Source organism: Panicum hallii, chromosome 4, assembly GCF_002211085.1.
Source record: "Panicum hallii strain FIL2 chromosome 4, PHallii_v3.1, whole genome shotgun sequence".
Classification (NCBI taxonomy): domain Eukaryota; kingdom Viridiplantae; phylum Streptophyta; class Magnoliopsida; order Poales; family Poaceae; genus Panicum; species Panicum hallii.
Window position 1 is genome coordinate 7980638 of NC_038045.1, and position 70117 is coordinate 8050754.

Below are 70117 nucleotides of genomic sequence, written 5' to 3' on the forward strand. Positions count from 1 at the left end.
TAGCAACACAGGTATCCGGATACTCCGGATATATGTCCGGATACTGTATCCGGAGTATCCGGATATAATGTCCGGACTATCCGGGTATGAAAAACGTGCTACTGATCACTGTTGTAGATGCTGTAAATTGAATCAGGTAAATTTAGACAGACTAGGGGTACCTCTGGAGTGTTTCTCACCAGTTTTCTTTCTCGTGAGACTTGTACAAAAGTAGATCGGCCTCAAACCCTAAAAGGTTAGTCTCACAAGCAAATAATCACAAGTATAAGGAAGAAATATGAGATTGACACAGAATTTGTTTCCCGAAGTTCACTCCCAAAAGAGCTACGTCTCCGTTGAGGAAGAATTCAAGAGACGGTGCTCAAGAACTCCTATGCTCCTCTCCCAAGGGTGAGACCAAAGCTCAAACCCTAGTGTCACTTACTATGAATTCCTCGGAGAGGAAAGAAGATTACAAACCAGCTGTGATGCTCACAAAACAATCACGCAATCACAAGCGACGCCTAGCCGTCTAGGAGCATGAAGCTCCAAGAGTAATAAACTAGAATCCACGGGCTAGACTTGGTTTGATGTGCTCAAGAGATGAAATCAAGGCTTACTTGCACAATCTTAGCTCTTGCAACAATCTCACTTCAAACCCCAACGAAAATCACTCAAGAATGAAGCAAATGGGGAGTGAGAGGGCTCTCTTTAGGCTTTCTGCAGGTCTGGTCGAAAATGAGCAAGAGAGAGAGAGTGAGAGGGGGTATGGAGGTATTTATACCCCCTCTCCCAGAAACTAGCCGTTGGGAGAGCGGTACCCGGAAACTCCGGGTATGTGTCCGGATACTCCGGACATAGGGGTCCGGAGACTCCGGACCAAGCAGTTTTTGCAGACGGGTAACAGTGACCCGGACACTCCGGGTATAAGTCCGGATACTCCGGACATTCTGTCCGGACATTCCGGACTGGGACCCGGACACTCCGGGTTAGACACTGAATTCCACATTTAAGTCCCATTTTTTTTTAGTGTTGAGATGGTTTCTTATGATTTTTGTGGGTTCTCTTGAGCACAACTACCATGTCGACACTCGTGGATCACAGTTCCCCTTGATAGTACGGCGTTCCTATACTCAATTTCAAACATAAAATCTAATCTTTAAGAACTCTTGAGGACGCCGCTTTTCATATACTTTTTGAGGGCTCACGCTTCTCTAAAAGCTTTACTTAATCACCATTAGCACCTGCACACATGCTTAATAACACGATTAAATATACATGTGCTTTGTCATATATCACCAAAACCCACTTAGGGGCCTAGATATCTTTCAATACCATTACAAGTTTTTCCCCAAAAGCACTAAGAGACCACTACAACACTGTCAAGCAGACAGTTCTTCAAACATAAGTTTTCTGATGTTAGTCACAACAGTTGGAGAGGTGGGTTTGCCTGTTCCTTTTTCAGTTTCTTCTTCACATGTGTCTTCTTCTTTTTTGGGGTACCTTTCTTTTTCTTCTGATTTTTCTATTTCTTCACCTGTGAGGGACCAGCATCATCTTCTGTGGGCTTCTTTCTACAAGTATGGTTGTAACAATTACAGTTAGTGGATATGAAGTGCCTGATGGTTCAATTTCATGCATTTTGTGTGAAAAAATCTTACCTTTGGTTCCTACTTAAACCTCTTTCACCATCTTCACCAATCTCAACATCTTTGCAAGATTTTGCAAAATGTCCTAGTGCACCACATCTTCTGCATCTAAAATTTTCTTTGTGGACTTTTTTCCAGGCTGCCTCTAATCCTTTGCAACTTTGGCCTCCTTGGTCCTCTACCCAATAATGGTGGATACATTTTGAAACCAAGATTCACTTCAGGCCACTAGGACCTATTTGGTATTCCTTCAACTCTGGCTTCATAAGCTTTCTTCAACTTAACCACTGAGTAGTACTCGTGGACATAATCTTAAATTTTTATCCTCTAGACCGAAGCTTGTCTGCAGGGCTTCCTAGTGACTTGCCACTGCCTGCAAGAACATTTGTGATTCTCCAGGTCTACTGTATGCCTTTTCTAGTTGTTGCATTGGTCCAAAGGGTGACTTCGGCTATATAATCATCATTCACTGTCACTTTATTGACCTTGAGATGGTTGCTAATCAGATTCAATTCTTTCTTAACATTAGATAGAATTCCTTCTTCCTCAAGTACCTCTTCTCCATTATGAGCTCCCTCAGCTTGTCTACTATTTCATGCAACAACAGTCCTTTGAACTTTTTTACTTGTGCATTGAAACTCTCTGACACATTATTCGTCAAGTAATCATACTTGCTGTTTTCAGAGAACACATATCTGTACCATATCTTATTGTGGTGGGTCTCAAGATACTCAATTGTGTCAGGTGCAAACTCAAATATTTTCTTCATGTGCCACTGTAACAGTCCAGTTGTGTAGCTCCTAGCAGCTGGATACAAGTGATCAGTGAAGACATCACCTGTATAGTACTTCATAAAATTCTGGTACAGGTGTCTTACGCATTCTCTATATTCAGCATTTGGGAATACAACTCCTGCGTTCTCTAAACCTTTATTAGCATCTGTACAAATAACCAGGTTTGCAACATCTCCAATGGCTCTGTGCAGCTGCTCCATGAACCATGTCCAGTTGTCTTCATTCTCAGTATCAAAAATTGCATATGCCATGTGATACAGCCAATTGTGCCCATCTACACCAGTTGCAGATGCCAACTGTCCTCTGTACTTGCCATACAAACAGGAAGCATCAACACCTATAAATGGTCTGCATCCCTCTAGGAATCCATCTATACATGGTCTAAGAGCTAAAAAATCCTCCTAAACCTTTGCTTTTTTTACCCTCTCTAGCTCTATTTGGACTATGCTGTCAGGTGATGATTGCTCAACCTGAGCTGCCCAGTTGAAAAGAAACTGAAAACTCTCCTCATACTTGCCATGGATCTACTCTAGTGCTACCTTCATGCCAGACCATGCTTTGGAGTACTTGAGCTTGATACCATAGTCCCCCTCTAATTTGTCCTTACAATCCTTTGGATCTTTAGTTGGATTCCGCTTCAGCCAATCCTCTAACCTATCTGCACACCAGCCTTGTGTTGCCATTTTTCCTTCTCTGAGTTTAGTAGTAGGACAATTGTACTTTGCAGGTAGTACTTTGATCTGCAATAAATAAGGAAAAGTAATATCAGTAACTCATGGTAGGGAAGTACAAAACAGAAGGATAAGTGTTACCATTTCACCTCTGTTGTCTTGTCATCAAAGATCCTTGAAGCATGTATGCGCCAAGGACATCCCTCGGGTGCACACTTAGCAATGAACCTAGTCTTGTCTGTGATAACTTTTGCAAACTCAAACCCTATCAGAACTGCATAATGCCTGACTGCCTTCCTAAAGGCAACAATATCAGGAAACCTTTCTCCCACCTGTATCTTAAGGTTTTTTGGGTCATGGATAACATGAACCTCCTCTAGATCTGCATCATTTACCTTTGCCTTAAGAGGAACACCTCCTTCAGCATCAACAATCCCATCAAATTTATCAGCATCATCAAAAGAAGCATCGGCGTTAGCATAGGTAGTATGGTTGTTATAAGATTCTGCATTGTTAGATGCTTGTGCAGATGGTACAGGCATGTATAGACCCTCATCATCAATACCAACGTACTCCTCATCATTGTCAAACATGTCAGGCTCCCTGTCAGGCTCAAGCTCAGGCTCTAATAGATATTCTGCATTTTTAGGAGGATTGTCAGTAGGCTCGGCAGCATGACTACCAAGTCCAGGTGGCATGTCTTTGCTATTTGGGTTTCATCAGAGTTATCATCAGCACAATAGTCTGGTGAAATCACACAAATTAGCTAAAATAGCAAACTCACCGGCTCTCTAAGACAACTGTCAAAAACTCCAACAATAACTTTACAGTGCATCTGTTCCTTATACATTTCAAACAAGTCATGCATCTAGAAATCATTTTCTAGCTTCACATCTTCACCCATCCTTCCGTCAAAGAACCATACACTAGGAGACTGCCTATTGGACCACTGAAACTCATTGCGTAGGCTTGTCAACAGCAAATCGAAAGAAAATGAACCTACTTCAACATCCCACTTAATCACTCGTCCCTATGTATATGCTTTTCTACCACTACTGTCTCTGGTACAGGATTCTTCAACTTAATCTCTAGTGAGAACAATGAAACTTTAGCAACAAGACAGAACAATCCTCAAATTGAATCAATCACTAGCGATAGTCTAATCCAAAGCAAATCTACTAGTGGCGATCTCACAATCAATCACTAGGGAAAAAAGAGGTACAAGTTCCATACCCGCCCTCATCATCCTCCATCTCCAACGGAACGCGCGGCTGCGGATCACCTATTACGGTCAATGGGGTCGTACGTTTGAGCTAGGTGCTTCTCATTGCCGCCACCGAAGTTGGAGTGAAACTGGACCCAATTTGATCCAAAATGTATTTTATGATATTTGTGTGAGCTTCGCAGAGTTGCAATGGTACGATTTTAAATAGCCGAAGAGTACTCCTCCAAAGTTTGAAAATTGTAATGGTACGGATAAAAAACCCAAAAAGTGAAGCCCCCAGCACGAGTACGAGCTCTCCCTCCGAGTCTTGCCTCGTTCGTTGCCTACACTGACCAGACCACGAACAGATCTCACCATCCCCCCTTCCCTCAGATCCCAATTCCCGAAGGAATGCCTCTTGTTGGCTAGCTGCTTGCCCCGCCGCGCGCGCTCATATTCATGGGCGGGCTCAGGGCAGCATCGCCGTCGCCGTCGGGCGCGGGACCGGACACCCCGCAGCCGGCGCCGCCGCACGTGGCGATGGCGTGCGTGGTGGCCTCCGAGGTCGCCACGGTCCTTGCCGTCATGCGCCGCAACGTCCGCTGGGCGGGCGTCCGCTACGACGGCGGCGGCGCCGACGAGCACCTCGACCACCCGCTCGTCGTGGGGCTCAAGTCCCTCCGCCGCCGCGCCGCCGGCTGGGGCGGCGGCGGCGGCGTCGACCCGCTCCTCTACCTCCGCCCCTTCCTCGACGTCGTGCGCTCCGACGAGACCGGCGCGCCCATCACGGGCGCCGCGCTCTCGTCGCTGCACAAGATGCTCTCGCTCGACCTCGTCGGCCCCGCCGCGCCCAACGTCGCCGGGGCCATGGGCGCCGTCGTGGACGCCGTCACCGGCTGCCGCTTCGAGGTCACCGACCCGGCGTCCGAGGAGGCCGTCCTGGCGCGGGTCCTGCAGGTGCTGCTCGCCTGCGTGCGCGGCCGCGCCGCGCCCGCGCTCTCCAACCGCCACGTCTGCGCGATCGTCGGCACCTGCTTCCGCGTCGTGCAGCAGGCTGGGACCAAGGGGGAGCTGCTGCAGCGCGTCTCCCGCCAGACCATGCAGGAGGTTATCCGCTGTGTCTTTGCCCGCCTTCCGGACCTTAATGCCACCGTGGTTGCCGACGAGCAGGTGCGACTGATTATTGTGAGAATTCAAGCTAGTCAATACTTGTGCTATCCATATGACCATACGAGCATGAAAATATTTGCTTTTCCTCTCTCCCAGAACTTAATAATTCGAGTTACTATGCTGACACGTGCCAGTCTGTAGCCTAAACAAATCACGGATCACTGTCGTGTTAGGTTCAAGGTTTATTTTGGAATCTTAGTTCCAAGTAAATGCTGTCATTCTAGCAATATGATCACCTGACACATACTGCCAGTATGACCATCTTAGTTATAAGATATGTGTTAATTTACAAGCTAGCTTTTGTTACTAGGAAGGCTTAGACAATCCTGTCCTAAGCGAACTGTATGAATGTGCTGATAGCATTTGTTCTGCAGATTGCCAGTTGGAAGGGCCAAGGTTTGGGTGCTGGGGAGTTGGACAATGGAAGGAATGACTATGTGTGTTTGAACAGCTCCGGTGATGAGGTGGGGGGTGGATCTGGTGCTGCGCAGGACAAAACCATGACGGAGCTGTTTGGGGTTCCTTGCATGGTAGAGATATTGCAATTCTTGTGCTCCCTCTTGAACGTAGCAGAAGACATTGAGGTGAAGCCAAGGATGAATCCGATTGACTTCGATGAGGATGTGCCGCTCTTTGCTCTGGGGTTGATTAATTCAGCTATTGAATTGTCCGCTTCATCAATACACAGACACCCAAAACTTTTGGCTTTTGTACAGGATGAATTGTTCCGCAATCTAATGCATTTTGGCTTGTCAATGAGCCCCTTGATCCTGTCGACAGTGTGCAGCATTGTTTTTACTCTCTTTTACCATTTGCGTCATGAACTTAAGCTGCAAATAGAGGCTTTCTTCTCATGTGTGATATTGAGATTAGCCCAGAGTAGATATGGAGCTAGTTATCAGCAGCAAGAAGTCGCCCTGGAGGCGCTAGTGGATTTTTGCCGGCAAAAAGAGTTTATGGCTGAGATGTATGCGAACATGGATTGCGATTTACAATGCTCAAATATTTTTGAAGAGCTAGCTAACCTTCTGTCTAAAAGTGCATTCCCTGTGAACAGTCCTTTGTCAGCCTTAAATGTGCTTGCTTCGGATGGTTTGGTAGCTGTCATTCAGGCCGTGGCAGAGCGGACCAATAGTGGACCTCGGCATCATGATCAAACAGTGCCAGAAATAAGTGAATATTTTCCATTTTGGCAGTTGAAGTGTGAGAGCAATAAAGATCCTGATCAATGGGTTAAATTTGTTAACCAGCAAAAGGGCGTCAAGAGGAAGCTAATGGTTGGTGTTGAAATCTTCAATAGGGACAAAAAGAAGGGTTTTGAGTTCCTGCAAGGTGCTCATCTCTTGCCTGAAAAACTTGATCCGCACAATGTTGCTCTTTTCTTCCGGTACACACCTGGGTTAGACAAGAATCTTCTTGGGGACTACCTGGGTAATCATGATGAGTTCTCTATTCAGGTCCTTCATGAATTTGCTAGAACCTTTGACTTCAAGGAGATGAATTTGGATGCTGCTTTAAGGCTCTTCTTGGAAACTTTCCGTCTGCCTGGTGAGTCACAGAAGATACAGAGAATTCTTGAGGCTTTTTCTGAGCGATACTATGAACAATCACCACAAATATTTGTCAATATTGATGCTGCATTGGTGTTATCATATTCAGTAATCCTGCTTAACACCGATCAACACAATGTAAGGGTTAAGAAGAAGATGACTGAAGAAGACTTTATTAGGAACAATCGTCATATAAATGGAGGCAATGATCTTCCAAGGGAGTTCTTGTTAGAGATTTATTATTCTATTTGCCGGAATGAAATCAGAACCATTCCAGAGCAAGGAGCTGGTTGTTCTGAGATGTCTTTCAGCCGTTGGGTTGATCTGATGTGGAAGTCAAAGAGAACATCAGCATACATTGCTTGCAACTCCTGCCCTTTCCTTGATCATGACTTGTTTTCTATCATGGCTGGGCCAACTATCACTGCAATATCTGTGGTTTTTGACAATGTTGAGCATGAAGAGGTTCTTACAGGATGCATGGATGGTTTTCTGTCGGTGGCAAAACTTTCTGCATTCTATCATCTTGATGATCTGCTCAATGATCTTGTTGTGGCACTATGTAAGTTCACAACTTTGTTGAACAGTACCGACAGTGATGATCCTGTAACAGCTTTTGGGGAGGATACGAAGGCTAGAATGGCAACAGAAGCTGTTTTCACTATAGCAACTACTTATGGTGATCATATACGCAGTGGATGGACGAGTATAGTAGATTGCATTTTAAAATTGCAGAAGATTGGCATTCTTCCTGCTCGCCTCACTGGCAATACATCTGATGATCAGGACTCCTCAGATTTGTTGCCCAGCAAGCTTGCCTCCTCATCTGCAGCAGCACCTCCAGTTTTCCCAGTTAGTGCCCCCAAAAAATCTTATGGACTGATGGGCAGGTTCAGCCAACTACTGTATTACGATCCTGAAGAATCTAGGTCCCAGCCAACTGAGGAGCAACTTGTTGCTCAGAGGAATGCTTCGGAGACTGCAAGGAAGTGCCAGATAGGTGCCATCTTCACTGAGAGCAAATTCTTACAAGCTGATTCACTCTCAAATCTAGCAAAAGCCCTCATTCAGGCAGCTGGACGACCTCAGAAGATCACCACCTCACTGGATGATGAAGGAACAGCCGTCTTCTGCTTAGAGCTTCTAATTACTATCACATTGAAGAACAGAGACAGGATTGTTCTTTTGTGGCAGGGTGTTTTTGAACATATAGCCCATATCGTTCAGTCCACAGTGATGCCCTGCAATCTCGTGGAGAAGGCTGTCTTTGGGCTCCTGCACATCTGTCAGAGGCTGCTCCCTTACAAGGAGAACCTAGTAGATGACCTACTGAGGTCACTTCAGCTAATTTTGAAACTTGATGCTCGTGTAGCTGATGCTTACTGTGAGAACATTACCTTGGAGGTCACACGGCTTGTCAAAGCCAATGCAATCCACATCAAATCCCAGATGGGTTGGCGAACTGTCATTTCCTTGATCTGCATCACTGCGCGCCATCCTGATGCTTCTTATGCGGGTTTTGAAGCCCTAGTTTTTATCATGTCAGAGGGATCACACCTCTCACCTGCCAACTTTGTCCTTTCAGTGGAGGCATCAAGGCAGTTTGCAGAGTCTCGGCTTGGGTCTACAGAAAGATCTATTCATGCTTTGAACCTAACGGCAGATTCAGTGAATTGCCTAACACGGTGGACACGTGAGGTTAAAGAAGCTGGTGGAGAGGTGGACAGGATATTGGAAGGAATTGCTGAGATGTGGCTTCGTCTTGTGCAGGCTCTACGGAAGGTGTGCACAGATCAGAGGGAAGAAGTGAGAAACCATGCACTGTTGTCATTGCATAGATGCTTAGTAGTTGATGGAATATCAGTTTCATCTTCAGCATGGTTGATGACATTTGACATTATCTTCCAGTTGCTTGATGAATTGTTGGAGATTGCGCAGAATTACTCACCAAAAGATTTTAGAAACATGGAGATGTCCCTCTTGCATGCTGTAAAACTGTTATGCAAGGTGTTCTTGCAGTCTCTTAAAGACCTCACAGCACAGAGCGGTTTTGGTAAGCTTTGGCTGGAAGTCCTTGCAATGGTAGAGAAGTTTATGAAAGTCAAATTGAGAGGGAGGAAGTTAGAGAAGCTACAGGAGGCTATCCCAGAGCTAATCAAGAACGTACTGATGGTGATGAAAGCAAGTGGCATCCTGTCAAAGACAAAAACCGGTGAAAACAGTTTGTGGGAAGCAACATGGCTTCAAGTTAACAATATTTCGCCAGTGCTGCAGTCAGAAGTTTTCCCTGACAATGATGGCAACAATGCAACACAAGGTGAACAAAACAAATCGGATACTCCAGCACAATCTGACCAAAGTGCTGAGCAATAGGATGCGATGGATTCTGGCATTAAGATCAAGTTAGTGGAGCTGAAACTTGATCCTTCAAGGCAGTATGACCTTTGAAACATTTTTGTCTAGATGCATACACAAATGCTTGGAATGCCCTCAGTGGGACACAAGGGAGAGTAAGCTGGTACACTGTAATTTTCTTAGTCTATACATATTCTTTTTGTTATTGACAGGAATGTTTTTGGGTTTTTTTGTTGCAACCCCAAGGTGTGTGATTAGTATACAACAGATATAGCAAAATTTTTTATCAACAATACATGATTTGTTAGAGGTGCAGTGGACTGTGGTAGCATCATAGCTCTACACGGTGGACCCGTGTTAATTCATGTATCAATAGGTTTAAGGGACATGATATACTGTAGGATTCGTACACGCATTACATTCTAGCAAGTGAATAAAAATAGTTGGTCAAATTTGTTAGAAGTGGTGGACTGGTGGTACATTTTCTCAGGATTTGCATGCCGCCTGTTGCTAGATGGGCTGCAACCCTAGGTATGATTGCTGTACATTTTTGTGCGAGACGCTGAGACTACTCTATAAAGAAACTTTGGTGTATAGCTCGAGAGAGAAGGATTTCAGAATTTTCATGGAAAAAAACTCATTTATTTGTTTCTTCAAGTGATTTTTCCCTAGCGAAAGGTGTCAGGTGGTCGAAATGTTCTGACATTTTTTTGTAAAGTACTAAAGCATGAAATCGATTAGACTGTCAGGTTGGTTCCAGACTTCCAGGAGCTCTCATTGCAAGTTCATACATTATGCTATCTGACTTCAGCAGCTTGCAGCTAGTTACAGCACAAGCTTAGGGGGTGTTTGGTTTCCGAAGTTTATTTTAAACCATATCACATTGAATATTTTGATGCCAATTAGAAAAACTAAATATAAGCTAATTATAAAACTAACTGTATAAACCTAGGTTTATTCACGAGACGAATCTATTAAGTCTAATTAATCCATAATTAGCACATGTTTACTTAGCATCATATAGGCTAATCACGGACTAATTAGGCTTATTAGATTCGTTCCGCGAATAAACCTAGGGTTTTAGAATTTATTTTATTATTAATCTATATTTAATACTTCTAATTAGCATCTAAACATCCAATATGACGGTAAATAAGTTCTTAACTCTTGTCTTGCATTGCTGTATGAATCGCCCATTGATGTGGAGGCTGACTGGCATTCAAGCATCTTAGCTTCACCAAAATACGAGGAAAAAACTGAGCCCTTTGCGCATAAATTAATCTGAGGTACATGAACAAACACAGTTTCTGAATTCCGATTTGCTCGAACACGCATCGAAGTCTACCCTCCTGCACACACACACACACACATTGTGTCCAAGCACAAGTTCGAGATGCACGAGAGTTTTAAATTGAAGCAGTAATTGGGTGGCTAATGGGCAACATTCAGCTCATGTCTTTCAGAGGACGGAATTCCTGTGGAAGAACAGCTTCATCCTATGGATTGTCGGGCGGCGGCCTACTGGCCTGCTGGGCCGCCGAATTGGGCCCAGACAAGTAAGCATGCTCGGACACTTATACAGGGATATTCGAAGGAAGGAGCTGACCTGATGTTTTAGTACCACATCGAATAGCTGAACAGCAGCGTGGCGTAGTACTATAAAAGAAGGTGTCGCGCTCCATTGCAACTCGTACATTTCTCGGTTTTTTGGCTCTGTTCTTATCAGTTTATCAGTTTAATATCTGATATGTAGGCTAAATATCCACTTTGATATTAATTTATTTTTTGCGAGGAGGTTCCACCACAGTGGCTTGCAGGCCCTTGCGTGTCGCCTGGGCTTTGCACTATAGCCTTGGCCTGGCGCACCCCAACCAAATCAAGTTTCAAATTTTATCTTCAAAGTAATCACGGGGAAACGAACCTAGTGTTTAGCACTTTGGTACCACATTGAGAAGCTATTCAATGCTGCAGGGAAATGAACCTATAAAACCAGCGCAGCTTCTCATTCCAACTCCTAAAATCTGATATGTATGTCCACTTTGATATTAAATTTAAAAGAGTCCATCAAGGCATCCGCAATGTACTTTAAAAGAGTAGGTTTAAAAGAGTAGGACTAAAGTAATCAACAGTCCATATAGTGGTCTGTAGCAAAAATTACCTATAAACTTATGGGTTGCCCATAGAAAATAAAATATCAATTTATCCCTCCCATTCCTCCCTTTTCTCTCCATCTCTCTCCTTTCACCCTTTTTTCTCCGTCCCTCTCCTTCCTCCTCTCTTTCCATGTCTCGTTATTATGCTCTTTACATTGTTACAGGATCCACCACTAAGGACTACTTGGTACATATATATTGGTGTTGCCCTCGTAGTGGCTTGCCGTTGGAACCCTTACGTGTCGCCTAGGCGTTGCACTACAGCCTTGGCTTGGCACACCCCATTCAAGTCTAAATTAAAAAGTTTAGCCTTTAAAGTTTAACTGGGATTATAAAAATTCCCTAACTTCACCTATGGCTTATTTGAAATTTTTAGCAACCTTCATCAGGCTGATGTGACGGTATTTCCAGCTGAAGATTGAAAAAGGGCCAAATTGCAATGGCAGTGCCATTAGCACGGATCATTTTTTTTGTAGGCAACAATTTGCCCAAGTAGGATGTGTTGTATTCGTAAAGATCTAATACTATAAATACTTCACATTGATTTCTATCGTCAAATTTCACACTTGTACTCATTATTTTAAAAATCAGGCACGTTTGCTTAAAGTTTCAAGTATTCGTGAGAGATTGCGGTTGAAGTTTCAAGTGTTCTTGACAAGATTGTGGTTAAAGTTCCAAGTATTCGTGACAGGACTCACAGGAGGGTGTACTCCAGTGGAACTTGTTTTCATGTGCGAGGCAATCAGGCATAAGACCTTGTGGGGGGTGCAGAAGCACCCAAGCTGAAAGACAAAGCAAATTTAGGCCATGTTCGAATGCAGTGTTTTGGCAGTTTTAGAAAAATGCTATAGTATTGTGGAATACTTTGATTTTGAAAAGTTATAAGGTGTTTGAATGCTATAAACTTGTAGTTTTGAGAACCATGGTATTGCTAAAAATAGTAGTCTTTTGGAGTTTTAAAAACTCCACTCCTTACCTCTTTTCTTTTCTAAACCGTGATTTTGCACGTTTGTGCTTTTAAAAAACTATAATGTCTTGATTCTACGACTTTCCAAAACTACATCTAAACAAACCCTTAGTAGTTACCAGCCCGTCCTTTTTGCACTCACTGAGAAGCATGCGTCGAGCACCCGCTGGTTCCTTCTCGCCCCTGCTTGTTTTATCTGAGACGGTGAGATAGAACCCTTGTGACTCTAATTAGCTTCAACATACATGCGCGATTCGATGGGCTCAATGGGCCAGCTCCCCTCCTGTCGCCAGTGCCTGCCTCGCACATGCCATACACAACTTGTGCTCCACTTCCAGTACAGTTTTGAGACTGCAATCTGTTTTCATTGATCAAGAAGATCACACAGGGAAACTGCAAAAGGCAAGGCAATGCCGAGCGCAACTGCAAGGAGCCATCGAATGATCGAAAACATAGGCGGGCCTCCAGCTCGAGCTCGGCACGGCCTGCTTGGTTGCCCTTACTCGGACATCACATCACAGCAGAAGAGGATTCATGAACAGAGAGACACTGCCTCATATCCTCACTAGCAAAGGCAATACAAACATCTCAGAGCGTTACACGCTCATTCATTATTCTTTTCCTGGGACGAGGTGTCACAGCTCAGACGAAGATGATTTCAGGTTTTTGATATATCTGCTCCGTGAACCTGTTTACCCTGTCTCTCTCCCTCTTAAGTGAGCCTGTTCTTTTTCTTTTGGGCTCATTTTGGATCCTCAAGGCGTGACGCATCACGGATTCATGGTACATACATACATGTTACACGACATTATGCGCACAGCACTGCTGACATGTAGACTGAAAAAGTGTCGAGAGTCTGACATGTCGGAAGCGCTATCAGATCTTGATGTTGCATCACTGAAAATGTACACGCTGCATCCCCGGCACCGGCACGGCCGCACGGAATGGAAGCATTTGCAAGCTGACTAGCTGCTGATAAACATGCCAAGGGGGCTGCTACTGCTTCCAGCCTATTCGAATTTGTTTCCTTCTGATGATCTGTGTCTTGGTTCATATTTCAGCGGAACTATCTACTTGCCTGGGCCTGCCTGTTCATGACATCATGATAATATAGAAGGACACACATGGGCTGCCCGACTATGCTGAAGAAGAACCAGAATATCATGTTGCCCACCTGCTCAGAATGGTACAGTTTATGTAAGATTATTCAGTGGGATGAAGCAATGGAAGAAACGAAGATTGTGTTTAGGCGCAGCATACCATTATGTTCTGGAACTTATCTTGAAGATATCTCGTCAAGAACACCAACGGTATCTGGGGAACAAAGATCAGTGGTGTCAGCCTATGTGAAAAACAGTGGAAAGTATATTGTATCCAGGATGGTGTAATGTAGTTCTTTATGGAATGCAGCGATGGAAATCTGAAATACGAGGATATGCGTAAACTGGTACGTGTAAGTGTTACTTCTATACCTGAAACATGATCCCAAAAAATGCCCAGAATTTGAAAATGTGGCATGGCACAGCAACACATATCTGTAAATCACAATGAAAAGGAAATAAGATTATGATAAACTGAAATACATGCAAATGGTCATATTACATTCTTTTAAGTAAAACAGAAACACGCAAAATGAAAGAAGAAAAGAAGCCAACGTTCAAGATGGATTATATTGGTAACATGCTTGACTGGAATTCAAGCCAGAGCATTTCTCAATAACAGCATAGAAACCTGTTGTTTCCTGCTTTAGCTAGTGTCTAGAAAATGAATCAGAAATGACGTATAAGCATAAAGATTTCAGAAGAACATACCTCATGAAATACAGCTGAAACCAGAAATGAGATTAGAACAGCTACACCCTGCAGCGTAGATACAATATGAATTTGAGAATTAAGAACTGAGAGAAATCATGTCACTTCAGAAAAGTAAAGAATATCATAGACCAACAGAATTTTTCTTTCTTCATGTATTTACATATGGCAGTTGACAGAAGGCAGAATTAATATATTGTTCCTAAGTCAATACCAGATATCCTTCTGTACTCTATCCTCGTTTGTTTTTATACACCTAATCCATGTATATTTCTTAAATCTTTCCCAAATTTGTTTCCAATCAGTACCATCTGTATGGTATATCATTTAACAACGAAACTAAATTCTTAATCTGACATATTCTGACATCCTCACAACAGTATTGTCAATTGTTTGGTTGTCTTCATTAGAACTATGATGATTGAGTGCTAATACTCTGGCAGGCCTGTTTCCGCATTATCAAGATTTGTATATGGTGAATTTTTACTGTTATGTATGAGCATCATGTGGAAAGTCAAAAGTAATATATTATTTTGGAACTATTTAGCATAGGTGGATTGAGTGGTTGTTTCAAACTAACTACATTCAGAAAGTTGGACAGCAAAGAAGAACAAGTGTAGACTTCTTGTAGACATATAGAAGCAATAAGCAATTACCCTGGGCAAGCCTTTCCTTATGCATGGAAAATATATATGTCGAATGATCCACTTATGAACAGGCTGACAAAAAGGTAGACCAATTGTCAGTTACTTGAAGGATATGCTTATCAGTAACTACCATAACAATGTTATTAGTTAAGTAATGAAGTGCCGTCTGAACAACAGTAAATAAATATGAAGATAGAAGATTACCATGTTCCACAGTCTCCAGTACTGAAGTAAGCCCCAAAATATTATCGCATTAAAATGCATGGAAATATAGTCAGTCCTAAATTTTCACCTGGAAAAGAAATGAACTCAGATTTTAACAAGCCTCAAACCTCTTCAACAGTTTTGGCATTCCACCAGTCCTTGTAGAATTCACGATCACCAAAACGAAGGAGTTCAGCTAGAATGTTCAGCCTGGAATTTAAAAAAAAGGATGAAAGCTGTGTACAAGAGACATCAATGTCAGGTCAAAAGTCACTTGCCCTATTGTAGATAACCACCACTATCTACCAAATTTAAGGTACTTCTGATACACGTGGTACCCAACTGAAGTAAGTTACTAACCATAAATGGAAAAAGCAATAGAACATGCAAAGCCATACATATAGTGTTGGCACTGAGAGTTTCAAGACTCTCTCTATAGCATTCAAGAAATTCCCCTTCAGTGGATGCTTGGAATTCTTCACAATCGGATTTATGTACTGAAAACAAAAGAGGTTTGGAATTTAATTCAAGACACCATATAAATAAATGTTACTTAAGGAACATAGAAAGCTCACCTGCTCAATTATGAAGCCCATCAGGCCTGTAAAAATAAGACACTTTACAAGTTGTCGGATCACCCAGCCCTTCCTAATACATGTAGTTCGAGGATAAGTTGGCTGCATAATGCACCAAAGTGAAATTAGGACATTCATGTTTTGTCTCTAGTGTAACTAGATACAAGTATGAAGGAATTGATAGCATAACTTCGAAAAATCAAATAGAAGCCTTGTAGAAGAATAGTACCTGGTAACAAAGTGTTGGGGCCAACATAAAGTACAATAGACTTTTAATGGTTGGATCTTTCATATTCTCAGGATCAACATAATTGCCATATGCAGCACCCTATTATATAAGAATAACAATGGTAATTACTGGCATGAAAAATGAGAATAAATGATATAATCATAGGAAAAATCCATTCTACACGCACGTGTAGCTACTCCTACATGTGTACCTCATGACATAGGATGTACCTGACCCAACGAAGAGTACATACGTCATGAGGTTAAAGGAAATTTAACCGTATAAAAAAAATCGAAAGAGAACATCAGGTTAGACTTATGCAAAAAAGAACACAGTATGAGAAACTAGAAAAAAATGTTTGACCCTCATAATGGAAACATAATTAATTCAAACTATATTTCACTGTGTTCAAAAGAAACTATATAAAATAAACTGGAAAAGAAGTTTAAAGTGGAGTAGATCAACGTTGAAAAGCATGCAACTTGTTAGCCAAATATCTAAACTAATTCAGATGAACATTTCAACACATTACCTTTTCAGTACTTTTGGACAAAACCCTTATATCATAATTTGTATGTGCATAAGAGACAAGCTTCATCCACATGATGCTTGCAAGAAACATTAGCACAAATCCAGACAGTACTGCTGAGTCGCACCTGAAATTTTTGATGTAACTGAGCTGATAATCCAGAATTCACTATCTTTTGAAGTATCATTTCTTGGCAATCAGAAAATTAAAATAAACTAACGAAATTAAATGAAATTAAGTAACATAATGCATGAAGCATACAGAGTTCTGGAATCTCATTGACAATATAATCAACAAAAAAGTAACTATCAGCACCTGATGCCTCTTTCAGGGAGATAACATTGACTCAACCAAATTATAATATATTCCAATGCTACTTGCACAACAGCATCAGAAATCCCAAACACTGCAGCTGTTTATTTTACATTTCTACTTTCCATTTTTTTATTCAGTCGGTGTTCAGGTTCACTTCAGAAAAAGGTTCTAAGCTACAACGATAGAAAACAAAATATCTGCAGCCTCATGTGAATTGATATCTCTCGACTACATATAAATCTTTCCAATTTGATGACTCTCGGTGGACAGATCAAGACATAATAAGGCAATATAGACTCGAGAGGTAAATGATCAAAGGTCACATAAGAAACTTTATCACCAGATAAAATTAAATACTAGTGTCATATAAGCCTCCTTTTAAACCATCCAAATTGAAGTGTATGTTATGTAACAAAAAGAAAGGTTAATTGTTTGAGACACGACAATGTAGTTCACCACCATACCACAAAGTACAGAAAATCATGAATAATAAACAAATTGAGTATATCCCATACCATTAAATACAAGAGGTCAATGAATGCCAAAAGTAGATGCATCCAAACAAACTGCAGAGTCAAAAAGAAATATTCTTACTTAAGAATCACAACAGCTGGATAGACAATGACAGATGTTGTAATAATGATATGGAGAAGAATAACCACCTGCGAGAGGCGTATACAAGTCATAAATAGCACAATGGAACTTAAAGCATACTACAGAATAGAAAAAAAGGCCGAATCCTATATAGAATTCGACCCTCAAATATTACATCTATTACTCCCAAGTTATACACAATAAACAACAAAAGAGCGTGTTAGCTGAAAATGACATGGTTATTTAGAAGCAACTTTTCTAAAGACTACACAGTGCTGCGAGAGAAAGTTACATGTTCACCAATGAGCTTCCTTCTAATCAGCTTCTCAGCCATGAGCGCAACAAGTGGGAAAATCGGTAACGTGAGGCTGCAATAAACGGAATGATAAATCCTGTGAAGCGTACTGCTATTAGTTGAAACCCAGTAGAATCAAATGAGCAAGTATATCTACCAGCACATAAGAAGGGGCCAGTCTCCCAGCGATCTTGCACTGAACCAAAATCCAGCTCTTATCAAAAGGCCATACTGCAACAGTAAATTCAGAACGTGATAATGTGATAGATGCATACTAGAAAAGTGTGCAGAAAGCACTAGAACCAAATGCTACTTCTGGAGATGGATTGGGAGCTGTAAATGAAATCAAGGGAAATGAAAAGGTAAAGTAACAAACCTTCATTAAATTCTCAATAATGAGTCTGCTGTTCACTGCAATCAACACAACAATGCATAGATTCAAAAGACCTGCATGGCTCTGGAATCAAGAGAACTGATTAGTTTCAGGACTTCATTTTTATTGGCAACCACGAAATATGACTTGGAATTGAGGATTCATGCTGAGTTAAAGAAGAATAAGATAAACGAAATTTGATGAACTGATATTGTAATTAAGTTCTCACATGGCTTACAAACTGAGGATTCACTCTTAGTTGAAGAAGAATAGGATACAAATGACATTTGATGTACTAATATTATAGTAAAGCTCTCACAAGGACATCTGTCCTCTGGTGGCATCCCAGGAACATGTGTAGGAAGAATGTGAAGTATATACGTACAGATGAGTCACTGAGGATTAGACTATCATCCAAGTAAGCATTCAACTAAACCTCTACCTTCGAAAGTAAATCAGGTTATAGTTTAGATTTATTACGAGTATCAATTTCAGATAGAAACAGATCAAATTTGGTATGGACAAGGCACCAATTTGGGTGTGAGTTGTAGCAGGCTCAAATTATTTTCAAGCCTCACTAGTGTACAGTTTAAGTCTCATTCAACGATTTGACATCTACTGTGTTCCTGCTGTAATTTTGAGCTCAATTAATGCTACACTGGTATGCCTTTCTAGAGTAACATGTAAAACCAAACAAGTCCATTGAAAAAGAAAAAAAAAATCCATCCAATAATATGCCTAGTCAAAAATGGACGGCCAATCAGTATGTGGTCCCATACCAGAATAAGCTTTATATGGTCCTCAAGCAGAAGCAATGCCCCAAACAGGAAGGCAAGTACATCAATCAGCATGCACCATACGGCACTGCGTGAACAATGTAACACGGATTGTAGTTTGAAAAGTCAACATTTGATACTGGGATGCTGGATCGTGACACTGCTTAATTAGCCCCTGCAACTGCAGGCTGCAGCTCCAAATCTGAAGCACCTGACTGAAGTCGAAACAATGTAACATGAACTGTAGTTTGAAAAGTCAGCATTAACTCTGAAGCTGCCCAGTTCGCCCTGCAGCTGCTGCTCGAACTCTGAAGCATCTGACGAAGTCACAACAACTCTCTGTCTCTGGCTATCTGTACAGTATAACAGTACTACTAGCAAAGTCCAACTCGTTTGCCCATCCGTTTCCACACACAAAGCTCTCCTAGTGGCAACAGTTACGCTCGTTGTTTGCCGCTGCAGCCGCCCGATGCCAAATTCTGCATGGCATGCGTCCGGCGCCCAGCCGCGCACTGGTCCCCCTGATCCCCAAACCAAGCAAACACCGATTTCAATCCGTAGCAGCATATGCCCCCCACAAAACGAATTGTGCTCGTCCCGGTACACGCGCAGAATCTATCGGCGCTTCGGGAGCCCACAGATAGGCATCCGGGCACGGTAGACGGTAACCGACGCGTATTAAGCTAACGACAGCACAAAGCGCGATTTGAACACAAAAGGCAGAGGCAGAGGCAGAGTTGACTGGAAGCAACAAGGTTTCGCAGGCCGCAAGGATCGGAGCAGGCGCACGGGTCACGGGATCGCGGAAATCGGCAGGGAGACGGAGAGTCTAAGCATTGGCGCATCCTCACCTGCCGGAAGATGGCGTCGGAGCTGAGGGGGCTCTCCTTGACGCGGCGGTGCGCGGGCGCCGACGCGCGGTAGTACAGCATCTCGTGCTGCTGCTGCCGCTCCTGCGGATTCGGCGGCGGGTGCGGGTCGCCGTTCTCCCGCCGGCCGCCGGAGGAATCGCCGGCGAGGTCGCCGGCCTCGGCGGAGGGGGCGCGGCGGAGGCGGAGCGAGGGCTCGCCCGCGCCGGCGTCGGGCCCGGCGCGATCGGAGGCGGCCGCCATGGAGGGGGGCGGGGCCATGGGAGGAAGGTTCGGCCCCCGGGTTCGGGCTGCGGCCGCGAGACTTGCTTGGGGGGCGGCGGTGGCGGTGGTGGGGAGGAGGATGCGAGGTGCGGGTTTTGATGCTGGTGTTGGGCTGCGGGGGCGGCTGACGAAGGAAAGCGCGGGGGGCGGGACGGTGGCCTCGGAAAGCGGACACGTGGGCGGGGGAGGTCGCCAGGCGTCCGCTCCGTCACCGGCCTGGCTGGCAGGGCCCGGCGCGTCGGCGCGGCCGCTTCTCTTCTCCGAGGGGCGGCACGGCTGTCGGTCTGCTTGTGGTTGGATCCGGCGTGCGTGCGAGCCCCGCTGACTCCTGCGGACCCATATTAAAGGGCACAACTTTTTTCGCACTGACAAAACAAACAAATTCTTTCTTGATGGCGAACTCAAACAAATACTATTAACTCGAAATTGCTCACGTTAGAATATAGAGAAGTGATGACATTCCAACTTCCAAGAGTGAACTTTGAACGGAGAAAAATCAAACTTGAAACCTGAGCTACATTACTTCGGTTTCCAACCTGAAAACTAGAATAAGTAATTGGGAAAACTTGTATTGGGAGGTTCTTTTAGAAAATAAACACAAAATTTCAAGTTCAACGATCGGCTGAGATTGCTTCATCCTCTCTTCATTCTAAGTTGCAGGTTGTTTTAATTTTGGTCTAGATCAAACTTATCTAATTTTGGTCATCTTCATAGAAAAATATATTAACATCTACGATATCAAATAATACACTATCAAGATATATTTTATGGTTCATATAGTGAAAACTAGATTGATATTGTTGATATTTGTTAACTTGTAAAATTAGAGAAATTTGACTCAGAATAAAACTAAAATAATTTACAATTCGGAATTGAGCAAGTAAAAGTAGAATCCAATAGGGATTTCATCATGCACTTATGTACTCTTCGAAAATTGATTCGTTAGACAAATCAGAGACCATGAACATTGTTGATTTTCAAGTACTCCAAATAAACCATGTTAAAAAGGGGGAAGGGTTAAGGTATTTTAGTCTTTGCGGGCATGAGATTTTAGTTAATTGGTCACACAATTGATGCTTCCAATCTTCACTCCCGAGCTTGGTTAGAACTTTAGGTTGGGATTTTGTCAAAGAGAGATGGCGGTTGCAGAGAGAGCCACCAACGACAAGCAAAATCAGTGGCGGTGGCTAGGCCTGAGGCGGCAAGTTATGGTACCGGTGGTGGATGACCGAGGGGTAGAACAGGAACCATGATAGAGTATAATGAGGAGGGTGCAACATGTGATAAGGCTAGATTGTGATGATCGATGGTTGGCGAGACATGGCTGCGCAAGCGCGCTGCCAGAAAACGAGTAGACCACTACAAGTAGTGAGGCAAGATAGAGAGACGAATGATTCATGGCTTGGATCAAGTGGGGTGATGATAAAGGACAACTCCTCGAAGTATTGCGTTGTTGGAGAGATCCCACACTGCTCATAGCAGGGCTATGGCGCATTTGGACATGGTGGGAATGAGGTCTTTCTTCATCTACCTCAAATTGATGTGATTAAGAAAATCATACCTATAAAGTTGGACAATTTGTTAAGCAATGATAAAGAAAATATCATACCTCCATACCTCCATAGAAAGGGTCAAGGAAAATGAAGCGCCCGACTAGATAGAATTAACTTAGAAAGTATCAATTATCTAAATGACTATCATGATTGGATTTCTTTATCTCGTGCTGCTGAAGTAGAACTGCCAAACGCCCACTTGCAGTTAGTACTTTCACATGATGCCTGATGACACTCGAGAAAGCAAACAGAAGTAGAAATATCCATTGCATATATTGTAAATTATCTCCAAGTTTCTCTTCGTAAACAAGTTAAGACAGGCACTGCACCTACATACATGCTATGAGTTCCGTCACTATATGTAGTCAGCGACTAAGACATGTACCTACGCAGAAAGTTTGTTGGCTTGTATGACGGCCGACCAACCTACTACGTGCAACGGGGTGCACCGTGAGCTCTGTGTCGCTTGATTAAAGTAGGAGTGACGATACAAAAATGTCGCATCTGATAGAGAATAAGATGGAGTCGGCACAAAGGCCCATCAGTGTTTAGTATGTAGAACAGGACCTTGTGAAATGACGATATCGTTTAGATCGAGCAAGCCTTTTAACTAATCATTATTTGATATATAGTTTTTTCTCGACAAGCTTATGGTTACTAGATTTATGTTATTCAGAAATACATTCTTAATAATTTTATTTTAATTTTTTATCACATAAATAAAATACTACTATAGTAATTATTGGTCAAAGTCTTTGCCCTAGCAAAAATAAATTTTATCTTGTAAGAAAAGAGGGAGCATCTTAAATTGCTAAAGGAGCGCGAACTGAGCATAACTAAAATCGTTAGGCTATCGCGATGGAAGGTGCCCACACTGAGTTCGAGTGTTGGACTCATACAGTCATATTAACGCTCACATTTTATACAAAATATTCTTACATATATGTTAGTCGATAGAGAGATGTTTGTAGTGACTTTATCAATAAAAAATACCTAATTTCTTCGATGTGATGTGTTGTATAGTACACGTCTGTACCGGATTTTGTAAGCAAAACTAAAAGATTGCTACGGGAATGGAGTACCATGTTTTAGTATTGTGATTATCTTATCCAGGAAACTTGATAAGCAAATTTAAAAAGGTTGCTCAGGGAATGGACGGAGTAGCATGTATTAGATATTTGTGATTATCTTATCCAGGCAACAACTTGATGCGCATATAATGCAATTATCTGATCCACCCAACTTGAAGGAGGCTGAATATTGATGGAGAGAAATTTTTAACCTTTTCATAGCAGGAGTGCTACCTTTTCCCCGTTACAAAACCTATGGGCCAAAAGCCAAACCAGACGATGTAGAAAAATTAAGAAAGAAATATTCAGATGCTTGATAGATGGCGACGTGCGAGTAAACATCTGGGCATACCGCCCTCCTTTTCTCGAAGGGGCATCGAATATTGCTGCACTTTTGTGCAAGAGGATAACGGTCAAATCGAGAGCTGAGCCCTAACTTGTCTGTATTTCTGTGCCGAGAATAAATAAAAAAGCTAAAACAGGGAGGGAAAGGACCTGCTGATATTTTTTTTGAGTCCACTATTTGATGATGGCAGTCCACGGCCACCGTACACCGTACTCGTTCTTCAGTTCACTGGCGACGGTTTTCGTCTCGGATCACGTGGATGAGCAACGTGTGTTTTCCCTGATCCTATGCAGATCTGCCCTGGTCGCCGGTAGGGTTCGACAAAAGGAACTGCGCGAATGGCCAGTTGCGGGATCACGTGACGACGATAGGGAACCTAACACGCCCGTTAGAGTCTGTCAGAAAAACACCATCACACCTCCGATCCAAAATCCCTGACCAAATAGTCTCTCTCTCTTCTCTTTTTCCCCCCTCTCCCTAATCTAATCCTTCAGACCTCTGATCCCAAATCCCTGACCAAATCTCTTTTGTCTCCCTAATCCTGCCGTTTAGCTGCTGCATCAACCACTTTTGGTACGGCTACGCAACATTTTCCTGTCTTTTTTTTTTTTGCCATCCTACGATACTCAACTGGCACCTCTTTCGCCATGCCTCCAGTCTCCATGGGCCTGCCCGACAGTACGAGGATGAGACATGGCCCTCTAGACATACCATCTGTTCCAGGTTATGCTTTTGGAGAAACAGATCTGCCATCCGCAGTGGCAACAGAAACAACTTCGCTGCGTACAAGAACATAGCATCATCCGGCATAACAGAATACAGCTAATGCACTTTCAATTTCAAGATAACACTCAGTTTCTCCCTGTAACTAGAAGCTAACAAGAGTGACAAAACTAACAAATCCAACGGCTCAATAAATCCCACTTCCAAGCAAATGGTTACGGCAGGAATTGGAATCCAATTTACTAAAATCTGGCAGAGTGGCAGTGTAAAATCTACCATCCACCTCAACAAGATAAAGAACTATTCAGGAAATACCTTTATCTTCATTTTAACTTTATTTAGATTTTGGCCCGACGGATACCGGGTGCTATGTTTCCTCGAACAGGTACAGCCACGCTATACCAAGGTAAATGAATGAACAGATACATACAAGTTAATGCCACCTCCATAGATCAATATTCAATAATAGAATCCAAGGTGGGTATAAATAAGCAGGGAAAGCAAAGCATCTCACTAAACAATAGCCTGAACAAGACGACCAATGGGCATACTGACCTGAAAATAGTACTAGACAACACTACATCATAACCACAAGCTAGGAAATATGCTGACAATCTTAAGTCGAACAAAATAATACCAACAATTATGCACTTCAAACACTATAAATGCATATCTAGGGCTCAAAACAATAATTTAGGAGCCATTTCCTCATCAATCATTTTATTCTGGTGTAGACTGTAGAGGAAAGAAAAAAAACAAAGTTAGAATCAAATCTAAACCTCAAACCCTTGAAAGACAGTTACTATGCTTAAATCTTGTTAAACAAAAACCAAAGATGGCAATACACCACTCTTTATGGTGTACGCTTGATTACAACAAGTTTTGTTTCAGCCAGACTTAATCCGAGAAACTACTCATACCAAAGCAAATAAAATAAAATTACAAGTACCATTTAAATGACCTAAGGGCGCATGATGCCTAATTGCCCATAAAACACAAAATATGCTAGCAGCATTATCATAAAAGCAAATGCACAAGTCAATGTTGTAGCAGATTGTTTGCAAAAGGTCTTGTTTATTGAGTGACTTCAGCATGCATTGCTCAAGTGCAACCATTCTAATTGACACCCAACCAGAAAAACTAAAGAACACCTTTATCTTTGGGTATGCATCCCCAACAGTTCTGTTGATACAAGGAAACCTTCAGAATACGGTAACATATTATGGAAGTTCAGAGAGGCATTAGCTTGTATAACAATAGGATTCCTTTGAGTTCGACAACAGCTAGCAAATGAGCAACTAACAACCTAAATCCCATGGATCATCAATCATTCAATTTGCTTTGGGAATTCAAATTGAACACCCAAGCAGACACAGGATACCAGAATACTCAAACAGCACCTAAAAGGCTAGGCATCTTACACCATGTAGCAAGTGCTTGCAGATGGAAATGTGAGACCTGTTATTATACTATACTCCACAATTTATTATTTTTTCAATTCTAACCGTTGATTCAGCACACAAAACTGTTCAAGAGTTTCAAGTGTACGGATTCTACCTAATAAAACACTAAAGCCCGGAAGAACCACACAACACAACCGCATTACGTCCTAGGCTCCAGCAGAAACTGATATTTGAGAGAAATGCACAGGGTAACAATAACATTACGGGAAATAATAATGTAGAGAGGATTCAAGCAGGCACATAACATCCATCAACATCAACCAAAATGCAATCTCAAGTTTCTTTTCCTCATCCATACATCATCCTGAACCCATAAGAGAACATCACAATCTCAATCCCGTTATGTGAACCTGCAGGCGATCTACTTCTCGGAGGAGTTGGGCCCGCGCTTCTTGCCGAAGCCGACGACGGCGGTGACGAAGCGCCGGTTGTACTGCATGCGCTTGTGGGCGCGGCCCCGGGGCTTCTTCTTCTTGTCCTGCTTCGCCACCTTGGGCGTCTGCCCGCGCACCTTCCCAGCGCGCGCCAGCGATCCGTGCACCTTTCCTGCACAACAGATTGACGCGCCGACGCCCCCAACGCCAGAATCAAATCAGATCCAAAACCAAGAAGAAGCTAAACCCTTGTCGATTGTAGAACCGCTTCGAGCCGGGTCTGCGGGAAAGTTCCGATACGTGGGTGGCGAGAAGGAGGCGAAGGAATGCTTACCCATGGCTGCGGCAAGGAGGAGGGTGGCTGCTGCTGTTGCGGGGCGGCGGCGGGCGGGGCTAGGGTTTAGTGATGGCGCGGCGGCGGGCGCGGGAGTGGCGGAGAAGGGGAACCGCAAGATTTCGTTGAATCGTTGAGCTATATGTGGCGGGGATTTTGCATTCGGGTCCTCGGGTTTCAAGATTTACGTAAAATGCGCTGCGGAGGCGGAAACGTGCGTGGAGGCGTATTTCCATATTCACAAATATAGAATTCAGGGGCAATACTTCCGTCACTTGAGATTTACAGCTCTTAACACATTTTTTTTTTCTTCGACGTAGAAGACCAAAAATCAATCTTGTTTTGAAATGTCCATATGCATCCGTAGAACCCACCCTTGAATTATCCAATATCGTATTATCATGTAATTTTATTGACTAGGACAGTGTACGCTGTTTGTATCTTATTTTATGAAGAGGTGCATTGTAAATAAAACATTATTTCCTAAAAATGTGAAAAATTTGAAATATGAATATTTAACCATAAACACTAAAAGAGTTACCTTTTCTTCCCAAAAAGTACTATGAAATTTATAGAATTCACAATACAGATATTTTAAGTTACATACGCCGGTACATCCAAGAAGAGCTTAATGACGCACAACTAAAAAGAAAAGTATATGATGCATGTCCATCTTGCATGAATTCACTTTATTGTAAAATGATTGAAAGAAAACATATCTTGTGAAAAGTCATGATATGATTCGGTGAGTACCGCTCTTGGCTTCTTGCAAGTGCTAAAGTGTTCAAACATCTTTTAGAACAAAGAACTGAAGAAAAGTCCAGGCTTAGAATAGCAAACAAGAGCACAATTACATCGGTGCTAACTTATTTTAATAGTCCAACGAATAGAAACAGTAATAAAGATGAATAGCTACAATAATAACTGAGTAATAATATCTATTGTTCCGACATTCAAGTTCCAAAAACATGATTAGCCCTGTCTAGGTGGCATTACAAGTAAAAGATAGTCAATCATTCAGCCATTGCAATGCAGATTCGCTCGAGTCCAATGCAGAATTTATCTTCGATCTGCACCTTCAAATGCCGACTGGATACAGCAGTCTGCAATTGCATCTTTGGACCAAAACTTTCCATGATTAGAATTATAATTTACACATGTACTAAAGAATCAACAAGGCTACGGTCCTTTAGCATAGCAACATGGTGATCTTGTGGACATCAGCAGCCTTTTCTGGCCCCCAAGGGCAGAACTGATGACAACGTCCTGCACCATCTCTCTGGTTGCAGTTGAAAGGCCCTGGGCCTTCATGGGAGCAAGCCAAAAAAACAACAAATTTTCTGTAGGACATTCTCTACGCATAATACATATACAAGCTATTTGCAGCAGCACATGCGATGGAATTCTCAGTTGGGTGCCATGCGAGATGGAGCAACTTTGTTGAGAAGTCAAGCGAATTTCCATTGGCATCAACGCCTTGGTTTTCTCCACCTGCAGCATAATAGTTAAGTGATCACTGGGTGTACACAATAATTTAGTGGAAATTCTTGAGTTGATGTTGAAGAGAACCAGTCACCTCTCCGAACACCACGGGTAAAAGAAGTCAGTGTCCTTGTGGGCCTTGTGGGATTTGCAATCTGACGCCTAATGGCACACCCCCAATCAAACAAAAATGAGTTATAATTGCAGGAAAACATTTGTAAGACTTTGTATGCAATAAAATGTGAAAAACGATAGCAGCAATAATATGGCCCTCTTTGAACTGCTTCTGACTTTATAACATCTGACTAGTTTCAATATGATAAAAGTACAAAACAGTAGACACCTATGTTCTATAAAAATGGAAGAGCAACAATCGTGCAAGCAATACTGCTGAAAGAAACTTTATGAAACAACACGAAAACAGAAAGAGGAACATAGATCCCAGATGTTCTTTTCTAGCCATCACTCACCAAACCTCTTGACATCCTGTTCTCAAATAGGATGGCAATGGGTTCCATTCCCAACTTGCATCTCATGCATTCAATATTGATTTTATTTTTGTACAAATAAACCTGCTTATTTCTATTAAAGATGAAATATGATTGACCCACATCAAATGAAACTATGTCAAAGGGGACCATGGCCATGGCACCCAGAAAATGGATAGGGAGGGGTGCAAGTCACAACAAACTAAATCATGGCAACAACAGAAGAGGAACAAGAATGTGTAGAAGTAGAAGGCACAGCATGTCAATATACCTCATCGGGTTCCTACTTGCTTCCAAAGTGGTTGCCTCTATGCTTCCAGGAGTACAACCAAAAACACGAAATATGTTACTGCATTTAAAGACACAGGCAAAATAAAGTGTTAATAGAGGATTCCTATAAAATCTCGCATGTAGTCAATATGGGTGAAAGAAATACCCATAAGAACCAGTTGCAACACGAAGTCCATCCCCACTAAGACAACACTCAAACTTGTCAAAAATTGAGTCATTCTCATACAGATCACAAAGCTGAAAACAATGATAGCATAAAATTACATTATATTCTGGCGACAAATATCAATTCTTTCTTAACCATTCAGTCAAGGAAACTTCACCTTAGGTCTTAAATGTTCATGGACTTGGAAGGTTGAAACAGGGCCCGAATCCATGTTTAGATCCCATAGCTGAGTATGGAACAAAAAGATGATGAGCAATCTCATAGGGGCACTCCTGCTAGTTACTAAGCATAGTTCAAAAAATAAAACAGTTCATAATCTCATTGGCTATGCATGACTGTAGATTCAATTTTTATACAAGTACTCAATGCCACATAGAAAAGATATACCAAACTGTTTTTCCCTCGAACAATAAGATATCAAATTAGCTTTTGACTTGAAGTAGTTGCAAATAATTGAAAATGCTATTTAGTATGAAGTCATGTAACGACTTCTGATGCGACAGTATTCAATTACTATTCTGGGTCCGAACAAAAGTACCTGTGTAAGCTAGGTAAAAGAACAAAGGTAGAAGAACATGGAGAAGCTAGTAACGCACCTTGAGAGTCATATAATCACGACTAAGAATATGTCTTCCATCTCTTGAAAACTTTATGTCCGAAATTGACGCAATAATCTCTGTAAAGAAGGATCTTGATCCAGGTGCTTCGTGTTCTTCAAATCTGTTTATAGGCTTTTTCATTAACTCATAAAGCATCTGCTAGTTTCTTTTGCAATATAAATAACTGTACACATTCCCAACCCTCACAAGGTTCCAATGTTGCCCAGTACAGAAGGGTAAAGTTTTACAGACAAGACTAGAAGGAGAATAACTAACATCTTGGAATGGTTGTCGCATAGTGCTGATTGTCGTAGATCAATAAGTCGGATAGAGCCCTTTGAGCTACTATAGGCCAGTGTATTACAATGGATTGGGTGGAACTCCGCACATGTAATCACCTCTGAAATATGAAAAGGATTAGAACATTAAGTGCTTATGCCAAGACGAGCAATCATGAGCAACACTTCTAGTAAGTGTAAGAAAATGAAAAAGGAGCCTACCAGATTTCTAATAATCAGAATGGCAAAGGGACAACACCATGCTTATATCAAGAAACAGAGAGCATTGTGTGCCAGATTGGAAACTTTTAATGTCATTCCATTAGACAACTCTTTTTACAATCTATTTCACACATAAATCTGCCCCATCCATGCCTATGTTTCAATATGGACAAAAATCATCCAAATAACATTTGTAATATTTTGCTTCTATGATTTGATACCCAATACTCTATTAAAAGCTGATTCAGAAAAAGATTAGAACAGCGCACCAATTATTGTTACTTCTTATAGTACCTCCAGCACAATACAGTAGCCCAGAAGCTACATTAGCATCCAACTTATATTGGTCCCACCCCATCTACTCGGTTTTTGTCTACAAGATTACCACTTGTTCCAGAAAGTAATTGGTTCCTAACTTCACTGTACTAGCAGCCATCCACATATCTTCGCTAAGAATCCGTGAGAACATAAAAATGCTGTAATCAACTTTACAGAATGATCATGGTACTATGTTAATGCCAAGTTAAAAGAAGTGACTAGGACCATATAGTTTTTATTTTTTATATTAACTTTTTACCAACCACAGAAAGATGAAGTGTATGCATATTGTGAACCTTTTTTTTTCATGGCACTAATCAGCCAAAACAAACTAGCACTGGAACCTTATTGCAGCTTCCTTCTGGTAGGTGATGTTTATTATGCAATGAAAGGTTATGCAAACAAACCATATACCCCAAAACAAGATGGCAGGAATAATTTTCGATTGGGTAATACCACCTCTCATGCCATGTTTATTTGTTTCTAAAAATACTATGTTATAACTTAAAGATGGCATAACTATGATAACATCCTTGCCACAACTTGCATTCATTTAACCAAGAGAATATTCTACAGCTTCCCATGAAAAGAAATTCAAGTTTTGGAAGACCACAAGTTCCCAACAGCTGCAGTCATGGACCAAATGGTGCCAACAGAAGTCAACAGAAACAACTATCAAGGAAAAAGACGGAATCCTGATTCTTTTTAAAGTACTAAAGGACAAAGCATAAGAACAAAGTCGCAATCATCAAGACATTTATAGCCATCACATTTCAGTATGTCAGCATGCTGCAGCAGCAACACATCATTATTTAGGATAAAAAACTATGAGACTAGTGGAATAACCTGTTAGATCTTCCATGTTTGTAGGCTTCACGTCAACAATGTTAAAGCTTTGGCTGTTTATTTCCAAGTTCCATAAATTTATTCGCAGATCATCTGCTGATATGAATGTCTCCCCATCACTGTGGATTAACAAACAATGGAACAATTATCAATACAATGCCACAAATTTCATCATTGATGAAGTATTTGGAATCTACAGGATGAACACCCTAAAACTCTGCTGAATACCTCACCATTACTGTAGCAAATAAAAATAATCAAAATAAAAATGTGACTATGTGAGCAATGACGCTCCCACTGTAAAGGAAGAAAAAGCCACTCACACACGGTACTTATTAAGGTAATACATGAGCAATACGTGCCGACTGAAACTTGAGATTATCAAGACAACTTAGGTTCAGTTTACCCTAAACTGCGTTTTAACTACAATCGATGGAGCATATTAGGGAGAAAACTTATTCATGAAGGAGCAAGAGTACCCCGCAAGGGTTAGATGATAAAACAGATACTAAACACTGATCCTTCAAAAATATCTGTTCTACTAGTTTGCTGGTTTCTGTTTGAAAGCAAGGAAAATAGACATAACTGTATCAACCTATGGAAAAGAGAGATTGCAAAAGGGATCCCATATAGAAGATAAAATTCTATGCACAGGATGACTGACCTATTATTTGAGATAGAATTTATATGGTAGTCATGAGCATGAGCATATACACGTCGACATCTAGCAACAGGGCTTGCCTCTAGACTTGTAACCTGCATGTGGTTGAAAGTAAAGTCACCTGAATTAAAAAATTGCAGTTTTGCATTGCATGCACTAAACAATTTATAGTTTCAATATCAAAATACAGGGCTGGCCTTTTGTTTTCTTCTGCAGATATTATATAATCAGAGGTTGATTATAACTTACCACAGGCAAACGCAGTGATGGGTAACCTCCAGGTGGAAATGAGAGATTAGTGTTCAGGCAATTGAACTTATCCGAACAACCACCATTTGGAAGAGGCGCCTTAGAACTACTCGTACTTGCAATAGCAGTACTACTTCCTAAACTTTGAGAAGTGTCCAAATTCATGACAGAAACTCGCTTTAGTTTTTTCTCTTGCACCTAGATAGTAAGTAAAGAAATGGGGTAAGCAAATAAAAAAGATCGTACTTGGTACCAGCAGCAAAATTTTCAAACATATAAAGCAATGGTACAAAATAAAACCACAAAGAACAGAACATACACTTTTCCTGTGTCTGCAAAGTTCAAAACGTCATAATAAAACAATGTGACTAGCATCATGACCAAACTGTTGTATCTAACCAGCCAATTTTGATGTAAATCTTAAGATTCTTTTCCCAGCAAGACCAAACTCTAGTTGAATTCAAACGGTATTGCCCTACCAATGTGGAAAAAGATATATGCTGAAATTCAACAATGTAAATACAGGTCTGCTATGCCAAGGCTAGCCTTACACTATATAATTAAGTACTCCCTCGGAACACAACATTAACTATTACCTTTGGCTACGAAATATTTAAAAAATATAGCAAAAGTATGCTTTTGTGAAACTACATTTCGAGACAAATCTACATGTATCATTTCAAATATCCAAATTTATTATACAAAAAAATAATTTGCAAGCTATGTTTAGAATAGTTGACTTAAGACAGCCCCAAAACTGTCACTTATTTACGACTAGAGTGAGTATGAACTAGGATAAAAAATAAATTTAGAATGGTTAGAACATTTGAAAAGCACTCCTAGCATATTTCTCCTCCATACCTTCCAGTATTTGATTGTCTTATCATTTGTAGACAAAAGGGAGAGAGCATTGTTGGATGTCTGGCACCACTTGATCTTGTTGATCTTTTCCTCTATTTCCAAACTTTTTAGGTAGTCAAACTACAAGAATGACATCAAATTAAGAACAGCACTTATATAACATTATATCTAAAGATAAAATCAACAAGGAAACAATAAGAACAGCACTGTATGCTCATGAGAACATATTGCAATACGAACCAAAAATTGGTAAGTTCTTTTTTTCTCGGAGCTGTTATTGTCAACACTCAACACCTACTTCTCAGTTTCTTATGTCAATGCAACTATATATGTAGTACAGCTTTTTAAAAAAAATCAGAAAATTCTGCTTAGTAGCATACCTCAGGTTCATGACTCTGGAATTCGGTTTTGTAGCGGAACTCTGGGTGTCTAGTAACCGGAACATCCTGTCTCTCTAGTTCTCTCCGGGTTGCATTCTGCCGATAGAGCAACTTCATTAGGGGAAAATATTAAAATAAAAACCAAGTTCAAATATGTGGTGCTTACATCCCGAACATCTGTCCTTTCAAACAATACGACTCTGCCTCCTTTATCTCCGGTGGCAAGATGATCACCAGATTTATCAAACTCGATTGCAGAGATAATGTCAACTGAAATAAAGCAGCATACCAAATTAACATACAAGGCATTCTTAACTCACAAAAAATAATGAGTCCTCGCCTATTTAAGAACAGAGCAGATTGGGAAAATAGATTTAGATGATAATATCAGTGTATGGTACTCCCTCCATTCTCTTTTGATAGTCCTATTTCACCTTGACACAATGACCAAGGAAAAGCAACCATGCTTATCATCTAATTAATGTAACACAAGGCTTTTTGTTAATCCTCCAATATCTTTGCTAGAAACTTCTTGTTACTGGTGCTATTTATTGCCATGGTCCTTATCAATAGCAAATAGGACTATCATTTGTGAATATTTGAGCTTTAGAAATAGGACTATCAAAAGAGAATGGAGGGAGTATATAGTAGATATTCCTTTTGAGTCTCAGAGAAACAAAAGACTATTTATTAAATGGGCAATAAGCTCCATTCATTATATTCTGGATACAACAAAATCTGAATGTGATATACCTTCAATGAAACTAATTTGATCGCATGGAAGATGTTTGATTATATATAGCATTCCATTCAACAATAAAATAAGACAAAGTAGGAAATCAGACAAAAAAAAAGAAGCAAAGACATCCACCATCAGTATCATGAACCTATCCTCACAGCAGCCTATTCTGAAAGTACAAGCTTCCATACTAAGAAGCTTCAGGTACATCGAGAGCTTTTAGTTTGTCTAAGTGGATGACCAAATACACACAACTAGAACAATGCGGCATGGTCATAATAGAATGTCACAGATAGACCATATCTAGTGTCCCACATGCCGACAACTGTTCAGACAACATACGTCCAAAACAAACACGAGCAAATGCACTGAGCGTCAATGCCAATTATCCAAATCGTAAAATATTAGAGTGCAAATTTGCTACAAGGCAACAAGCCAACAGCACGTGCAGAAGACAACATTATCTCTTATAGATACCTAAACTCTTCCAACTTTTTATTTCATGAGAGCAACTACCTGTAACGCTCAGTTCGAATTAGTATTACACGCCATCAAATGCCCCAAGAAGAACGTTACGCAACAAATCCCCCAAAAACTTGGAGCCAGAAGAGTTCACAAGCTCCACGTCATCTTTACCATTTTTCTGCATTCCTTAAGACACAAAATTGAAACACCTATCTATCACCACATTCCTCAAACCCAAGTCAGAGCCTGGTGCACAAGCGATTAGTCTAGCCAAAAGTTAAAACGAATCCCATCAACGACCAAATCAGCTCCCAAGAGGCAGAAATTGTGATCCATGGCCTTCCGACGAGGGCGCGCTTTGCTAATTGAGCAGCAAACTAACCATCTGAGTTGATTCTACATGCAACGCGATGGTCATATTCCAACATAATCCAAAGCTACACCTTTTGTGCGAGATAACATTGAGGGGTCGCGCCATCATCGCAGGCGAATCAAGGGCGCGCATTTTCTACGAGACCAAATCTCACGAGACCGCGCAACTCCAGTCTCGCCGCCTAGCCCTCCCGATCCCCACCGCCCCAGGGCGTCCCACCGGGACGGCCCACCCCCAGAGCACCCCACAAATCGCGCGGATCTCGAGCCCCCGCGCGCGCGCACGGATGTACGTACGTACCTTCCTGGACGTCCTCGCCGGCGGCGCGCTCGCCGAAGACCTGCGCGAACCGCCAGTCCAGCGGCTGGGGCTGGGGCTGCGGCTGCGACGCCTCACCCTGGTCGCCGGACCCCGGGGTATCCATGGCGCCCGTCCGTCCGTCACGCGATCGCGGCGCGCGGGCACCGCATCGGGGGCGCCACGGATCGGGGAGGGGGGAAGGAAGGCTCCCGCGGAGGAGAAGGTTCTGGAATAATGGGGCGTCGGGGTCGCGGCGGCGGCGGAGGCGAGGGAGATCGAGCCGAGGAGGGAGGGGTGTGGGGTGGGATGCGACGAGAGAGGGAGAGGGGGAGGAGGCGAAGTGATGTGGGGGAGGGCGAGGGCGAGGTCTCCTCTGTCTCTGTGCGCGTCTCTCTCTCTCCTCTCTCTCCTCCTGTACTTGTGTTTGTGGGGGCGAGCTCATATTTCTCTTTCTGACATGGTGGGGATTTTTCGATTGGACCCCTATGAAACAACGAAATTCTCTTACAAAAAGAAGGCATGCTTTCCAAGTCACTGGCGATCAGCTCTTGTCTGCTCCGTCTCCGGCGTGTGATTCGCTCGTGTCACCCTGCCCGTGGAGCTACCTCCTTGATTCACGTTGCGCGTGACCAGTGTATCTTTGGGAAAAAGAAAACTGCATAACCAATGCAAGAACATTTTTGGTTTGAAGGTACTGCGGCCTGCCGGCGAGAAGAAAGAGGTTATGCGGACTAGGAGGAATTAGAAGGGTGAGCTGCTCTTATGTACCGTTTGCAATAGGTACTTTCTTCGTTTGTACCTTGAAGTGCTGTACCTAGAATTAGTAAGAAATCTACCTGCATTTGAGAACACTCAAATAAATTAAAATGATAAATTTAGATTCTAACTTTTTTCCGCTAACGCACGTGTCTCTATCAAGATTTATAGTTTGTAAACATTCACAATACTTAAAGAAAAAAGATGCGGGGCAGTTACGTCCATTGGTTATATGAAAAAAGTATAAGTGCAAAAAATCTACATAGACAATAATAGAAGATAGCTTTTATGGAATTATCTCCGGTAATTGGAATGAACCACTCCTTCCATTACTAAAGTCTATTTTTCATGGCCTTGGTTCTGTTTTAAAATGGACTAGTGGTCATGTTTTGGCCACCAAAACCGTTATATTTCCCATTATATTCTTGTAAATTACGATATAAGAGAGCACCTTTATTTTAAGAGAAAGAAATAAAAAATGAATAGAAATTAAAAATGATTCGATCTTTTTGTATTTTAATAAATATTTTCCAACTAATAGCTAGATAACAAAAAAAAATTGATTAACTTTTTGAATTTAAGCAACTAAACCCATGCTAATTTTTTTAAATATTTTTAATGAGAGGGATTTTGAAAAATCCAGAATTCAAATATTTTTCCTATTCTTATTTTGTTTTTTAATGCCTTTACTTTTGTAGAGTAACTTGATAGACTTTGCTTGGTAGGATTCACGCTAGTTGCAACTTGCAATACTCTTTGTGTGGGGAGCAAACACATTATATAAACCTTAATGTACATCTAGATAGACATGTTTACATTTACCTTGAGCAAGTTTTATAGTTGGAGCATAGGTTAGTTTTTAAGCATCATAATTTATATTCTCCCCTTCTTAGGACGGACGCACCGATTCTTAGGGCTCGTTGTCAAAAACAGCTTCCACTACAATTGTCTCTCTCTCTCTGACCTTCGACTATGTTGGCTCTGAGAGGCTTGTTGTTAACCTTGGCTTTGACAATGGCTTCGGCTCTAGCGACTTCGACTACATCGATCAGATGGACTACACATCAACTATGGCTTCGATTATGAATTCCCTTTCATTAATGTCGACCACTTTGAGTACATGCAAAACCACAAAACCACCTCCACATACTCATGAACACAATCCAATTGGGGCTACAGAGGGCACATTGGGGATCCAATGGACCTTGAAAGACAAGTCTTGTCTTGTGTCATAAGTGAAGACTTAAAAGGCATTGTTACCTTTGGTGAGTTCTTAACATGAACCTTTATACTCGACTACACTAAAGATCAATATTGAACAATGAAGAAGCACAGTTGTCTCTAGAGAAGTGAAACCTCCGATGTAGTCAAGACTCCAGAGTGGACCCTCAAGATGAAGCTTAGAAGCCTCCAACCCAAACAACGCTCTAGAGCAAGGCATATAGTTGAAGCCTCTAGATTTCATTAATAAAGATCCTTCAATTTATTATATTTTTCCGTCATCGAAGACTTTCTATACTGATAAGATTGTAAGACAATCATAAGTCTAGTCCTAATTACTATGCATCGGTATATTTGTATGCATATCTTTTCTCAGTACAATTTTTTCACAAGGTTATTGCGATGGAGTAACTAGTAAGGTGTGCACGCGGATGTGGTCATGGTCAGGGTCACGGGGTCATTTCTCATGGCCATAGTCAAACTAAAAGCTTGACTATTTTTTATGTTTCAACATTTTGGTCTTGTTGTACCAGACAAAACTAAGAGCCTAAAGGATATTATTGGGGAAATGTCATGCCCATGTAATAGCTAATGTGTCTTCTTGTAACTTTATTTTTGCCAAGGGTTAAAGAGGAAAACTTTTCTCTGTCCTTCACCTCATAAGAAGAGAACTTTTGGGCTCTCTCCATTTTGATTCCTAATTTTTCTCTCTCCTCCCACTCATGCATGTCTAGGCAAATTGAAAAGCCAAAAAAATCCTTTTCGTAGTTAGTCCATCCCTAAATATGAGTGTAAATAGAATTTCAAATTTTTCCATAAGACTTACATGTGTCAATTCAATTTCTCTTATGAGCCATGCAATATGATTAAAACATGTCATTTATGGTTTTGATTAGTCCAACAACTGGCTGGCAGTTAAACAAATCAAGAGGAGACTCATATTTTGACGAGGCTCGTCATGAACTTTACCTTAATACTAAAATTGTCATCAAGTTTCTAGAAATCTTGATACTTAAGGAGGAAAAGAATAGCAGATATAGTCAGATTTAGATAGCTTTGATCCACTCCTTGCATGTGTTCAAAAAAAAACTTGGGATACTCCTTAGTGAAGAAGCTTCAATTGTCACCACACAGAGCATTAAGGAAACTAACAATAATTTATAACTAATCTTGAACTTCTTGTTAATCTTCAACTGTTGCATAGGAAAATGAAAGTCTTTCATACGATCTTTGTTATATTGAACACATATACAAATGGTGGCGTGAACCTATCCCACTCCTTAGAGGCAGTTTGTAAGTTTGCAGAGTCTGACTCGGACTAGTTCAATCACGATGAGTGGTATGATTGAATAGTTGTTGTACTATTTTCAAGTGTATGGTCATGTATTGTAATAATAAAATTAGGAGAATTTTGGTTATTCGGCCAAGTGTATATATATCAGTGAGAGAGGTTGTAATTTCAGCCAACTCTCCCACCTCCTTTCATTTGCTTTCTCTAAGACAAGTGCTGGGGTTTGCTTGGAATTAGGCTTACTGATTACTCTGAGGTTTAGTTATTGGGAGGATGATGGGTGGCTCCTAGCCACAATCTTTGTTAAGATTTCTTTAATATAATCATTCATGGTTGATTCATGGCTAATTTTCTCTATTTTTTTTGGATTTTTGGAGCTATTTTTGGTGATTTTTAATTTGTAGCTTTTGATTCCAAAATTGTGAAATTTGTTTGGGATTTTTGTTGTTAGGATCCTTGTGAGCAACTTTGATTCATTTTTCCCTTAAATCTCTCACGAATTTGGCCCCGAATTTTAAGTTTTCCTAAAAATCATGCTTTGTGTAAGGCGTTCAATTTTTCTTAAGATTCGCAACAAAGATGCCAAGTGTGACAACTCGTGACGAGAAGGCCCCCGTGTCGCTCTCATCTAGGCAGCTCGGGCCGCACCATCGCATCTCGCCGCTGCCAATTTTCTCCTGCCTTCCCATCCCTCACCCCCACCGGAGCGGGTTTGCCGAAGTCCGTGCAACCGCAACGACAGCAGCAGCAAGGCCTTTCCTTTTTCTGCTCCATGTTTTAGCAATGAGGGCAGCCACGGCCGTGGTATCGAGTGCGGTCGGATCCGGCCAGTTTCCAGCTAATTCTGGCTTGATGGCGCGGGGGCTGCACTGGCTGCGACTTGGGGGCCTGCTCAGCCTCGTGGTGCCATTAATGACTGGAGTTTGCATGCTTGCGGATTAGGGCTTCTGTTTTGACAACGCCATGCTCTTCATGAGGCCCCTCGATGGCGGAGGTGTTCGGCAAGCGGGATACCTCTTCTGCGGTGCTCCTCCATGGCGGCGGCGCATGGGCGAGGCAGCGGCATGTCGAAGGTGGCCCCCTACGATCTGCGTCGCGCAGGTGAGGAGATGGTGCGGTGCACTGCAGTGGCGGGCGCGTATGGGCTGCGTCGTGCGGGTGAGCCGCGACGTTGTGGCTGGAGGCCGGATCCGGCGGCCACCAATCCAAACGTGCACCACCGCAGGCCCAAGGACTGAAGACCACCGTGGCCATTGGGTCACTCTCCAGTCCGGCGCGACCACCATTTGCGTTGATCCCGATAGTGGCATCACCATTGCTTCTTGATGGGACCGTGGTGCTGCTAGGCAGGTGTTCTGGGAGAAAGCCTTTCCGAGTTTTGTGTCAATGTCGACAACGGCGGCGCTTGTGGATGTTGTTTTCCTCTGGGACGTTGTTGTGGTATCACCTGCAATTGTCGGTGGATCTCCGGGTGAAAACTCTATTCTGGTTGTCGGATGAGGTGGCGACGGCATCTTTAATGTCATTTTCTTCTTGAAGCATTGTCTTGGAGGTCCTTCGGTTAGCATCGGATGATTCGGTCATCAAATTTCTAAGAAGACGAGAGATGTTATGGTTCGTTGCTACGTAAAGACTTTTCAATAATGGAACGGGAGCAAAGAAGAAATTTGAAGCTTAGTCTTTGAGTTTTCTTGCTTTGTTTTAAAACTTTTCTTTGAGATCTTTGTTTGAGGTTTAGAGTCCAAGAACTCTTTATAACCTTTGGTTGTATATATCCACCACATAGTGACCTGTTTATCCTTTATTGAGAAAGATTGTCAACGAATACTTGATATTTTCATGTTCGCGAAAAAATTCTTGATATTTTCGTAATCTTTTTCTTGGATATGTAGGATCTTATGGCTGTGCATATGGCTTAAATATCATTTGGATTTATTTTGAGGGAGTACTTAGTTTAATGTTTCGGAATTTTTCATTTTGCTTTCTCTCTATTCACACCGAGCTCTAGAGGGGGCGACGACGCCTGTGCCAGTGCACTGCAGAAGCGGGGGAGACAGCGCGTGCCGGCCATGCAACAATGCACGCCGTCCAGCCGGTGCCGACGCGACGCTAATGTTAGGAGTCACGCGCGCGGGTGGGATCCAATTGGTCGCAGAAGGCCCACCGGCGGCCCCCTGCCGCCGCCGAGGCTGCCGCGGTTAAGGTTTGGGGTTGTCGGGGCTGCTGTGCTGCAAGACCTATAGAGGATTGCAAGGGGGTCACCGGACCGGCGGTGGTGATGGTCGAGACGACGAGGCGGAGCAGCGGGGGGCGCCGCCCACCCGGGCGGTGGGGGATGGTGGCCGGGCAAGGTTGGCAGCGGGGAAGTCAGCCGGAGTTGGAGAAGGAGGAGCTTGGGACCGCGGCGGCAGAGAGAGGTGGCGGCGGAGGTGGGGAAGCTCAGCCGACGGTGAGGATGAGGGCTAGGTTAGCGTCGGCAGTTGCAGAGGATGGCGGCGGAGGCGGAGCAGCACCAGCCCATGATGGCCCAGTGCGGTGGAGCCTTATGTGAGGCAGCTACGGCTGGGAAGGCGTGCAAGGCAGGCGCGGCTGAGACACGCGAGCGCAGCGCTCGCTTGCTCCAGCGCGCAGCTGCTGGGCTGCAGCGGGGCAAGCGCGGTCCAGCAGTGGCCCAGGTGGGATTGTGGAGCCCAGGAGGCAAAGCGGGGGCCCGAGAGGCCCAGCTCGGCCAGATCGGCCTGGTGCGGGGCAGAAGCGGCCAGCAGGCCCTCGCGGAGGAGACGGCCCACGCACGGGGCGAGCTGGACAGCGGGCGCGGCAGGAGGCCCACGTGAGAGCCCAGCAAGCGGCGCTCAGCCCAGATGAGTTGCAAGGTGATAGGCCCAACAGCTGATGTGTTTTGCATTTGATTCTTTGCATATTTTGTTTTACTTGTTGTTATCCTGTTTAGCTATAGTTTATTGGATCAGAATTCCTAACAAGCACTCGAGTAATTTTCGATTTGCTTTTATGAATCGATTTTTTGTACGTCGGCTGCTTGCCTGCTAGCTGCTGCCTGCCCAAGCAAGGGAGCCAGCCCTGGAGCCAGCCCCGCCACTAGTACGCACTCCTGGCTCCTGCGGTCCTGCCTGCTGTGTGACCGAGAAGGCCGAGCACGTGTGGCTCGCAGCCAGCTGCTCTATGACCTGAAAATTTTAGCCTGTTTTAACAGCGTTAGCGTGTATTTCAATTGTTGTTGTGGGTACAGTTTACTAGTGCATGGTTATTCAAGCAAGATCAACCAGGTTGATTTGATCTGTAAGCGATAAAGGATTCTGGCAACTTTTATGGTCATATATTTTCAGATGAACCCGTAACGTTCAATTTATCTTGTACTTGTTTTTGATCGCGTGTTGTCATGTAAACTAGCATGTGTGTTTTGTATGTGTCATTTTCTTATTTTATTCTATCTCTTATCTTTGCAGCACTATTGTTCACTAAGATGGCACGTCAGTGGTCAAATCTCATGGCGACATGCAAATTTCCTTATCGGGCAATTTTTTAATTATTTTTCGTCAGATCAAATTAGTGGAAGAAGTTGTAATGTTTTTTATTTCCAAAGTATGTTTGTTTTTTTTCTTTTCATATTGAATTATGTGTGTGAATGTTCTTTCTAGAATGTAGTGACAAGATCGTTAAAAACTTAGGGTGTTCTAGGTTTTTTTGCCATCTTTGTCAATATTGTTCTAATTGTTTTTAGATAAGGTGTGTTAGCTGGCAATACCAACATTAGCAAATCGATTGATTTTTTAGATGGCTAATGCTACAGATAGAGTGTTCGATGCGCCTCACCCGCTCGCGAGCCTTGTCCGAAGGGCTAAGAGGAGAAATAGGGGGGGAGCGTCGCTTCTGCTCCGCCTACAGCGCGGCGGCCGCCGGAGCTCCGGAGCAACGGCGCACGAGGCCGGCGGCGAGCTCCGGGCTGGCGGCGAGCCTCCGCGCAGCCTCCTCTCCTGGCGTCAACTTGGGGCGTCAGCGCTTCGGCGTCCATCGGACGCGCCTCTTCTCCCCACACCCCGTCGCTTCCCTACATCCGTCCCATCCCACGTTGCGCTCCCCCTAGCATCCTGCACCGCCCCTGTAATCTACAGCGCCTAGCGTCCTGCCCCTGCAGACCAGCGCGCGGCGACCCGCCCCTGCAGACCAGCGCGCGGCGACCCGCCCCAGCAATACACAGCGCCGACAACCTGGCCCCTCTGTAGGGCCTACTTTCCTTTCTGATTCTTCTCCGCCGAACAATCAAGTTGCCAGCAGCTGCAGCCCTTCCAATTTCTCCCTCACTCTCTCATGAACCAGCGTTGCATCCGTTCCCTGCTCCCCCATCCCTCCCGTGTTGCAGTAGAATTTTTGAGTGTTGCAATGGTTGACTCGAGATGTTGGGTCAAGATTCATGTTGTGCTGGTTTGATTTCGTGGAGGCAGCCTTTTTCATATTGCACCTGCATGATTTTGATGTTGCAATAGTTCTGTTTTGCTGTTGCATGAATTTGAATGGATGTTTCGTGGAGCCCGCTTCCGCCATCGATGAGGACCTTAGTGAGCTTGACCTCCGCCACCACAGGATCAAGGACCAAGGGGAACTTTTCGGGTTCCGAAAAGCTCGTCCATTGGTCGTCACAGGAGAACGAGATGGGGACCTCCGACCAACGGAGTGGTCGTGGTACCGCCGGCTCGACGGACATGATCTCCCGGAGAAGCAGCTTCTGGTCCCGCCTGGAGCTAAAGTCCTCATCTCCCCTGAAGATGACGTTGACGACCTTCGAAGCGTCCTGGAATTTTGGGTTGCGCCCTTGGTCGTCGTGGTTGTCATCCTCGTGTTCTTTGTCTGCAGGCTTCTTGTTCTTCTTACCACCACCAGAGTTGCTGAACGTACTCCGAAGGTAATAACAGTCAATGGCGGCGTGGTTGGCACCTGGATGCCATGGGCACTTTTTCTGCGGGACCTTCTCGAACTACTCCTGCGTTGTCCACTTTTTGCCCCGCGAAGGACGATCCATAGCCGCGATGATATCATCTGGCTTTTATTTGCGGGGTGGACCCGAAAAGTCCCGCTGGCCTTTGTCGCTGCGGTTGTCATTTGGGTGCCTCAGGTTGCTATCTTGACGCCGCGGGAACCGCTCCCGCATCTTCTCCTCCTGTTCGGACCAATCGTGCATCATATCACGAAGGCTCGCAATGGTCTTCGGCCTGTTCCGCCCGAAATCTCTATAGATACCTGGGTCGGTGATGCCATTGTAGAAGTGAAAGTACGCCTAGAGGGGGGGTGAATAGGCGTTCGTCGCTTAAAACCTGCACACAAAAATCTCAGCCCGAGGCTGCCTGGCGAACTGTCCGCTGGGAGTGTCCGCTGGGCACTTCCAGCGTCCATTGGGAGGTCTCGGGAATGGAATGCAATCTTTTGAAGAATAAAATTATATACCAAAATTCACTTGAATAGAAAGACTGTAAAACAAGTGAGGAACACTAAATGCGGAAGAAATCTATCTCAAAGTAAGTACACAAGTAGATCGGGCAAGAATACTAGACGAAGGTAGGAATAACAAAAATAATAAAATGAAGTAAGATAATCAAGCACAAGAGACACAAGATTTTCACCCGAGGTTCGAATCCACTCAAGAATTCTACGTCCCCGTTGAGGAGTCCACAAAGGACCGGGTTCCTCTCAACCCTTTCCTCTCTCAAGCAACCACAATAGTCTACTTGTTGTCATGATGTTCTTGGCGGGATGGCTTGACCCAACTTGTTTTCCCGCTTGACATGCTCCACAAGGCCTATCTTTCTCAAACACAACGTTGGTTAGTCCAATGACATGATGTAGGATCAAGAACACCGACTAGAGGGGGGGTGAATAGGCTGTTTAAAACTAAAACTCACAACACTAGAGAAAATTTAATTAGTAACACAAGAGAGTCCTATGCCATGCTACTACTATCTCTAGAGAGGTTTGCGACCTAAGGTGACAAGATACAATTCAAGCTCTAGTAAAATAAATTGCTCAAAATAAAACAAAGATTAAAGAGAGCAAGAGAGATAACCAAGCTTGACACACAAATTTATCCCGTGGTGTCGATGACTTGCCGGTCACCCCTAATCCACGTTGAGGTGGATTCCAAGAATCAACCGCTCCTCAATCAAGAACCTCTTAATCTTGAGCCAGCTAGCAACAAGGAACCGCTCCACACCTCGATTTCACTAGAGTTGCTCTTCACCACTCCGGTGAGGTGAGCACAAAACCTCTCACAACCGAAATCGGGGCTTCTCAACAATCTCCTTCAAGAAGCTCCACGAAATCACCTTCTCCAAGCCGTCTAGGGAGCGGCAACTCCCAAGAGTAACAAGCCAATGATCCTTGCTTGAAGATTCCCTAGTGCCACAAAGCTCAAAATCTAGATGCAATGCACTAGGAAGCACTCTCACTCTCAAAAACGCAAATTCTTAGCAAGTGTGTGAGAGAGAGGGATGTCTTAGCTCTAGAGGGTCAAGAATGCAGTCCAAATGGCCAAGAGAGAGAGAGCCAAAGGCCGGGCATTGGGTATATATAGACATCCCATAAAAAACTAGCCGTTACAGTCTTTTCTGCGAGATCGCGGACCGTCCGGTTTCAAAAACCGGACCGTCCGCCGTTATAAACCAGAGAGTCAGAGAGCATTAGATGCGTGTCAGAACTAGCCATTACAGCTCTGGCGGACCGTCCGCGCCCATGCGGCGGACCGTCCGCAGTTAGGAGTTCCACAACTCCAGAGACATGACAGTCTCTGGAACAGACTAGAAATTAGCTAGCGGACCGTCCGCTCCCAAGTAGCGGACCGTCCGCCGTTCATCCAAGAAGAACAGGCAGAGACAGCAATATTTCTGGATCAAGTTATCAGAGAACCTGCGGACCGTCCGCGCCCCAGCGGCGGACCGTCCGCGGACCAGACTATTTAGACAGACTAGAGAACACCCTTTCTGGAATGAAGGAGAGTTAGAGTGGCGGACCGTCCGCCCAGGAGAGCCGGACCGTCCGCCAGCCACAAGATATTTCCACTAAGCCTTCTGAAACGGTAGCGGACCGTCCGCACCCAAGGGGCGGAGCGTCCGCGCTTGAGCAGTCAGCACTCAAACATGTTCTTTTTCAAAACCCGGCAAAGCATAGTTAGCCCTCATGCATGCACTTAGATATTTTGAGCAAAATGGCACTAGAGACCCGTCAAGCATGAGTACATGACCCCTCTTGATAGAACGGCTATCTATCCAACAAATCCGGTCACTTATCATCCACTAAACACCTTGTGACCGGTAAAATTAAAAAAAAACCTATTTTATACCTTTGCCTTGAGCCCAAACTTTTCTCATCGTCTCCAAAAATCTACACGTTCGCAAATAACTCTCATCCATCCGTGGATCAACCTATACTCATTTTCTCAAAAAGAATTGTTAATCCACAAACCGTTGTCATTAATTACCAAAACACGAATTAGGGGCCTAGATGCTTTCACATGATCACCTTTTAGGAGCTTGTGAGGATTTCTCATATCAACATGGGCTAGGCGGCGGTGCCACAACCAACCCTTGTTGGACTTTGTGATTAAGCATGTATTAAGTTGAGCTTTATCTTTGGTGAAGTCCACTACATAAAGCTTTCCCTTTAATACACCCTTAAACACAATTGAACCATCACTTCTCCTATAGACGATCACACCCTCATCATTAAAAATACAATTGTAGCCCATGTTACAAAGTTGTGATACGGATAATAAGTTGTAGTCCAAAGTTTCAAAAAGAAAAACTTTTGAAATGAAATGTTCGAAAGATGTAGCCATGTTACCGACACCCAATACTCTTTCTTGGCTATTGTCGCCAAAGGAGATTAAGTCGGTTGGATCATCATTTTCTTCATAAGTTGAGAACATGGTACTCTCTCTGGTCATGTGGTTAGTGCATCTACTATCAATGACCCACTTCGATCCACCGGAGGCATAGCCCTGCAAAACAAATTTAGGCTTTGTTTTTAGTACCCAAATTTGCTTGGGTCCTCTCACATTAGTCACAAGTAATTTTGGCACCCACACACAAATCTTTGGACTCTTGCGGTGTGTCCCAACATATTTAGTAAAGAATCTACCAAACTTGTTCTTCATAATCACATATGATGCATTAAACTCATGGAAATGTATAATAGGAAGTTTTGATGCAGTAGAGAAAGTGGGACAGGTGGCCGGAAATCTACCACCCGAGGGTTCCTAGCGGACTGTCCGCCAGGCCTGGCGGACTGTCCGCCAGGCACTCTCGGGTGCCCAGTACCGGAAGCAATTTTCCCACTTGTTGCTTCCCTCACAAACTTAGGAAACTCATGCCCATTGATCTTAACTCTTGCATTATGCTTTTCAAAATGTTGAAAACCAATACCATCCTTGATGGGTGGGCGTCTTGAGTTCAAGTATGCACCTCTTGCATATTTGAGTTTTTCCTCCTCAAGATCCTTCTTCTTTTGTTGTGCCTCACCTTCTAAGGATGTGATCTTAACTTTCAAGCTTTCAATCAACTTTACATTATTAGCACAAGCATCAACATCAATATCCTTGCATCTAATGCATGATTGTGCTATGGAGAGACTAATTGATGGGTCATATTGAGATGTTGAGGCATTGGACAAGAGAGTGTCAAATTGCAATTCAAGACTTTTGTTTAAGCAAATAAGTTCATCTTGAAGTGCAACATTTGCACTCTTAAAACTAGTGTTAGTCTCCTTACTTTCCACAAGTTCCTTGTCCAAGGCCTTACATTTTTCTTCTTGCTTAGTTATGAGCTTCTTGAGTTTAAGGTTTCTCTTCTTTTCAAGAATGAGCAAGTCCTCTTGTTTCTCAAGGAGGTCATTCTTCTCATTTAACTCTTCCATGAGTTCGTTATACTTACCAATAGCATTTTTATCTACATTCTTGAGCATGGCAATCATATCAATATCATTATTATTTCCACTAGAGCTACTAAATGAACTTTCATCATCACTAGTGGTGTACTTAGGAGAAGAACATGGGATGGTTTTTACCTTTCTTTTACCTCCCCTTGCCATAAGACAAGTGTGAGTGATGTTTTTCCCATCCTTGAGGTTGGGGAAGAGAGAAGTCTTGTTAAAGGCAAGTGTGGCCACTTCTTCTTCATCCGAGTTGGAGCTCTCATCATCGGAGTCCCACTTCTTGCCAAGATGTGCTTCATCACTTTGTTTCTTCTTGAAGAACTTCTTGTCCTTGGTGAAGTACTTCTTCTCCTTGTTGTCCTTCCTCTTCTCTTCCTTGTCCTCTTTCTTCTCATATGGGCAATTTGCAATGAAGTGCCCACTCTTGCCACAATTATAGCAATTTCTTTTTGTCCTCCTTTTGGAGCTCTCATGCCTCTTGTTGCCCTTGTAGTTGTGGTTTCTCATCAATTTGCTGAAGTTCTTCATAAGAAGAGCCATGTCATCATCATCAAGCCTTAAACTATCGCTATCATTGTCACTTGATGAGGATTCTTGCACTACTTTCTTACTCTTCTCCTTCTTGTTTGCCTTGAGAGCAATGTCTTGCCCTCTTGAGGTTGAGGTTCCCTTGGACAAGCTCTTCACATACTTGGCTTCACTTTCCATCATCTCATGGTTGATGATCTTGCCAAGTACTTCTTCCGGTGTCATCTTCTTGTAGTTGGGACTCTCCCTTATCAAGGTATATAAGATTATGTTCCTTACCGAAAAAGCCCTTATCATCCTCTTGACCACTTCATGGTCGGTCCACTTCTTACTTTCAAGACTCCTCACTTGATTGATCATCTTCTTGAGCCTTGTGTACATCTCTTGGGGGGTTTCATCATCCAACATGGCAAACCTCCCAAGTTCTCCTTCAATCATCTCAATTCTTGCTTTCCGAATGGTCTTGGTGCCTTCATGTGCCACTTTGAGAGTATCCCATATCTCCTTTGCACTTTGCAATCCATCTACTTTATCAAATTCCTCTCTACTCAAGGATGAAAGGAGGATGGTTGCGGCTTGAGCATTGCGGTGGAACAATTGTTGCATAGTTGGTCCAAAGCTTTCATCATCACTCTCCGGTTGCTCAATACCTACACAAACAATCTCCCAAAGACTAGGGTGAAGAGAAAATAAGTGCCATCTTATGTTAGTCCTCCATTGAGAGTATTTAGTTCCATCAAAGTGTGGAGGTTTTCCAAGAGAAACGGAAAGAAAATTGTTGTTGGAACTCATGTTATCATAGTTAAAAGGAGTGCGAGAGTAGTTAGAAATAACCGATTTCTTCTTCTTTCTTCTCTTGATGTAGATGGACCCTTCATCACTACTTGATGTTGAGGATGAGGATGACTCAAATCACTATTCTCTTGATTTTGCTCTTGCTCTTACTCTTTTCTTGTGATCTCCACTCTTCTTGGAGCAATCGGATACATCGAACTTGGCGTTATCATCTTCCTTGTGCATCTCACCTTCTTTGCCCTTGTTCTTCTCAAGACTCTTGTGTGAATCTTCTCCGGCCATGATCTTCTCGAGTTATTAGACTCAAATTTGAGGCACAAGCTATGATACCACTTGAAAGTACGCCTAGAGGGGGGTGAATAGGCGTTCGTCGCTTAAAACCTGCACACAAAAATCTCAGCCCGAGGCTGCCTGGCGGACTGTCCGCTGGGAGTGTTCGCTGGGCACTTCCAACGTCCATTGGGAGGTCTCGGGAATGGAATGCAATCTTTCGAAGAATAAAACTTGTATACCAAAATCCACTTGAATAGAAAGACTCTAAAATAAGTGAGGAACACTAAATGCAGAAGAAATCTATCTCAAAGTAAGTACACAAGTAGATCGGGCAAAAATACTAGACGAAGGTAGGAATAACAAAAACACTAGAATGAAGTAAGATAATCAAGCACAAGAGACACAAGATTTTCACCCGAGGTTCGAATCCACTCAAGGATTCTACGTCCCCGTTGAGGAGTCCACAAAGGACCGGGTTCCTCTCAACCCTTTCCTCTCTCAAGCAACCACAAAGGTCAAACTTGAGCTTTTCACTAGCAACAAGGGTAATACAAACTTCTCAATCCAACCACACCACGAGTTGGTTGTTCTTGAGCACCTCTAACCGTCTAGGAGCCAAGCTCCAAGAGTAATAGATGTGGAAAGCGATAGAGAGTGCCAAGAGATGCCCAAGAGAGGTGAATCTCTTGGGAAGACTTGGATCTTGCTCAAACCCAACCCTAGACCAAAGATTTGGAGTGGGGAAGTTAGGGTTTCACTTTGGGGAGCTTTGGAGTGCTTAGAATGTGCTTGAGACTCGGTTTGACTGGTTAGGCAAGTGTCTTTTGCGTTTGGGGGTCGTGGGGTATTTGTTTGCTCTCACTGGAAAACAAGTGACCTAGCGGACTGTCCGCTAGTCTTGGCGGACTGTCCGCCAGGAGCTCTCGGACTTAGGCTGTTTTTGCGTCGTGGCGGACTGTCCGCCAGGAGCTCTCGGATTTGCATAAATTTCTACAAGTCTTACTCTCCAGATTTGATTTATTGGTGATCTTCCACACACTTTCCACATCCCTCTTGATAGTACGGTATACCTAAACTCAAGAAAACATAAACAAAATAATTTTTTCCGCTTACAACCCTTTTCTTGATCCGGTACCGTTCTCCAACTTTGAATGATCATCGAGATTCACTCCTTTTCTTTTCTCCTTTTTGGTTTCTTTGATCCCTGCTCATTATACTCAATTGAAACATTAGATACTCATTTAGGTTGTTATTAATCACCAAAATAGGTCATTAGGCCTAGATGCACTTTCAAGAAGCAGTCGATGATGTCGTCCTCTGAAATGTTCGCGATGGTGGCGCGGACGTCGAAAAAGCGACGTGTGTAGGACCGCAGGAGCTCATTACGTTCCTGCTTACACTGGGCAAGATCGTGACGAGTACCTGCACGAGCGATTGCTCCCTGAAAGTTGTCGATGAAGACCTTCTTGAGCCGCTCCCAGGAGTCGATGGAGTTGCTGTTGAGGCTCTCCAGCCAGGTAAGCGGCACAGGGTCCAAAGCCATCGGAAAGTAGACGACTTTGGTGATATTCGAGCCCCCTGCGACCTCAATGGCCGTGGAGTAACAACGGAGCCACTGCTGAGGGGCCTGCTTGCCATCGTACTTGGTGATGCCGATCGGCTTGAAGCCCTCATGGTACTTATAGCTGCTGAATCGCGCAGAGAAAGCAGGAAAACGATCACTGCAATCAGTCCCTTCAGTCTTGACTTCTTCATGTACCTTACGCCTGGAGGAGATCACAGTCCGCGCGTCGCGGCCTTCATTAATGTGCTGGCGCAAGTCTTCTGTAGGAGGCCGATGATTGGCCTGTCGCAGGTTACCCCCCGAAGGTGGCTGTTGCCTCCCGCCAGGGGCCTGGCTCCCGCGAGCGTTGTTGTTGTTGTGGCTAGGCTGAAGTCGAGGACGACCGCCAGCCGTTTGGCTGTGAGCCTGGCTCCGACTCTCACCCACGCGCTCCTCCCTAATAGTGGAAGCTGGATTTTGTTGATCCAATTGGATCTAGGCCCTCTGCGCATAAAGGAGTGCTTAGCGCACGTCCGGATCGTGGCTGCGCTCGAGGATGGCCGTAACCCTGGCAATGTTGGCCACCGGGGTCCTGAAACCCCGTTCGCTTACTGCGACAAACTCAGGGTCAAGCTCGCGATACATAGATTGCCTACGCTCGTTGGCCCTCCTTCGCCGGATTGCGCGGGCCCTGTTCCTGGCCTTCCGCGCCTCGCGATCGACGTCGTTTTCTTCGCCAGCGTTGGCAGTGGCCTCATCTTCGGAGACTGCTTCGAAGTCGACGATGGGAAAACCACCATCATCCTCGCCTTCTTCCGCCATTAGCACATGGCGGGAGGTGAGCTCGTGAGAGCTCGCGTCGACTAGTTCAGTCGATCCCTCCACCGCGGTTGCCAATGGCCTGCCCTCTTGAAAAGGCAGGGGCTCGAGGTGAGCCACAAGTCGACCCTCTGCCCCGAGTAGATCGGAGAGCGCCATGCCCCTCGAATACACAATGCGCCCCTCCGGCATGGAAGTGATCACCAGATCACTGGCGCCAAAACAACCCGAAGCCCCCCGACACGCGGTGGCTTCAGGCCTTCCGTCCTGGAGCAGAAAGTCCAGGTCCTTCTCTAACATGGAGAGGGACCCAGAGACGTTGGCTTCCTGGAGATCAGTGGCCAGTTTGCATGAACCGAGTTGGGATCGGTTATGCGGGTCCCTAGATTGGAACAAGTCCAACCCAGGGGAAGTTGCTGCAACGCTGGAAGAAGTCGAGCTGGAGCAGACTCCATCTCGATTTTTGTTGCAGAAGCACAGGTTGACAAGTTGTTGAGATCGTCGACGAACTTGTCGAGGTCGCTGCGGAGATCCGCAGCGGGAGTCTTTGGCTTCATGTCGACGAGGAATCGCCGAAAATCGCCCACACCATCTGCGATGCAGACCCACGAGCCAAAAACGAATGTCGTGCCCTGAGAGGGAATTGACCTGGTGAATTTGAAAGACGCCATCGAGCTCGCCGATGGATCTTCGACGCAATCCCCTACCTAGCGCGCCAGCTATCGGTGTTTAACCGGCTGCCCACCGAGGGATATACCCAAGGTGGTAAGTTTTGTGTGAGGAGACGCCGAGATCAGGAACTCGAAGGTACAAGGAAACAAAGCTTAGACAGGTTCGGGCCGCTAGGTGCGTAATACCCTACGTCCTGTAGTGGTTTGTATTGCCTTAGGTGTAGAATGATCTAGAGATCGTGTTTTGAGAGGGGTCCCTGTCCTCCATTATATGTCCAAGAGGCCAGGGTTACAAAGATACTAACCAACACCAGCTAAGGAATCTTACCAGAACATATCCCGAGTAGATTCCCTCTGTATCGGTTAGCTCTATCTCCTACTTAAACGGGATAAATAAGAGATAAATAAGATAAATAAGAGATAAGACGGACTTAATCTCTTAAACTACGCTATGTACGCAGTCCCGTAGCCCCGGGTCTGACACATGAATCATAGCTATAATGTTGCAGCGGGAATTTTAGGCAGTGTTTGGTTGAGGAGCCAGGTGGAACAGAGCGGCTCCATCCCAGATTCTGGAACGGAGCCGCTCCGTCCCGTGTTTGGTAAACTGGAACGGAGCCGCTCCGGTTTTTTGTTTGGTTGCATAGTGAACTGGAACCGAGCGGCTCCATCCAGTGTTTGGTTCAGGAGTCAAGTGAAGTACCTGCCTTGTTTCTTCGAAGGAGAGAGACGGACGAGCGGACTGGGGAGCGCTCCGCTCGCGAGCGGCTCCGTCCGGTTGTTTTCGGGGAGCCTCCCCATTCCGGATCTGAGGGGAATATTCCCTAGGTGGAACAGCTCCGCTCCATTGGCTCGCGAACCAAACATGCCCAAAGTGCCAATGGAACGGCTCCGTCCCACCTGGCTCTAGAACCAAACACTACCTTACTCGATGCATCCAGATATTTTGATGTGTCTCCGTACGTGTCTTTTGATGTCGCAAATATTAATTTTTTCTGTTACAAGTGTGTATTCTTGATGTTTCAGCGGAGTATCCAATAAAAAAATTTATCGGATATCCAGGCGGTAGCAAATCTATAATTTTTTTAATCGGCCACCAACGGGTGACGTTGACGCCCCCCTGAGCTTCCTGTTCTAGTAAAGATGTGCTCTCCTTGTCCTCGGCTGAGCAAGAAGGGCTGGAGGCTCGACATCACCGACGATCGCTAAATGCTGGTACTGCCGGCACTGCTGGTGCTCGGCACCTCGCAGTTGCCGGCTCAAAGCACGTCGCGGCCTTCGTCAGTGGCTCAGTGCTGCGTCGGAGGCCGTACCAGCTCCAAGACAGCCGCCGCCGCAGGTGCCGGCGTCTCTTCCACCAACGGCGCAGGCTGCAAATGCACGGAATCAACTGATGAAATTAACCACCCGTGTCTAGAAAATTCCAGTCAAACAAGAACTAGTGGGGGACGCTTGATTTGGAGAAGGAAGAAGCTGACGGAGCAGAGCCAATCCTCGCCGTCGATGGGAGCGGCGACATTAGACACATGCTTATAGAATTGAACTCATCGGTTCAAGAATTGAAGCTACATAAAAAGCACGCTAACGTTTAAGATTTAGAAAATTTGAAATGGGTTCATCTCCTGCGTTCCTGGGATTTCGCTACATTCATCAAAACTGAAGTTGAAACTTCTACACATTTCCAAACTAATCGGAAACCTTTTCCCTGATCCTTGTGTGACATCCGGAAAACTTCGGGCCCATCTGGTTTTTGCACGGATGGGTTGAAATGCAGCCCAGTCCGTCAGACTCTTGGATTTGGATGAGCGTGGGGTGTCCAACGGAATCAGAAACATGGCATGTGTGCACTGCCAATATATTCTGCAAAACACGTGAATTCTTTCAGTACGAGGCGGCCTTTGCTTTGACTTGCCGTCGTACTTGCTTCACACACGCGTGCCATACGGAGGCGCTGCAGCCAACAGCGAAAGCACACGAAAGTCGCTATGCACGTGCGCGATCCATCGATGGCCGCGAGATTAGTTCGCCCAAAATGTAGGCCACTTGAAGGTCACCTCACCGCCCGAGTGTGGTCGCAGATTCAAGAAGCTGCAACCGGTTGGGCACAGCGCGTGTGCTTTCAGCTGCATGTAGATCGTGTTGTTTCACTTGGACCTGATTACATTGGCACGATCTTCCCATATTTACTTGAGCAATCTATGCTTTGCTCGCGCATGCACCTGTGTGGGGAGTGATTGTTGAGCTTTAATTTTTTCCCCTACAAAATACAATGCATATATGCGGGTAGGTTTTTACGACACGTATACATGTATTCGCTCAGAAAATGTTAATACTTTTGAGAGCTCTGGAATCTAAGATTCTTATGTGTCTCTTGTTTATTTAATTTTAAGGGTAGTTACATTGCTCCATATCAGCAGTCGGATAAGTTGCCACATGCAGAGCTACGTAGAATTTTTGCTGAGATGGAGGAGAGAGGGAGAGAAGAGAGAAAAATTGTTGTTTCGTGAAACAACAGGCTCATCCACGATATTTTCGCTTTATGAGACGACTAGGCCATGATTGTATGCCCATCGTCGTCTTGGCAGGCCGATTTTTCCTCTTCCGCAGATCCGCTGCGCCAAATCCTCTTCCTGCTCGTCTTCCCTGCTTTGCGCGTGCAATCAATTCTATAACGCGAAGCCAAAATTTATTTTCCCCTACTTGCTTGATGCCTCCTCCGTACGTTGCCTCCCCATGTACAGGAATCAGAACAGATCAAGGTCCTTGATCTCAATCCACAGCATCCCTCTTCCACAACCCAGCTCACGACTTGTATGACGACGGAGCACATGACTCCCCCGACCGCTGCCCCAAACTGCCCCAAACGACGCCCGTCCTCGTCGCCCGTGCCCACCACGCACATGTGATCTTCTTTTATCGAATAGTATACAATAAATATTCCATTTGAATATCTATCTATATGTATGATACTTCTTGTGTCTAATTTGCCTATGATTATTGGAATTGGAAGTAATATATAGTTTATTGCTAAAACACCACGGTAACATAAAAAGCTACAAAGTCGAAATATGTAAAAAATCACAACGTTGATTTAGCTCATGCATAAATTTTGAAGTCATGAATTATTATAAATTATTATAAGATAACTAAACAGACAATCTATTGTAGGAGTTGTCTGTTAGGCCGTTTTTAAAATTACGTGGCAATGTATGAGACTGCCTATTACACAACACCAATGTACTTGCCCTAAGATTTGTGCGTAAGGATGGTTAGTACATAGGAAAAGAAAAATTCATGTATGCATCAGTCGATTTAGTTCATATTAGGAGTTATGGTCGCACTTATGTAATTTTCACGTAATGACGATGATGTAGTAATGGAATTTAGGTGTTAAAGCCTCCATGGCTTTTTATGAATATAAAATTAGATGTAATCGAAGCTATAAGTATCAAACTTGGATGGTTGAAAATAAAAAACATACATAGTCATGGTTACTTTCTGAAATAATTTTTTAGATAGATATACGTAGATGCATAGTAAAATTATGTATTTAGAAAAGCTAAAATAACTAATAATAATATGAGAAGGAGAGATAAGTAATACGGATTTTTTGCTCGCAACCAGCATTCATGTAGATCGGTGCCAAGCCAATCACCCAGCCGGATAGAGGAGCGAGGAACTCTAACGTACTGCCGCGTCGCTGACGCGTGGACCCGGAGCTACGCGCAGTGACCTTATGGGGTAGGTCAGAGGATTTGCTTCCCGGATAGATATAGCGAGCCCCAAGATGGACGCAGGCAGACCGACACACACGCGTGTTCGAAAGGGACACCCTACTGCACCGAGGTTGGAGCCGGTATCGATCGGTGCCTTTCGCGGCACAAGTACTGTAGATACGTGCCGTAGGTCGCTTTACGATCGGCAAGTACTACGTTATAAGTCGTCGCTGCAGCGTACCCGTGCCACGTCACGCACTAAAGCGACCTCCAAACGAGACGAACAAACGGGAGGACAAAGAAGAAACGGGCCGGGATCCTCCCTGGTCGATCGAATTCCTTTCCTTGCCCCCATGGCTGGAACTCGCATCGGTGCCTTGCCGAACCAACGCCACACGTCATCGTCGTCGTCCTCCATTATCCTCCTCCCTCGCTGCGTGCGTGCGTTGCATGCCTCTGGGCGTCAGCGTCACATGCATGCTCGTGCCATCCATGGCTAGTTTCAACATGATCTGGCAATGAAAATTCTTTTTGAGGAAACGGGGAGGTACACATCGCGGCACCGTTCGCTTCCATAAAGAGTGGAACGTAGGACCTCAGGTGCTACTGAGGCTCCTGTAACCACTAGGCTATAAGCTCTTTCGTGCATTTATCGCAATTGCTAATGATTCATATGTGGTTGAAGCCTCACAATTTTATCAATGACTGATTGATCTTTTCTTATTTGGCACCTAAAGTACAATTACATTTGAGTAAACGGTTTAGAAGAGCGTAGACTTAGTTTGTTAGAAAAATACTACCTCTGTTTTATGACGTAGGCCATTTTAGTTTTATTCTAAACTCAAATAACTTCTCTATTTTCTGCCTGATTCGTTTTAAAAAAACAACTTCTCTTTTTGACCAAGTTTATTAGTAAATATGTACTAACATCTATACTACCAAACACAAATGCACTATCAGATAAATTACGCGATAGATTTAAAGGAACTAATTCAGCGTTGCAGATGTCAGGAATATTTTTCTATAAACTCGGTAAGAAGTAAAAGAAGTTTGGTTTAGGATAAAATTAAAAAGTATATACATTTTCAAACAGAGGGACGATACGTCGCAAAGTTAACAGATAAGATTAGCATATACTGTACTACAAACCACTAAAAGTTGGAAATGATTTATCCTCGTGTTTGATATTTGAAGTTAATCTATTTGTCTTCATGTTTTCTAACCTTATGAAAAAAAAATGAACAGTGTTCTCTCTGCTGGGCGGTTTTCTTTTGCTGCAGAGATTTGATGAATAGCAAGAGCCAAGCCACCAAACCGGAAAAAGAACTTCTCCGCTGACGTCATGTACACGCCACTGGAGCATGAAAGCTACGTCAACTCTTAATCTGCGATTCTAATATTCAACCAGCATAGAGACGTCTGAGCAACCGGCCAGGCTTACCAGGCGGCACACATAGCGCCACAGAGAAAAACGCTTCTGGACGCAACCAATATTTCTAGGGCGTACTGGTAGAATTGGTAGGGCGTTGTTGGATGCAAGCTTCATGACGAGAAAGCTGCATTTGGATTAATAAAGTTACAATTATTTAGAATAATCATGCAAGTGATGAGTCAAATGCCAATTAAGAATGAGTTGACGGTGATTCTCTGGGACTTCTAGCTTAGTACAAGTTTATTTCTCGTCGTGAAGCTTGCTGCTGTCCTCAAGAAAAGGAATATGCGTGTCTCATGTTCCTTAATCTCCAAGTTGCTTAGCCAACTGCTGTTTATTCAGTCAACCTATGGGAAATACCTGTCTTCGAGAAAAAGTTGTAACAATTGCTTATCCCTCTAAAGTCACTGTTTGAAGTCTATCATTCAAATTATATATAATCATCATTTTTAGCTAGACTTGGTTTATCTGAATTGTTTTTTTCATTACAAAATACAACTCACACGCTCACAATGCACGCGTACTCGCCCCTATGAAGGTACATATGCAAACCCCACTCCTATAACTATCTTCAAAGAGTGGTCCGGCAAATCTTCGAGACTGATGAAGTCACCACAGACGCCTCGCTATCGACGGGAACGTCACCAACCACTGAAAGCATAATGCCGTTAAATTCTAAAATATTCGCTCTCGGGGAGTCGAATCTAGGACCTGAGGTGCTACTGAGGTTCTTGTAACCACTAGGCTACGGACCCTTTTCACAATCTGATCCGAATGGTTATATTCTGAAAATATGCCCACAAACATACGTGTGTATTTTAATTTTCTTTTGAGAAAGAATGAGCCGATGAAATTATTGTCATAATCAGGTATGATATCTCACATTCTATTTCCGTGGACCTAAATTTAGCCCATGCATTATGACAGAATCAAGGCACATCATTGAAGAAAATAATATCAGACGGTAAAACTCCATCACACAAAGAAAAACTTCCAAAGAAAAACTTCCATTTTTAGAAAATAAAGTATAGAAAAAGATGCTCAGTCAACTCATCTAGAAGTGTAGAGAAGGGGTGACCTTTTCTTACAACCATATTTGATCATTTAAGCAATGCATTAGTTAACTCCGCTTGTGTATCCAATCGCCACTTTATCCTTGACGCACAATTCATAAGACAAAAAGGCATGAAAGCAATGTTTGGCTCCCCCATCTTTTCCCTTTGAAGAAAGCTTGATTGAAACAGCAAACGGGCGCCATGCATTGCCTAGCCAAATGAAAAGAAACAAAGTTAAAAAGAAAAGAGAAATAAACACTTTGATGAGTCCTTATTGAAGAATAAATATGTTTTTTTGTTGTTTCTAATTGCTACAGACTTTGTACGCTTCAAAATAACAATAGGTTCAATTTTCTATTTTTTTACAAGAAGTAATGCACAAGTTTTGGTATCCTTGGAAGCATGATATTGTTCTCACGCTTTACCTTCACTTTTGACATTATATAAGAATTCATCTTCTAACTCGAGTAGTTTTGAGCTCTCAATGTAGGACCACACACTTCAACTTGGTGAAACAAGACTTCGAACTCACATTCTCAAGTTTTCATCTTGGAATTTCAAATCTTCTCAGCTTGCAAAAAAACATCTAGAAATCCAACATCAAACTAAAACAGTTTGAAAACCAAGCTTGTGGCGCCTATGCCATGAATCAAGGACTACATATATTTATGTTGACAAGACAATAGTGCCATGATGTCCATGTTGTATGTCAATGACAAGAAAAAGGAATGCAGGTATCTCGGTATGGCTTGCTAGCTAGTAATAGAGATGTTACCTACCAGCAAAAAATATAGAGATGTTACCTAGTAGTACTAGCAATTAATCATTAAAGACTAAGAATTTCTTCATGTACTTGGCTCTTATATTTTTGGACGGCGGATATCGTACTGGTTAGTGCTAACAAAGAACCATTCGAGGACCAAGAGAATTGCCACGCGCTTCAAGTTGCAAGGTAGGAAGAACAAAAGACTTGCCTCATCCTTCCGTGTAAAATCAGGATTATGATTTAAATGCATTGGCAACCCTCTATTTTTAAGTCTTATACAATACAAGTATGCAATTATATGTCACCAAAGAAAAATTTAGACATGCAAGAAATTAAAACTCTATTGATAAAGCATGCTAAAAACCGGGCCCTAAAAAATGCGGTATGCTACTCAAAGCAGTGTACACCGAGAATTGTGCTCTTGACCGGCCGTAGAGATCCGGTGGACTCCTGACCTGTCGGTTTCCTCTTTCCGCGTAAACCGGACCGGATCGTAATAACCGGAAACTCCCAGGGGCCAAAAGCCCAAAACGCTGCGCCGCTGAGGACGCTCGGTTTATAAGCGAAGGCCAAGAACGCCTCCAAGATGCGCAGGTGGGGAAGCAAGCCAACGGCGGCCGGAGCATCCTGGAGAGAGAAAGAAGGGGTGGTAGGTGAAACCGGAGGCGGCAGGAGTGGGAGGGAGGGGAGGCGAGGCCACGTCACCTCGACAGGAGCGCCCGTGCAGTCGGCGGCGGGGATGGGCGACTCCGGCGGCTCCGTCATGTCGGTGGACGTCGAGCGCATCTCCTTCGGCGGCAAGGTTCGGGCATCCCTTCTACCTCCCATTTTTTCCCTGCTACAGTTGATTTCTGCTCTCCGGGAGGGGGAGGACGGTTGGGGCCTTGGGGGGCGCGGATTGAGAGGTTTGGACTGGATGGCCGGTTGAAGCCAAGATGGTAATCTTGGGTTTTTGCTTCGCTTCGATTTAGTTCCTTGCGTGGTAGGGTTAGCTGTTCCAAAGGAAGCTGCGTTTCTTGATTTTTTTCCCCACCAACTGAGCTTGCTTGTTTTGGGTGCATTGTAGTATTGGTTTCAGATTCAAGCATTATTTTCTTGTAGGATTTGTCGAATCAGGTTTGTGGTTTATCGTAGTTTGAATTTGAAGTTCGACCACTAAATTGTAATTTCGGGGCGCACTGGCTTCTAGATTAAATTTCGTTGTCCTTCCTGCTTTGCCCTCTTTGCGCTGCCCCTGCCCCACATCCGTATCGTCGTTTGCTACCACTAGCTTGCCACTTGCTTCATGCGCCTCGGTGTATGCTTAATTGACAGCCGTCGCGTTGCATCGGTGAGGTGAAATTTTTCGGGTTGCGGCCTCAAGTGGGTGTTGGCCTCTACCTGCCTTTGCCCATGCCGATTTCTTTTCTCTGGTATATGGTCCTCGTTTAGTCATGTGGTCCTACACTCCTACATGATTTTGTGTACCTTGCTGATTCGATTTAAGTAATCAGTTGCCTGCTATGTGCGTGCTTATCACCAGAAGAAAAGAAACCATAAAGATGTGATTTTGACGCTTTTGGGGTGTAGCTTGGTTGTCCTAACTGCCCCTTTTTATTTCTCTATAACCAATCATGTTATCTCCGATTCTTTAGCTGTGCTTTTGAGCACAAACTTCCTCTAAATATCCCATCGCTTTCTGGAAGCAACTTAAGCAGGCAACTGATTCAGTGGTTTAGCTGGGCTTTCTTAGATGCTATATTTAGCAGGAAACTGTTAGTGTCATAACTTAAGCAGGCAACCATCTAGATCTCACCAGTCTGCAAATTGAATGGAAACAAGGTCTAATCGATTTAAGGTACCCTTTTTTCTGTATGGATGCTACTCTAACTTTATTTGTTGGTTGGGGGGTTGCAGAGCTTCTACATGGTCTGTGAAATCTAATGCAGTTAAATTTGATCTTCCATGTAGCTATAAAACTGTGATATCAATATTTTATGATGAACTACTCATCCTTTGCTTGTACAGAAATAGTTCTCGACAAATCAGTAGAAAGGGACTTCGGAAAGAAACTAGGTTAGTGCAGAGGGGCCAAAAGGCTATCTAAGAATATCTATATGGTTGGCTAGGGATACTATATTTATGGTTAGCTAAGTTTTGCCTATATCCAATTCTGGAGTGGTGACTGGTGATGTCCACTGAGCAGTGGACAAAATCTAAAACTTAGTTGCATTCCACACACATAGATATGTCCATGACAGATGCCTTTTCTTCTCTGCCAACTGGACCTTCTCCCAGACAACTGCCCAGGCCAGGCCAAAACATGGTAACTCTAGGATTATGATCCAATAGTTTTTTTTTTTGATAATACGATCCAATAGTTTGGGTTGAAGTTGCACTCATGGTTACCTGAAAATCTTTTAGCTCTGTTATTTGAAAAAAATGACTAATTTAGTGTACTAGTCTCTTTCATGATAGGTTATTGTTATGCATCAAAATTGGATGGGTGTGATGTTGTTGAATCATTACTTCACAGCCACTTCTCGTCATGCATATCCTTCCTGTGATGGAAAAGAACAGCTAATAATATTGTCCTAGCATTTGCTTTTCTTGATAAGTATTGTTTTTATCTATTTGCTTGGTGGAGGAATCACTTCCTGTTGGTACTTAATGCTGGCTTTCCCCCTTTTCTTGTCCATAGGAGATGTGGTCTAGGAACCATTGCTGTAGCATATCATGCTTTAGTGGAGCTCTTACGCTTTTCTTTATTAGCACTCTGCAAGCTTTTAGGGTAAACACATAGGAAACAAATGAACTTTGGTTGTGATTCACAGACTTTGCTTCGTAGAATCATAGATTTAATAGCAGGACATGCACATGGATTTTATTATCCGGTGTGAACCACAACTTGGTGGTTTAAAAATTTTGTTCTAACCATATTTTCTCCTAGTATTTACGCTTTCCTCTTGTTTCCTTCAGGAACATCATATACAAACAAACCATGGATCTGTATCTGTTGCCATATATGGTGACCATGATAAGCCTGCTCTTATTACTTATCCAGATATTGCCTTGAACCGTAAGTTTTACATTCATGCTTAACTTATGTTAGATTATTTAAGAATTCTGCTGTAATCTGACTGAATTCAACTATTGTTGATCAGATATGTCTTGTTTCCAAGGACTGCTCTTCTGTCCTGAAGCAGCTTCATTGCTGCTCCATAATTTTTGCATTTACCATATCAGCCCCCCAGGACATGAGGTCAGTGGAACTTGCTGTTACAGTGAATATATTATTTTTTTCGTTTATCTTGGCATGATGCATTAGAAAATTCTGGAACATTTTTTTCATGATTGCATGGTTTACTGTAATTTGGGAAATCATGCAGTTAGGAGCTGCTCCGATTTTGCTGAGCACACCGGTGGCATCTGTTGATGATTTAGCAGATCAAGTTGCAGATGTACTTGATTTCTTTGGGTAAGATCTTCTCATATTCTTTGATAAAGTGGTAGTGCTTGGAGATTTTCTTGACATTTGTGAAGTAACTTCTTTTCCCTTTTTTTTCCAGATTGGATTCTGTTATGTGTTTAGGTGTCACTGCAGGCGCATACATTCTTACTCTATTTGCAGTATGTGTTTCTTCTAAGCTAGTGTGTTCTATGCTGCTTCCACAAATGCTTAGTAATTTTTGTTCTTCATTGCAGACCAAGTACAGAGAACGAGTACTAGGACTTATCCTTGTTTCACCTCTATGTAAAGCTCCCTCATGGTCAGAGTGGTTTTATAATAAGGTAGCTATTCAATATTTAGCTTAAAAAAACCCTTTACCCTGCAGAATAATGATGTTGTACTGATAGATTTATTTTTCCAGGTAATGTCAAATTTGTTATATTATTATGGCATGTGCAACGTGGTAAAGGATATTTTGTTGCAGCGCTACTTGGGCAAGGTAATATAGTGACCATAGGTTATGTCATGTGATATTTGCGCAACTGTCCGTTGAACCTTTTTGTTTGAATTTTCTCCACAGGGAGTACGTGGATGCTCTAATGAACCTGAATCAGATATTGTGCAGGCTTGTAGAAGTGTATGCCCTAAGACTTTTCATCCTCCATTATCAATTGCCATGTATTTGTTTAAATTTATGATGCTTAACTCTTTTAATTCATGAAGTTTCTAGATCAACGGCAGGGCATGAACGTGTGGCGGTTTATTCAGACTATCAATGAGTATATCCCTTTCCTTGTCCAATTCTTATATGATGAACTCATACCTAGATATGTAGAATCAATATCCTGCCATGATTTATACAGGAGAAAAGACTTGACAGAAAACCTGAACCAGCTGCAGTGCAGAACTCTTATTTTTGTTGGTGAGAATTCCCAGTTCCATGCTGAGGCTGTTTACATGACTGCAAAGCTTGATAGCCGATATAGTGCTCTTGTGGAGGTATCTATTTGCCCGCACATTAACTTTTCCGCACATTGATTTTGGGGGTTTACATACCAAGTTTGGTATGTTCACAGGTACAAGCTTGTGGGTCAGTTGTGACCGAGGAACAGCCACATGCAATGCTTATACCAATGGAATACTTCTTCATGGGATACGGTTTGTACAGGCCAAGCCAGATAAACTGCAGCCCTCGCAGCCCTCTGAATCCGTTCTGCGTATCGCCGGAGCTCCTCTCGCCCGAGAGCATGGGGGTGAAGCTAAAGCCAATCAAGACGCGAGCCAACCTCAAAGTGTAGGAACAGATGATGAGAAGATGTAGGAACTGATGTGTATTCCTTGAATTTTTTTTTTTGTGTGTGTGGTGGAGTGACATAGCTGTTGTTACCATGATGTACATAGAAAAGAGGTTAGGTCGGTGAGGGTTGGGTGGGGGGGTGGGGTGTTTCGATTCCATTGATTTTTAGCCTTAAACAGTTGTAAATTGTCACAGATTATTTGTTGAAGAAAGAGAATAATAAGGGAAGATGAGCTGTTGCCAAAAGTTAGGTCTTCTCTTTCGTCAGTGCCATGGTTTCCTTTTCATCATCTTGTGAGCTAGACTGATGAACCATTTCAGCCTCCTAAATGATATTCAGACCTCAGGACATTGTTGCAGAAGCCTCCTGTGTTGGTCATCCTGACTCCTCTATCATATGGCTGGTGGTGTGTTGTTTGATTTTATGCATCAGTTCTAGTTGATGCGTGCAGCAGATCAGATGCAAGTTGGTTGGAAGAATGCTGAACTGGTTTGTCATGTTGCTGCCTGTCCTCAATTATCCAACTCGTGGGTGCGGTGGTAATCTTTATCAGATTTGGTGATTTTCATGTAACACAAGCGATGCAAAACTTGCTTGACAGTGCAGCTCTTAGCTATAAACCAAAGCAATGACGTCTTTGCATTTGTCATAGTGAAGGCACTTCGTATTCTACGAGTAGGATTTGAAATAGAAAGAGGCATAGAATACGCACCATTTGGTCCAGAAGTCACGAGATGATAGATTTGGAGCCCTCTTGTCCTTTTGTCCCCAGTTAGGAAGAAGTTAATTCTTTTTTCCTACAACAAGTGCCTATAGACTACAGTTATGAAAAATCTCAGTGATTAAGAGTGCAGGTGTGAAGTCTCCGAGGAAAATTATATGCTATTTTAAAGTTGCTATCGTGCTACTCCCTCCGTTTCAGATCATTTTTGACTTTTTTAAATTCATAACTATTGTTATACAACTAGATATACACTATATCTAGATGTATAGTAAAAATTATGTATCTTGAAAATCCAAAACTACCTATAATTTAAAATGGATAGAATATTTTTTTAAAACCAAATCAGAATAGTTGAAAGCATTTGTTATCAAAAGACAGACACACACTTAACAAATAACACCACCATGCGAACTAACCATACATTCATAGGGCGTATGCATCGCATGCATATCAGCATATATGTTTTACGAATGCACTAGTACAGGACTATAGGCTCGTACGACACGTATGTATTATGATACCAAGTTGTATTGTTTGGATACCATTTGCATAATCCTAACTCATGGTTGTACAGTATACATGTACCTATGAAAATAGTGGAAGAGTTGATTGACCACATTATATAGCCATTAAACATGTATTTGGTTGGTAGGACGAAGTAGAATGGGAGCTGCGGCCGGCGAGCCACGGAGGGAGGGTAGAGAGCGACAGCCAACTCGTGGGTGGAGGGGAGGCGAGCGGCGTCCGGGGAGCAGGTGGAGGGAAGGGGAGCGCCGATGGAGGGGAGCAGACGGAGGGGAGCCGAAGGTGATGTGATGGATACGATAAGGCTGCGCAAAAAGAAAGAAAGAAAAAATTAGGACGACGGGTGGGGGCATAGATGACATATGGGTTCCACTGTTAACGATGTCAAAATTGGCATTCATTCATCATTCTCAATCCCTCCAACCAAATGAAAAATTAGAATAAACTTAGCCTTCTCAACCAAGCACATGGTGGGATGGTTCCATCCCCAAAACTAGGGTAGGATCATCCCACCTTGTCTCACAACCAAACACATGTTTAGTTTCTAATGTTCAGATGGAACCAATAAGGTGCAATGAGTAGGGGCTATAGGAAGAAGAAAAGCAAAAAGAATGAATAAAAAGACAAGTGGGGAAAGATTTCTTGTTGCATAGAATGAGGAGGGGTGCTTTTACCTATTGCTCTTCCAAGCAGATCAGAATTTGCACAAATTATTATTTTCTCATTCAAAATATTTTTTGTTCCAATTAGATATATTTTACTTCATGAAAAAGAGATGATAACTATGAATAAAAAACAAATTCAAGTTTGGCTGTCATGAAGTGTGATGGAAGGCAACTTTTAATAGCGCCAAACACTAGTCCCATAACCATACTAATTTATAGAAATCCTGTCATGTGACAACAAGAGTCACCACAATTTGTATCAAATGTGAATAGAAGTTCCAAATCATCTCGAGAAGAATCACGCACTAAACCAACTAAATTGAACTGTTGGGATCCCAAGGATGTTTCCCTAGATAGAAAAGTGAAAATGGTGTTCTGACCCAACGGGATAACCTTATATGCACTCTTAAAATCTTAAAAAGTTATCCCTGTTATAGTAAAAGGTGGGGGTATTTATATCCCCTCATCTTCGTTGCGTGAATCATGAAATGCCCTCAACTGCATGGAATATCCCTCAACTCGTAGCGTAGTAGAACTACTCATACAGTAGTAAAACTAGTCAGAGATAGTAGGAAACTACCTAAAAAGTACTCGGGTAGGACTTCTGGACTCGTATCCGATGAGGACTTTCCTGTAACCCTATCCTCCTAAACTATATAAGGGCGGGCAGGGACCCCCTCCAAACATCCGATCACCCGATCACCACCTAAGAAAATATAAACCATACAGGACGCAGGGTATTACGCACTTGGCGGTCCGAACCTGTTTAAATCTTGTGTTACTTGCACCTTCGAGTTCCTGATATCGGCGACACCCTACCTACAAACTCACTACCTTAAGGGTATCCCTTGGTGGGCGTGGCGGTAAAACACCGACAGCTGGCGCGCCAGTAGGAGAGTTCATCGAGCATCCACTAGAGAACTCGATGGCATCGTTCAACTTCACCAGCGCCGTGCTCGACGAGGGTGCAACCTTCATCTTCGGCTCCTAGATCTGCATTGCCAACGGCTTGAGTGGCTTCAACAGCCAACTAATCGACTCCAGGAAGCGGAGGCCTCTACATCAACTCAAAGCAGCAACCTCAATGAGTTTGTCGACAACCTCAGCGAGTTGCTGCTCCCTGATCTGGCCCTGCAGATCGAAAAGATATCCGTTTTTGATGCGACTTTCACTCGTGATGCACCAGAACTAGTCGGATCGAACTCAGACTAATCTGAGGGGACCACACAATCTAAGTCCCTCTCCGATTTGGAGGAGTACTTAAATCTGCTGCTCAAGTTCAAGGACGTGGGAGCCACCGCTTGCCGGGCGGCCCCATTTTCGACAACTACTCGGACTCCAACGAAGAGTACTCGTCGCTTAGTACTACACCTTCAAGCCAGAGCCGAGAAGGACTCGGAGATGAGGGAGCCACCGCCCGTCGGGAGGCCCCCGCTCTTGAAAACCACTTGCAACCCGATGGTTACCCCTAATCATTTTTAGGCAACCATCTGGGTTTAACCATAACATCTATGCCGCAAGGCCGTTTCATATACTGGAAGGGCTTAGAGCCCCAAAGTACTTGACTACGAGTCCCGCCTTGTGGCCTTCATGCAGGAACTGCCCTTCCAGGAGGGCAAGCCTCTCTCTCCCATCGCTCGCGGAAGAGGGAAACAGTAGCACAGAGCTACTCGAGTATAGCCATACAACTAACAATTCACCGGATCATCAAGTCTACATGGCCTCCCTTTGCAACGCAGATGACGATGAGCTGGGTCCCGAGTACGACAACGAGCAACTCGCGGACGTCTCTGCCGACGAGCCCACAGTTGACACCCTGTAGGACGAGAACGAGGAGCACCGAAGGATCCGACGGGTGAAGAACACCAAGCGCGCCCAGCGCAGGCGGAACGTGGAAAATGCGCACGCAATCCAATGTACCTAAGAAACCTCAAGAATGCTTTTGCAGCAGCTGCGGATCGGGAGTACCGTACACCGATTGGCGCCATCGCAGAAGCAGCTCTACTAGTCCAACAACTACCACCCAACCCTGAGATACAAAGGCTGTAGTATCTGACCCACAGCGCACTCGTGCAACTCGACGGGCAACATCCACTGTCTTCTACTTGGAATCTGCCCTCGAGGTCTAAGTGCCATGGCGAAACTACGCTGATCAGTCGCACCCCCGGAGGAGGCCTCGGGAACCGGAGGAACGACAGTCGCCAGCGCAACGAGGGCCACCCGTCCACGTGTGGCAACGATGAACAAGAAGTACAACAATCTACTCGCCAACCTCGCAACCAGCATGGTGCAAGGCCTTAGAGCCAAGCTCCCCTCGAGGCTAGCCTTCATGACGCTCCCACAATCGACTCAGGCAGAAGATCAATGACGGCCACGACGCGCGGCGTGTTATCGAGGCAAGGTGAAGGGACCATACCGACAAGTACCATGATGACAATGACAACGACCGCTTCCCCACCTTCGCCTCCAACATCACCGACAAATCCTATCCCAAGGAGTTCAAACCAGTTGGAATCCCCAAGTACGACGGCAAGCAGGACCAGTGCAGTGGATCCGATGCTACTCCGTTGCCATCGAGGTTTCAGGGGGATCCAACTCCACCAAAGCTCTCTACTTCCCGGTAGCTTTGGAGTCCGCACCCTTCACTTAGCTTGAAAGCCTCAAGCCAAACTCCATCGACTCCTGGGCGGACCTCAAGCGGGCCTTCATCGACAACTTCCAAGGATCCATGATAAGAGCGGACACTCGCCACGATCTATCCCAGGTGAAGCAAGAGATGAACAAGACCCTGAGGTCCTACACCTGGCATTTCTTCGAGACGCACGCCACCATAGCCAACATCACCGACGAGGACGTCATTCGCTGCTTCCAGAATGGCCTCTTCTCGAAGCACACGTACCACAACTTCGGATGCAATCGCCCGACTACTGCCGTGAAACTGCGCGACTTGATGGCACGATGGGCTGATTAGGAGGATGAGGAGAACGATCGCTTCCCCAAGCGCAACAACGACAAGCAGGGCAACGGCAACAACCACTTTGACAAGGGCTAGCGGAACCACTGGGGGAACCCCCGAAAGCGCAAGCCAGACCGAGAAGTCATGGCTGTTGAGCACATTCCGCGAGGCAAGAAGCTGGGGAGCAATCAAGCTCAGTTTGAAAAAGTCCCACAAACGATGCCCGATGCACCTGAAGGCCTAGCACAAGCTCTTCGAGTGCATCAGCCTCCGCAAGTCACTCAACGCTCCACTCCTCCCTCAAGATGAAAAGCGGAAGCATCTGGAGGACGACGATGAGGGTGACAAGAAGGGGGCTCAAGATTTCCAAGACGCAAAGAATGTCATCAACATCATCTTCGGTGGAGAAGATGGCTTCCCTTCCAAGCGCGCACAGAAGTTGACCCTACGCGAAATCATCTCTATCGAGCTCGCCATACAAAAGCCTCTGTGATACAGCGAAGTACCGATCTTCTTTTCCAGGGATGATCAGTGGACTAGCTTCTCCGAGCCGGGAAAATTTCCGCTCGTCCTAGATCCTGTCGTGGGGGGCTTATAGCCGCCCCGAGTACTCATCGACGGCGGGAGCGGCCTTAACCTGCTCTTCGCGAGTACTCTGAAGAAGATGGGGTTGGATATTTCCAAGATGCTCACCCCTAGCAGAGCTCCATTCTTCGACATCGTTCCGGGAAACGCGGCTACACCATTAAGTTTAGTGGTCCTGTAGTCACCTTTGGGATGAAGGCCAACTACCGCACGGAGTACGTCAATTTCAAGGTGGCTGACTTCGAGTCGTCATACAACGCCATCCTCGGCAGACCAACATTGGCCAAATTCATGGCCGTGCCTCACTACATCTACCTACTACTCAAGATGCTAGGCAAGACAGGCGTCCTCACGTTTCGCGGTGACTTGAAGAAGTCGTACGACTGCGACCAAGAGGCGATCGAGTACGCCGCAACATCACGCGGGCTAGAGCCTTCTGTGGAAGTCTTCGTGGCCGCACAAAAGCTCACTGACTCAGAGATGGAGATCTCTAGCCAGAGGCCTAGCTAGTCGAGGGTTAAACCCAACCCCAGCGACGTCGGCGTTGAGGCCATCCAGCTGCAAGAACGCGACTTGTCCAAGACTGCTTTGATTGGAATAGCATCGAATCCATTGGCGCGGGTCTTGCTTGCAGTCATACTTGGGGATCCTGATTGGTTTAAAATCCTGTCGGGATGGTCCCTTCTCGTTACCTCGATGATTGTAACATCCTGAAAATTTTACCCAGAAATCACGCGCTAAGATTTTCGTTTTCGGGAACCGTTCCACCGAAACCCTAAATTTCCCGGCACCCGAATCCAACCGCAGTCATGCCATCTTTTCCCCCTCGTGCAGCGCGCGAGCGCCGCGCGCGCGTGACCGACCAGCCGCAGTCACCGCCGTGAAATTCGCCGCGCGGTCGCCGCCGCGAATTCCGCCGGCACGTGTCGTTCTTTTTCCTCCTCTCGTTCCCTGTTTTCTTTTCCATTCTTTTCTCTTTTCTCCCTTTTTCCTATTCCCTTTTTCCCTTTCTCCTATTTCCTTCTTCCCTTTTCTTTTTCTCCTCTTCTTTTCTTTTCCTCCTTCCTTCTCCTCCCTGTTTCCTCCTCCTTCCTCTGCCACCCGGCCACGCGCTTGCCGTGGCCGAGCGCACGCGCCCGCCCGCGCGCCCCGCGTGCCGTGTCAACCGCCGCGTCGCTCGGCCGCGACGTCGCGCTGCCCGCCACTGGCACCGAGCTGCTGCCCCACGTGCACGCGACGGAGCTTGCGCCGCCCCGGCCTTTCCCCTGCGCGCGCCACTGTGCCTCCTGCCGCTGACGCCGCCCTCGCCGTTCGCGCCGCACAGCGCCCGCACGCGTGCCGAACTGTCGCGTCGCCCCGGCCTCGCCGCCCGCGCCGCCGCTCCACGACACGGGCACCATTAAGGTGCCCCGCACCGCTCGCCGGCCCCTCCCTCACCGGCCACCGCCGCCCCCGCCCCGGCCGCCTATAAAAGGGGCCGAGGAGCACCGTCGGCACCCCCACAAGCCACAGCGCCAGCTAGCCCCTCACCTCCTTGCCCCCACCACCGCCGCCACGGACTCCATCACCGGCCGCCGCCC

The 70117-nt window shown here is 44.1% G+C and overlaps 5 protein-coding genes and 1 pseudogene across 7 annotated transcripts; 3 read left to right on the forward strand and 3 right to left on the reverse strand.

Annotated features, from left to right (window-relative positions):
• Positions 1 to 4635: 4635 nt before the first annotated feature.
• On the forward strand, positions 4636 to 9824 carry LOC112889958 (ARF guanine-nucleotide exchange factor GNOM-like). Its single transcript, XM_025956765.1, has 2 exons — positions 4636 to 5467; positions 5842 to 9824. Exons 1-2 carry the CDS (start codon positions 4757 to 4759, stop codon positions 9388 to 9390), a joined length of 4260 nt encoding a protein of 1419 aa, XP_025812550.1. The 5' UTR covers positions 4636 to 4756; the 3' UTR covers positions 9391 to 9824.
• A 1242-nt stretch (positions 9825 to 11066) lies between these two features.
• Positions 11067 to 11243, forward strand: LOC112891246 (annotated as a pseudogene).
• Positions 11244 to 12835: 1592 nt separating this feature from the next.
• LOC112890486 (diacylglycerol O-acyltransferase 1-2-like) lies at positions 12836 to 20259 on the reverse strand. The gene is made up of 16 exons (XM_025957369.1): positions 19692 to 20259; positions 18068 to 18148; positions 17849 to 17922; positions 17689 to 17764; positions 17397 to 17464; positions 16491 to 16614; positions 15959 to 16057; positions 15730 to 15831; positions 15515 to 15651; positions 15283 to 15364; positions 15155 to 15175; positions 14960 to 15022; positions 14304 to 14351; positions 13965 to 14027; positions 13753 to 13806; positions 12836 to 13666 (listed from the first exon to the last, which is right to left on the reverse strand). Exons 1-16 carry the CDS (start codon positions 19968 to 19970, stop codon positions 13559 to 13561), a joined length of 1479 nt encoding a protein of 492 aa, XP_025813154.1. The 5' UTR covers positions 19971 to 20259; the 3' UTR covers positions 12836 to 13558.
• A 5038-nt stretch (positions 20260 to 25297) lies between these two features.
• On the reverse strand, positions 25298 to 25975 carry LOC112889923 (40S ribosomal protein S30-like). The gene is made up of 2 exons (XM_025956728.1): positions 25837 to 25975; positions 25298 to 25674 (listed from the first exon to the last, which is right to left on the reverse strand). Exons 1-2 carry the CDS (start codon positions 25838 to 25840, stop codon positions 25490 to 25492), a joined length of 189 nt encoding a protein of 62 aa, XP_025812513.1. The 5' UTR covers positions 25841 to 25975; the 3' UTR covers positions 25298 to 25489.
• Positions 25976 to 26645: 670 nt separating this feature from the next.
• LOC112889619 (serine/threonine protein phosphatase 2A 55 kDa regulatory subunit B alpha isoform-like) lies at positions 26646 to 34945 on the reverse strand. The gene is made up of 14 exons (XM_025956344.1): positions 34555 to 34945; positions 32844 to 32947; positions 32678 to 32773; positions 32298 to 32417; positions 31437 to 31634; positions 31191 to 31282; positions 30527 to 30645; positions 29139 to 29262; positions 28860 to 28983; positions 28421 to 28489; positions 28243 to 28334; positions 28078 to 28155; positions 27413 to 27480; positions 26646 to 27327 (listed from the first exon to the last, which is right to left on the reverse strand). Exons 1-14 carry the CDS (start codon positions 34676 to 34678, stop codon positions 27191 to 27193), a joined length of 1545 nt encoding a protein of 514 aa, XP_025812129.1. The 5' UTR covers positions 34679 to 34945; the 3' UTR covers positions 26646 to 27190.
• A 23980-nt stretch (positions 34946 to 58925) lies between these two features.
• Positions 58926 to 63209, forward strand: LOC112889933 (protein NDL1-like). 3 transcript variants are annotated; one of them, XM_025956736.1, is made up of 11 exons: positions 58927 to 59156; positions 61313 to 61412; positions 61498 to 61595; positions 61723 to 61811; positions 61903 to 61963; positions 62039 to 62125; positions 62206 to 62283; positions 62365 to 62421; positions 62508 to 62563; positions 62648 to 62783; positions 62861 to 63209. In XM_025956736.1, exons 1-11 carry the CDS (start codon positions 58941 to 58943, stop codon positions 63080 to 63082), a joined length of 1200 nt encoding a protein of 399 aa, XP_025812521.1. In that variant the 5' UTR covers positions 58927 to 58940; the 3' UTR covers positions 63083 to 63209. The 3 variants fall into 3 exon arrangements, with proteins under 3 accessions (XP_025812520.1, XP_025812521.1, XP_025812522.1); XM_025956735.1 differs by having other exon boundaries at positions 58926 to 59156; positions 62508 to 62783; XM_025956737.1 differs by lacking the exon at positions 58927 to 59156 and adding an exon at positions 59229 to 60409 and having other exon boundaries at positions 62508 to 62783.
• The last annotated feature ends 6908 nt before the right edge of the window (positions 63210 to 70117 follow it).

What these genes read in the sequence shown, in the direction of transcription:
- LOC112889933 (XM_025956735.1), top strand. Translation starts at nt 58,941, where the DNA reads ATGCGCAGGTGGGGAAGCAAGCCAACGGCGGCCGGAGCATCCTGGAGA. An exon ending in GCATCTCCTTCGGCGGCAAG is followed by an intron (nt 59,157 to 61,312) that starts GTTCGGGCATCC and finishes TGTTTCCTTCAG; the next exon opens with GAACATCATATACAAACAAA. An exon ending in GATATAGTGCTCTTGTGGAG is followed by an intron (nt 62,784 to 62,860) that starts GTATCTATTTGC and finishes GTATGTTCACAG; the next exon opens with GTACAAGCTTGTGGGTCAGT.
- LOC112889958 (XM_025956765.1), top strand. Translation starts at nt 4,757, where the DNA reads ATGGGCGGGCTCAGGGCAGCATCGCCGTCGCCGTCGGGCGCGGGACCG. An exon ending in CCGTGGTTGCCGACGAGCAG is followed by an intron (nt 5,468 to 5,841) that starts GTGCGACTGATT and finishes TTTGTTCTGCAG; the next exon opens with ATTGCCAGTTGGAAGGGCCA.
- LOC112890486 (XM_025957369.1), bottom strand. Translation starts at nt 19,970, where the DNA reads ATGGCCCCGCCCCCCTCCATGGCGGCCGCCTCCGATCGCGCCGGGCCC. An exon ending in TATTGCTTTTTCCATTTATG is followed by an intron (nt 15,365 to 15,514) that starts GTTAGTAACTTA and finishes TTTAAATTCCAG; the next exon opens with GCTGAACATTCTAGCTGAAC. An exon ending in TAAGGAAAGGCTTGCCCAGG is followed by an intron (nt 14,352 to 14,959) that starts GTAATTGCTTAT and finishes TCTACGCTGCAG; the next exon opens with GGTGTAGCTGTTCTAATCTC.
- LOC112889619 (XM_025956344.1), bottom strand. Translation starts at nt 34,678, where the DNA reads ATGGATACCCCGGGGTCCGGCGACCAGGGTGAGGCGTCGCAGCCGCAG. An exon ending in AAACATGGAAGATCTAACAG is followed by an intron (nt 29,263 to 30,526) that starts GTTATTCCACTA and finishes TTCATATTTCAG; the next exon opens with AGGTGATTACATGTGCGGAG. An exon ending in TGCGACAACCATTCCAAGAT is followed by an intron (nt 28,984 to 29,138) that starts GTTAGTTATTCT and finishes GCCTATAAACAG; the next exon opens with ATTTGAAGAACACGAAGCAC.